We start from the raw sequence: 72,089 nt of genomic DNA, 5'->3' as shown, positions 1-72,089 counted from the left end.
GCATTCCCAGGCGTATCAAGGCATTGAGTATCATGACACAAGATTGAACTGCACAATTTTGTTTTTTTTTAGTAATTTGCACATAGGAGATTCTGCTTTATGTGTACATTATGGAAGAATAAACAAGCTGCAGCAAGATGTCCAAGATGCAGACAAAACAATGCTATGAATCAAGCTAAAACATTCTAGACATGCATGTAACATGTTGGAGAGATAGGAACCTACTGTTTACTGCTGACCAGCCAGTATCCCACCCCACAGGACCCCATAGGTGAATGATGATCACAATGCTCAGTAGTAAATAGCCCACTGTGTTCTCTGCCAGGAAGTAAAAAAAAAAACATACATGTATCAAGCACACTAGAAAATCGAGCAGCTAGGCTAGACAAGCAAGGCCATGTTTAGGCCAAAGTCCGCTAATACCTGCGTTTGTCGGTCCGGTAGTTTGAAAGCTGTGGGTGTGAACTCAGGAAAACTGTGCAACCTCTTCTGTCTGCTGCCCGCTTAAGAATCTTAGGGCTTGCACCCTGTAACCCCGGAGCAGGCCTGGTCACAGCCCGTCTCGAGTTCTGCATTTTCCGTCTGAGGCGCAGTTTCCGTGAGTCGGTGGCCACAGGTTGAGCCCGAGGAAGACGAGTAGATTTCCCAGGTGAGCGGGTGCCTGGAGCGGGCCCCTGCTCGGGTTCTGCAGTCTCTTTCGAGGGGTTGTTCTGTACGGGTGAGGTACACGCTTTTTTCGACGCCATTTCTGTTGAATACATTTGCCGCCATTTTGCAAGCTGCTCAGATCTCATCCGCAGTGTGGTGGTATCTCTTTGCCGTGGGTTCACCACTGTTGCATGGGTCCCGAGGCTTGGGCCGGGATAACCCCCACCGGCCCCAGGGGGGGAGACGGGGCCTGCTCCATGACCCCGAGGGGGTCTGGTGTGATTCAGTCGGGCGGGATAGCGGGGCAGCGGCCGTCTACCCCGCTCACCGCCTAAGTAGGCCTCATCCTGTGCGGACGACATGAGTCGTTCTGGGGGACTAAAACACGGAGTGCAAGCCTCTCCCCAGGTCCAGTGCCCACTCGTGTATTGGACCGCATTCTCTGATCGTTAGGAGGGTACCAATTTAGCTTTTACTTGATAAAATTTCGCTCGATTGCAGGAGCTGTTGTTTCTTGCAGCTGGTCTGCATGGCGGGCAGGCCCCGCCCCCCTCTTGCGCAAGAGTTGGATGTTTTTTGATTCGTTCCATCTATTTCTCCTTCTGTCTTTCCATTCTCATTGGTTTGTTTTGCGGCTTTTCTTCTCCTTTTCAGATTTTTTTTTCTACTTTTCTGGCTCCACTCACGGCGGCAGCATATCTATTGTTATCTTAAGTGTCAAATTCTTATCTATAACTTTTGTTTATTATTAAAAATCATAGAAGTACACCAAAAATTCCTCTTCCCCAGCCAAGGTTGGGTCATACGCAAGTGAAATGAGTTCTGCCGATCCAGACCGCTTTAGCAATTTGCTTGGGAAATGTAAAGATCTGTGCATAACACAAATCTATACATTTTACCCATATAATTAGCTTTGTGTACATACATAATTAGTGCTCTTACGTACACATAACATTTGCTTTAGTCATTTAGCTTTGTCAAATGTGTCTCAATGCACACACACCTTTTGGCATCAATAAAGGGAGAATAATTACTGTCATTTATTTGAGTTATTTAACTCACAGTAAAACATATTGATGCAGTTTCTTGGGTTCTGCACCCATAAATGCATGTACATATTGTATTCTGTATGGTTCTGACTCAACTTACATATTCTTGGACCCTAATTTCTGTTATCTTGGATCTCCTGTTCTCTCAGATACTGTATGAGTTGTTTAGAATATCAGAAGGGTACAAAGAGTTTTTGGTACACAGGCAAAGATGCATTTTGTGACCCCCCTCACCCTCCACCACACCACACCTCTTTGCCTTTCAGCCCCCCTCTTCCCCCTCGTTTGAATTTCTTAGCTGCTTTAGCCTTTTTTTGTTTGTTTGTTTTTTGTTTCTTTTCCCCTCTTTTAAATGTTTAAACTCCAGTTATAGAGTGGCCTCGTAGCTATGGTCTTCTTTATCCTCTACCCGTTCTGACAGGAAACTGAATGCTGCTCCCACCAAACTTCCTGTCAGATTGAGTAGATAAAGATCCTCTACTACATTATGAGCACTATGCGCACCACTCCTACCGGTCACCCAGGCATTGCACCCTTATACTTCCTTGTGGTAGCGCCATCCCTGCCAAAGTTATATCAAAGGGTTACTGACCAGCCACCAATCTATGGGAAGATATAGTGATAAGGCACTATAAATTAAACAATTAATTTTGTTTTAGGGATTTTCTATTTTGACAAGTTGGCATTTGATAATCATCTAGCTCAGTAATGCCTGTTCTGCATTTTAGCTGGTATTCCCCACCGTCATTAATATTGCGTGGGAATTACCCATAAGTTAATGAATGCTGTCATGGCTTGATCGGGAAACAGAAAAATGTTTTTTATACTTTCAGTAAATGTATTCTCCTGATCAGGCCATGGCAGATAATGTTCCCACCTTCCCTGTATGGGGGTTGTGGAGCTAGTAATACAAACTGTCTGTTTAGTGTGGGCGGTTGTTAGGGTTTGGGTATTGGAGCTCGATGTGCAGAATCTAGCACACCCTTGTGAGATACCACTAACCGCTATCTAGTGATCCTTCCTCCTATCAGGTCTCCCGGAGTGGCAGCATGGGGATTTATCTTTATTATACTGAAATGAGACAAAGATGTAGTCCCTATTTGAAAGTTACATAGTTGTCCATGAAGTTCAGCCTTCCTCACTTTTGTTTTTTGCGGTTGATCCAAAAGAAGGCAAAAAAATAAAAAAAAACCAGTTTGAAGCACTTCCAATTTAGCAACAAACTAGGAAAAAAATTCCTTATTGACCCCAGAATGGCAGTCAGATCAAGAAGCTATTACCCTACAGTTGAAAGATTACGTCATTGAATATTCTGCTTTTGCAAGTATGCATCTAGTTGCTGTTTAAACATCTGTATGGACTCTGATAAAACCACTTTTTCAGGCAGAGAATTCCACATCCTTAATGTTCTTACGGTAAAAAAAACCTTTCCTATGCCATAGACGAAATCTTCTTTCTTCCAGTCTAAACACATGACCTCGTGTCCTATGTAGAGTCCAGTTTGTGAATAGATTTCCACACAATGGTTTGTATTGGTCCTGGATATATTTGTATAATGTTATCATATCCCGTCTGAGGCGACGTTTTTCTAAACTAAAGAGGTTTAAATTTGTTAACCTTTCTTTATAGCCAAAATGTTCCATTCCTTTTATTACTTTTGTAGCCCGCCCCTGCACTCTTTCTAGTGCCATAATATTCTTCTTTAGAACAGTTGCCCAAAATTGCACAGCATATTCATGATGTGGTCTTACCAGCAATTTATAAAGAGGCAAAATGATATTCTCATCCAGAGAATTAATGCCCTTTTTCATGCATGACAAAACCTTACTGGCCTTAGCCACTGCTGATTGACATTGCACATTGTTGCATAGTTTGTTGTCTATAACAATTTTAAGTCCTTCTCGTGTGTTGTTATCCCTAATTCGCTTCCATTAAGGATATAAGTTGCTTGTGCATTCTTTACGCCGAAGTGCTTAACTTTGCATTTTTCTACAATAAATTTCATCTGCCATTTGAGTGCCCAGTCCCCCAGACTACCTAAATCCCTCTGCAGCAAAATAATATCTTGCTCACATTGTATTACTGTCACGCGTATTGCTACGGCGGTATTCCCACAAACTATAGGGGAATACTGCCAAACACTCATCGGAGGTGACCTCTCTTCTCTCAGCAGCTGGGTCTGTATCATTAAAGATGCCGCCCGCTGCAGCTGGAAATAATTTAAGGGTTTCCTGTTTTACCATTCAAGGGCAAGATCAATTAATTTAATATGGGTGTGCTACACCCATTAGCTTGATCACATGTTTCCCTACAGCCTATCAGAAAACGCCTTTAGCTATTTAAACCTAGTTTGTCCATTTCTCAGTGCCCTGTCGTGGTTTCCAGTTTGTTATCAGAGAGCGCTTTCCTTGTATTGATTTCTTGTGTATCTGACCTTGGCTTCCCTTATTGACTATCCGATCTCTGTATTCCTTGACTTTTGGCTCGGCTCCTGACTATTCTGATATCTCCATTCCTTGACCTTTGGCTTGGTTATCATTTGCATTATACCTTTGTCTTGGCTTTTCCCTATCTTGTGTCTTTTTACGTTAAATCCGGCCATTCTAAGGCCCGGTAATACGTCTTAGGTATTTACGTAAAATCTACTTAAGTTCTGCTTGTTGGGCATCTACAGTAATCCTGACAATTACTTTACAGAGTTTTGTGTCATCTGCAAACACTGAAACATGACTTTCAATGCTTTTTTCAAGATAATTTCTAAACATGTTAAAAAGAAGGGGTCCCAGAACCCTGAGGGACACCACTTGCCACCTCTGTTCAGTTTGAATATTTACCATTAATGACAACTCTCTGTACTCTATTTTTCTACCCAATAATAAGAATTTTCATCTAGACCGATTTCTTTGAGTTTGAACACTAATCTATTGTGTGGAACTGTATCAAACGCCTTGGCAAAATCCAAATAGATCACATCCACTGCAAGACCCTGATCTTTTACTTACGTTGTCGTAGAATGCAATCAATTTAGTGTGACATGATCTGTGCTTCATAAAACCATGCTAATTTTTGCTGATAATCTTGTTCTTCTCAAGGAATTCTTGAATATTATCCCTTAATAACCTTTCAAATATTTTACCAGCCACAGAAGTTAAGCTCACAGCTCTATAATTTCCAGGCAACGATTTTGAACCATTTTTGAATATAAGAACCACATCTGCCTTCCTCCAATTCTTTGGAACACTTCCTGAAAGAAAAGAATTTTGAAAGATTAAAAACAGAGGTTTACTTATTTCTACACTTAGTTCCTTAAGTACCTGTGGATGAATACCGTCAGGCCCTGGAGCTTTGTTTATATTAACTTTCTTTAGTTGCTGCAGCACCTTGCCATGAGTTAGCCAATTACAATTTTTCTGCAAGTTTTTTGCAGTCATCATTTGCATATGTATTGCCATAGGTTCTTCCTTAATATATACAGAGGTGAAATAGTTTCTGTCTTTTCCTGGTCTTCATTAAACTAACTCCCCTATCCCAGTTTTTAGTGTACCTACACTTTTTTGTTCTCTTTGGCTATCATTTTTTCATTTTGAAGTTTAGCAAGTCTAATTGCTTTTTTCACGCATTATTGGCTTCCTTATTATATCTTTTATATGATGTCACTGATTTATCAGATTTAAATGTTTTGAATGCCCTTTTCTTATTTTTAATTTCTAGATTCACCTTCCCACTAAGCCACATTGGTTTTAATTTGCTTCTTTTATATTTATTACCCAGTGGTACATACTGAGAAATGTACCGGTCTAATATTTGTTGGAAGATGTTCCATTTATCCTCAGTGTTCTTTTCACTAAATAGTTTATGCCAGTCAATATATTGTAAAGCTCCCCTTATTTTTTTTAAATTGGCCTTTTAAAAATTACACCCCATGTGCTTTTGTTTTTTTGAGTTTATTTCAAAGGACACTATATTATGATCACTATTTCCCAAGTGCTCACCTACTTGAATGTTGGTCAAAAGATCAACGTTGCTTGTTAAAACCAGGTCCAGGGGGGCGGAGCTTGATGGTGGAACGAAGCGGTCGCATGCTAGAGAGGCTCCGTGACCGAGCAACGAAATCAACCCGTTTTGGGGGACACTAACCTCTGAAACAGAGACCTATCACCCCACAACAGCATTGGGCAGAAAAACAAAAAAGCTGAAACCGGACCGACCTAAAACAGGGGCCACAATAGGCGATTTGTTCCGGCAAGCAAGAAGCGCATGTGGGCCCAATATGGCCGCCGAGCTAGAAGAGCTCTCAGACTCCTCTGGGGACTTCTACCCTGAGGAAGCCTTCAGTGGCCTACCCACGACAAAACCGCCGCAGCTGAGCAGGAATCCAGGCGACTCGGAACCAGTAACGGCATCCTTACTGAAAACGATGCTGGGAGAGCTACAGAGGGCCCTGCAGGCAGATGTAGCACAACTGCGAGCTGACCTAACGGGCTTGGTAGGCCGCATCGAAACAGCGGAACAAACCTCCGCCCAACACTCCCAAGAAATAGCGGAGCTTAAGCAGGAGATATGTACCCTGAAGCTACAACAAGCGAAAACAGAGCAGCACTTTGCAGCGATGGAAGACTCCAGACGCAACAAAAATTTAAAAGTCCGAGGTGTAGCAGAGGGAGTCCCTGCAGAAGAACTCCAACACTTTGCCAGGAGACTAGTGGGATCCTTAATACCCCCCAAACAAGCCAAAAAAATCAGCATAGAGGCGGCTTTCCGCATACCTAAGCCCCAGAGAGCACCAGAAACCTCGTGGTGAGGTTTAAAACTATCACAGACAAAATGGCGCTCCTCGCAGCCCTGAAGGGGACAGCTACATACAACTTTGAAAATATGGACTTATCTTTCTACGCCGACCTGTCGGGAGCCACCATGCAATGGCGCAAGTCCATGCAACCGCTCACCGGCCTGCTCCAGGCGCACCAAATACCATATCGCTGGCGCCCACAACGCAAGATACAGATACTGCACAAGGACTCAGTCCACCTCGTCACAGACCTCCAGGGCGCGACGGCATTGCTAAACACACTGGGACTGCCGCAGTTGGATATGCAGACCGCACCAAAGAACCCGGGGACACACAACTGGGACCCAGCCAGAATCACCCCGTTTGTCCCACAGGGTAAGGGCACAGCAACAGCAGGCACCAGCACAGCCTGCACATAGTAGGGGCCAAGCTCACCTCACCATACACGCCGGTCGTGCAGACCCGTACTGCACAGCCCAACAGCAACCTCTCCACTGCCACTACCAGGGGGATCCCTGAACTGCCTGATACACTCATTTATCATGAGACTCGCCTCAGAGACTGGAACCAAAACTGGGACACTGAACACAACGTCCAACGCCTCGAGAGGGGCCCCCCCCAGACTGCCAACCTACCGGACTTACACCAGCCGTATCCCGGATGCAGAAACGTCGGCCTGAACATTGACTGGGACTGTATGGCCCATTGGCCGGTAAATTAAGGGGCAAACTGCTAAACGCTTAAGGTTATGGACTAAAGTGTGGGACAACTGCGATGAGGCACTAACTATTTATGCTTTTATCTTTTATCTGTTTTGTTCATACTTTTACCCTCAACATGATCTCACACACAAAGACCACAGGGAGACTACGACCCACAGCACTCTTAGCGTTAACCACTAGTGCACAAAACACTACACACAGGCCAGTCCCACATCAGCGACAGACCAACGGTCGCTTACCCCACCCAATTGGCCTACCACCACCTACCGCTGCACCTAGGCACAGTGGGGCGACCGGCGCCATGAGGGTTAAGCAGGACTCCGGAGGGCATTCAACCCCCTAGGGGTATTTGTTAGTTTATTTATGGTTTGTTTTTGCCTTGTTAACCGCACCAACACTTAGTAATGGGAATATACACATAGAAGGACGAGACCACCTAGAGCTATGGACTCAGTGAATCCCACCTTACACTACGGCGCTACGCTACCTTGCGACACAACCCCGCGAGCATTTAATCATATAAGAACGAGCTCACACACAGAGGCAACACTTTACGTCAGCCCAGCGTTCCAGATAAGTGGCTCAATACCTATATATGCTAGCCTGATGCTCCCTATAAACGGCTCAGTACCTATAAGTGTTCAACGTAGGCCTTGCTAGACATACATCACACACGTTAACCATTACCCTGTCGGTTTCGGTGATACTTCAATTTTGATAGTTATGGCTCGCTTCAGGTATGATGTGGACCTTTACCGACAAAAGGTCACTCCGGGTCATTCTAAGCTTAGCGTGTCTTTATGCAATCTATAGCTATATACGGAGTAGACCCTTCCGTTCCCAAATTACTTATAAATACTGTTTTCTTTAACCATTCTAGATGATAATTACCACTAGAATAATTCAGTGTCTGAAGACCCGAAAAGGCACTGTAATAATATTGTAATAAATGAAACAATGACTCAAATAAATATAAGATAAAAGTGTATTGGATGAATGTAACAGAATGCAAAAATAGTCAGTAAATAATTAATCTTACCAAAGTATTAGTGACAGCATATGTCCTTGTGTATGATGCTCTGCGTGCAAGTGAGAAGTTGAATGTATGCCTGAGTGAATGAATGTTAAAGAATGACAACGTCCTATCCTTTCTCCTTCAGTTAAATAGCCATTTTGTTCTCCATAAAGCAGCCCCCACCTGTGTGATTTTCCCAAAAAGGTTTTCTAACTTGTTACATGATGTAATGTATTGCATATCTAAGTTTGGGATATTCCCTAAATGGCTCGAGCTCGTAGTTAGCTTACGAAGTGTTTTTGTATACATTTAACTGACAGCACATGTGTTTTTGGAATATTCTCTAGAAGGCTCTTGCCTGTAATTAGCTTACAACGAGTTTTGTATACATTTGACTGACAGCACATGTGTTTGTTCTAATTTAATTTTAACCTTGTGGGATGTCATTGAAATGTTAACTTTATCTAAGCAAAAGGGCCTGCAATATGAAAATACACCTATTGTATACAGCTAAATGTACATTCGTATTATATATATATATATATATATATATGCACCATACCATATAATACACATATATATTGCAAACTACACATTAAATAATGATCAATACTCCACATACCCCACTTAGCTACCGCAGATAGGAAAGCCTAAATTTTATCGACTATGCTATGCGTACTTATTGTCTAGTCATCTTCTTAACAAAAAATTTGTGCTGTCTACGCACACCACATGTTTTAACAGTTATGTATGTTACGGCTTATGACTGCTATTGTGGCTGAGTAAGCCTATTGTTAAACCCTGCACAACAAAAATAAAGAATTGAAAAAAAAGAAGAAAAAAAACCAGGTCCAAACAAGCGGTGCTAGTTGGTGCTTTTACAAGTTGTGAAATGAAGGTGTCATTTAACAAGTTCAAAAACCTAATTCCTTTTGCTGAACTACTAGTCCCTCTGTCACAGTTTATGTCCGGGTAATTAAAAATATCCAATAATTAGCGTGTTACCCAGATTTGCAGCGTTCTCAATTTGCTCAACAGCTGTTGTTCCTCATAAATATTAACATTAAGTGGTTTATAACATATCCCAACCAATAACTGATTTCCCCTCTTTTGCCCCAAGCAGATATTTACCCAGAAAGCTTCCACATTTTCCTCATCACATTTCAATTGCTTGAGATTTGGCTTTAACTCATGGCTGACATACAAACATACCCCACCACTTTTCCTGTTTTTTCTATCCTTCCTTAATTGTGTGTATCCATTTAAATTAACTGTCCAAGCACGTGTCTCACCCCACCATGTTTCAGTTGTTCACATTATGTCATATTGTTTAGTGTATCCTCTAGTTCCCCCATTTTGTTATTTAGGCTCCTTGCATTAGTAAGCATACATTTAATATAATGAGTTACTTGTACTTTTTGTGAATTTTTATCAATATTACATACCACCTCTTGCTGAGTTTGCCCCTCCCCCTGTCTCCGCCCCCCTTATACTGAGCTAAGACCCATCTCCTTTCTGTCCTATCTCCATTTTGTAGATTGCTATGATCCTCTCCACCTACTACTAGTTTAAAATCTCCTCCAACCTTCTAGCCATCCTATCCTCCAGCACTGCAGACCTTCTCCCGGGAGACAGCAAACTGCCCGGTTGAGCCGATCAGAGTGGCACATTGCCCTATCTACTCTCCTAATGATGAAGTCCCCTACCATCACAACCTGTCTAGACTTCCTTACATGTTCATCACCACCCGTACTAGAGGGGCTGTTCCCTCGGCTGTTAGAAGGAACAGCTTCCTCTAGTACCGCTACTCCTGAGCTGATGCTTCCAACATCTTCACTCAAACATACAAATCTGCTAGGTTGCTCAAAGTCAGGACTAGCTAGCCATTTCCTCTGCCGTTAAACCAGGCTACCTCGTCCCACTGTCACCCACCTACTTGCCTGTTCCCCAGCTCTCTTATCTTCTCCCACTCCACTACCTGTCCCCACTAAACTCTGCTAAGTGAGCAGCAGACTTCTCTCAAGATTGTCGATATCCCTCAATGTCGCAATTTGCTTGTCTAGGTCTCCAATCTGAGCTTCCAGAGAAGCCACTCACACACATCTGTCACAGAGGAATGGACCCTGGATGGGTACATGCAGGCATACATGCAACAAGATGTGCATTGAGTCAAACCAGCAATCTTGCTAACACTAATTTCCCCAGATACAGGACAGTAAAACAATTACTTCCCTAGTTTAAACCCCTTGTTTTAACTCCTGGTTTTCTAACTCCTACTTAAAAGAGTCTACTTAATAGAGTCTGCTTTCAAGCAATGTGAACAAGCTCAGTGAGTAAGGGGTGTGCTTATATTGGAATCTAAATCCCACACAGGTGGAAATTAAGGAACAGGTCGGTCCAGGTGGCACAGGGTCATAGTAGGAGTCACAAGTCAAGTTCAGTACACAAATAGAAAGCAAAGTAACATAGGAATATGCACTATACAGAGCACAAAAGCATCAGGTGCTCCCCTCAATGACATTCCTTTAAATACTGAGGCTTTCCCAGTCAACTATGTCCTGGTTGCACCCAGGAATGATGTAGCGAAATGTGGTCATTCTACAAGATGTTCCCCTTTATTCGGCTGTCCATACTCCCCCGTTCAGGTCCCAAACAGAAGAGTGTGTGGTCTTACCTTTTATATACACCCCCCCCCCCCGAACACCGACCACTCCTGGCTTTCCCTTGGTGGGAGCCATTTGTATACCCGAAAACGTGCTCTAGGGAATGGCTCCCATTTTATCTCCCGAACGCAATTAGCGGTACATGGTCGTCAGGTGTGTGGAACTCTGTGTTAGCTACGCAATCCCGCGAACGCCGTGGGAAAACTGTAACGCTACCCATTCAGCTTCTAGACAATTTACGAGAATGACGTTTGTGAGAAAGGATCTACCGACCAGGGAGAGTATTCAACGGTGTTCACACAGGAACCCCCGAAAATAGACCGGACAATGCCCCTTTTTCTGTGGAACTTTGGGCTAGTACCTCGTGGCTGGCCGGTCAGAACTTTACCTGAATGGCGATTCTGTTCTACCGGAGGAATCTGAGCACTATTCGGGGATATAATATTTGTGGGGTTCCTGTATATTATGGATGTTTTTAGGGTGTTTTCTGCATTTCTGTATGGTTTGCTGTAGCTGAGCGATAATGGAGTTATCCTTTCCTTGACTCAATTATCTCTAAGACACAGATGTCTGGGAGGGGATTGTATTCTAGTCGATGAAGAATCGATGGAGATACCTAGTCGCGGTATTGGAGCTCCGCTACAGATGTCACCAGCATCTGCTACCTGATGGACATGGAAAAGGACACACAGTGACCCAGACTCCACCAGGAAGGATGCCAAGGTCCAAGACCCTGCCAGGGGAGACAGAGGAGAAGCAATCTCCTTCCTTTAAGTTGGTGAGAACCGCCGGCAAGAGGAGGCAGCCATGACAGCGTACTTTATCTTTAACTTAACAGTTCTGGATTCTGCCCTTTCTGTCGTGAGGGGAGGAGCTATCCCATAAGTTAATGCTGCCATGGCTTGATCAGGAAAGAAAATAGTATTACAATAAGCATGGAAATAATTCCCTATCATCTTTTCCAATCTCACTTTGGTAGGTAACTGATCTTTGCATAAGGCCCTATTAATTTTGACACGCATGACCTGAGATAGAGATAATTGTGTGAATATGTAACAATAGCTATATATGCGTTAAATACATGAACATAACTGTATACTTGTGAATGTGATCATAAATGTATAAATGTGTATGTGAAAATTAAGCGTGTAAGAAAAAACATAACCATAACTGAATAGGGAGAGTATACGAACATAAGTGTATACATAGAACATATGTGTTTCTCCCCCCTCCCACCCCCCCAACCCCCCAATTGTGTAGGAGTTAATCTCGAAATTGCACCATAATTTTGAAACCCTAATTCACCATGAAAGAGGCCGTCCTTGTAGACTCAGCAGTGTAAACACTGCCTTTCATGCTTCCTAAGTCCACCTCTAGTGGCTTTCACTCAGACAACTAGTAGAGGGACTAGCTGGGATCTGTCATGTAAAGACTGATCAAAGGTCAGAAAACTATCATATGGTGTCTGGACTGCATAGTTGAACAACCTTAATGATGTCCAGCCATCATTATAATGATGAAAACTAGAAATTTACAAACAACCACCATAGCCCCTCTTCTACCTTTTTGAATCCAGCATTCCAGAATTAATATGCAGCTCCAGATTGGAGTACGCCCCAATTTTTCTTTTACTACATTTAGTACAGAGAGAGTGAAATAAAGTGGAAGATCGTAAAAGCAATAAATGAAACAAATACATAAAAAGATCCAGTGTCAATCATTTGCAGCAAATCTTCAGATCATTGCATCTCTATGAGGAGATGTTGATCTCCTCCCCGGCTGAGATAGAAAGATTGATTATCTCAACCGCGGAGTAGGGCAATAATTTAAATGTTTGTATTCCTAATGCTGTAGTGTTCATTTAACCCCTTAAGGACACATGACATGTGTGACATGTGACGATTCCCTTTTATTCCAGAAGTTTGGTCCTTAAGGGGTTAAAGATAAAAAAAAAAAAGTGTAGGCCTTTTTAGGAGTAGCCTCTAACTTTTTGCTATGTTACAAAGTGCAGAGAGGAGCCTTAAGCCCAACGAGCACTCGGTGCACTGGAACAGGAGCAGTAATCCCACAACGATAAGTGGGGGGAAAAAAAATCTCCAGGCACTCAGGGTGTTTAAACCGCAGGCAGATTTAATGGTACAAGTGCCTGGATATTTTCTTTTGTTGCCTCTAGCTTTTTGCTGGGCAAGAAACGGGCAACATAACATCATCCAAGAGTTCAAAAGGTTACTATACATTTTTATTAATAAAAAAAAAATAGATATATATGAACAGTTTTAAAAATGATCAGCAAAATTGTAAAGTGGTGTATTGACGACACTGTTATTTTTAACGGAACTGTCTTAAGACCATGGATTGTTTGTGTGTTTAGACAGTTTTCTTACCTCTGGACTGTTTGAGTGCACACAAAGCAAACTAATTCAATGTCACCACTATTCCCTCTAAACATTTATGTAAGAGATGCAGCACTGAAACCATTAAGACAGCAACATCTGTAGTTTTCATAAACCCAAAAGGTAATCTTTAGAATCATAGCAAGCAGATTATACGTTTTTTTTTGTTTTGTTTTTAAAGGTAAGCATTCTAAATAGGAGCATTAGAGAATATTTGTTTGAGTGTAAATTTGAGTGTTATTCAACTTTACAAACTCACGTTTTGAAAACCAAAGCGAACCCACCACGTTTTTATGCACAACTCACTGAGCAAGGGGACTGCAGACTTCAGCCATCGAGCAAGTTACAATTAAGAATTTGCAAAAAGTGCAACCTATGATATTTGATTGTTCCTATAGTAACACATATACACATTTTTGCACGAACAAATAATACAACATTTAACCGGATTTTGACAAAATTTTATTATGCTAAAAACACAAACAAGACAAATTCACTTAAATAGTTTCAGTGCTGCACTGCTCTTCGAAAAGTGCTTAGTGAGAACTCTACTGTTCACGCATGCAGTTTAACTTTGAAAGGCACAATGATAGTTCTTTTGGCACACACTGGAATTTTATATGTATATGGCATACCTTCGCAGTGTGTGCAGTCAAACATGCTGCATTAAAATTCGCAATGGGTTTCACATAAAGAATTTCTTTGGATTAAGGTTAGTTGCGAACGATATTTTCAAGAATAAAAATGTGACAAATTATGTTCACAGGCTTAACAACTAGGCACCCTAGTAATGGGAGCGTTGCACCCCCACATACCTTATTTTCTGTTGTGGTCATAAGAAATATTCTCAAGCACATCAAGGCTCTTCCTTGCCTTCTTCCTTATGTGTGTCTGTATTAAATTTATCGAGCACAGAAACGCAAACTGAGTTCAAGTATAGCTATGTCACTGGGAGAAGACCTCTCATGTTCACCCAGTTTATCCCTAGGGTCCCCAGATTACAAACACTAGGGAGGAGCAATGGTAAGCATGCTGTCCCGTTCCACTTATTAAATGTATCTTTAATGCCATGCTTTTTTTTTTCCATGATAAGTAACGTCATCTAGACAGCAGCATATACAGTGGTTTTGCATTGTTTTGCATAAAATACAGAAGCTCTCTCCAGCTGTTGTAAAACCAGATAGCCATCTGTCTCATCTGTAAAACTCGTGTTTCTTTGACCTTAAAATGACACTCTAAGCATCAAAACAATGTTTGCTTAATAAAGTAATTTAGTGGATAGATCAAGCCCCTCCAGTCTCGCTCCTTACTTCTCTGCAATTTAGGAGTTAAAACACTTTGCTTACGCAGCCCTATCCACATCTCCACTTGCCAAGACTCACACAGCCTTCCTACACACTTCCGACTAAAAGAGCCTACCACTTTTTAGCTTCCCTTATAGATCAGTGTGTTTCATTTAGAAATACTTGCTGTTTTAATTGCCCGCTCGAACCTGTAGCAGACTCATGTGTGATTAAAGTTCAATAAACAGAGCAGGAGTCAATAACTTCTAAAGTAAACACACTGTGCTGTAAGATCTGTTTAAAAGCTATTTTTTTTCATGGAGACTGTGTGAGTAAAGCTAGGAGAGTTGTATCTAGGACAGCATTAACAGAAATAAATGTAATTTAACACCCAATTGTAGAAATGAAACTGCATAGGCATGATCTATACACCAAAACTGTGTGTTTTAGTGAAAGTTGTTTAGGTGCTTAGAATCTCCCTTCAAGAACCGCAATTGAGATTGTGTTTTTAATACCAAAACATGCTTTGAAAATGGCTGTTTTATATAGAATCCTGAATTAAGAGGTCAGTGCCTTAAAATATGTTTTCACTTTGTGAGGTTGAGTAAGATAGAAGTCCTGTTAAAAAAATAAAAGTCTTACTCTGAAAGAACTCCAATGCAGAGCAATTTTAGTAAGATGGTTGTTGATAGCATCTAATATTTAAGGACAAAATATCTGAGGTATAAGAGTACATAGAAAAGAATGGCAGTGATGCTGCAAGGTGTTGTAATCTGACAGGTTCTAGAACACAAAGTACGGTTTTACACAAGCCAGAAGCTCTAAAGCAACATACACTTGTGAGGTACCTAGTGCTTTATTAGTTCATTTTAATGATATACAGATATTTACAAGCACAGAAGAGGATGGATGAGGGGCAGATACAGAGTGCATTATTGATGGTTGTCATCTCAGTGTATCTTTATGGAATAAGAGGTGGCATCCGTATTGTGCCAACTCAGATCTTGGCAAGGTATAATAGTGCTTGCATGTGTTCTGTCATAAAGCGCTTGGGTGGGGTGAATGTATGTGGTGTAGCAGCACAGAGTGCCACAATATACACACAGACACAAATATGGCAATGATCTGGAGACAGAATGTAAATCCTGTTTATCATTTATACTTCCATTATTCGCTTCTGTTCATCATTTACAACTTAAAAAAATAAAACTGCTTTCTCTTATACACATATCTATATACCCCTAGGCATGGAGGCAGGCCAAAGGCCACAGGCATGTAACAGTGATAATGGTCCGTGCCAGATTCAGAAGCCATCTCAGAGGCTGGCGGGCTGATGTGAAGATGTCAGTGATCGCTTTGTGTACTCTGCCCCTCCTTTCGGGGGTCTGTGCCAGGATACGAGAGGCTCACAAATTCTCCAGTTTGGCTCGCTTGTTGGTTCGAGATAGATGCTGTGAAAGAGAGTAAAACAAGGCACAATTTAGTTGGCATTACTGTTAACTTAGCCAAAAGGAAGGCAAGTGCATTTTTTACAGTACAGTTACAATGATTTGCCTCCAGATTAAACTACTGTGTTTTAGGAAAGTTATAGATTATATTTCATAAACTGTTAAATGCCTCTTGAACGCCAGCCCATGCAGATATTGCTGAACTACAACTTCCATTTCTCTCTGGTCATCTATTGCATTCAAAGAATTCTGGGAGTTTTAAACCATCAACATTAGGGGTACCAGAGTTTTCAGATCCTGGCTCTAATGTGACATCTGGCTTCTTCTGCTGAAGAATACTAGATGTGATGCATGACCCAGTGATGTTGTCAAATTGTACTAAATTGGCTTTACATCTTACTGTGCATTGGCACCAGTCCTAGCAAAATAACCACTACTGCAGGCTAAAATGGTAATGGCAGTTGGAGTGTTCCTATAATTACTCAACACCATGAACAATTAGCCTGTACAGGTCTAGTGAACCTACAATTATGCAGATTTACATTAGCAACAGGTGGGGTGGGAAAACCTAATTTTCTGGAGGAGATAAAAAATGGATGGTGCTTTATTACATAGACACTGGATTTATTGGGGAGACTCCATGCACCATTACAACTTATGGTGAGTGCACGGTTTATTATTATTATTATTATTTTTTTTATTCTTTATTTAAGTCGTGCATGAGTATAACAAACGTGTGCGTAACCACAACGGTTGTCGTACACAGAGCATAAAATAAAGGATTGTAAACATGTGGTAATAGAGGCTAGGCACATTTTTTTTTTTTGAGAGAGAAGATTAGTAACAATATTCTGGTCTAGGCTAGCTTTGTCTTATTCATTGGTCAGAAAAGTGTCCCACTAGCGTGCTCATAGGGAACTTTTGCGGCTATAGTCCGTGCAAGATTGCGCAAGGGTACAGACGTTTATGTATGCAAATTATAGAAATGCGTTTACTTTTCCCTGGTGGAGTTAGATAAACATAAAATAAAATAACGAGGTATAATAAAGTGGTGAGATTCCAAGGCACTACTGGGGATAGACATGTAATGTGATTCCTCAACCTGGATGGTATAGGTATCTCTATGGGTGTTACTGGCTTTTAGTCGCCGTTGAGACGCTACCAGTGATTTCTTGTATGGGTCATTATGTCTCTCTCTTGTGTTAATTACGCCCGTTAATGACAGACTCGTGGTCTATGGAAGTACTAGGCTGTGGACGGGCGGGGGGGGGAGGCAAAGTGGTCGGTAGACCTTCTTATTAAAAGGAGTGTGGCTAACATGTCAATAACTGTAGCAGCCTACTAACTTAACTGCGGCTGTAAAATATATAAATATACGTAACGGTAAAACAATTAAGTCCAGCATATCTCGGCTCAGGTAGTCACTGTCTTGATCAGGCTAGTCGTGGGACCGCGGGGGATGAAGGGTGTCACTCTGTCAGGGTTCCACCTGTGTGCCGGTTTGGATGTGGCTTGTGCCAGGGCATTAGTCAGAGCGTCCTGAGGGAGTCCCAGTGTGGGGAGTAGCGTTGCAGCTTCCTGGAGGTCTCGTACTTCGTATGTGGAATCTCCATGCAGTATCATCAATTTGCGGGTCTGGTGCCATTTATATTTTAATCCACGGTTCTGCAGGAGCGTCGTGAGTGGTCTGAGCAGCCTTCTCCAGGCCAAGGTGCCCCCAGTGAGGTCTGCGTACATAGATAGTTCCATGGATTCAAATTTGTAGGGGGAATGATTTCTAGCTGCCGCCAGGACAGCAGTTTTGGCTGAGCTTTGCTGGAACCGGACAATCAGGTCCCGTGGTGCTGCCGATGGGGCAGAGGCCGGCTTTGGAGCTCGAAAGAAGCAGTCTATGGTAAGTGCTTTCGCCTGCCGTTGTGACAGTAGGACCACCAGCAAACGCCTCAGGAGGTGTGGTAGTTCGGCCTGTGGGGTAGACTCTGGTATGCCCCGTATTTTGATGTTGTTGGCTCGGCGTATATACTCTAACGACGAGAAACGTTCATGTTCGGCATTCTTTTTCTGTAAGCTTATAACCTCCTGTTGTAGAGAGGTAAGTTGGTCCGAGCAGGCAGTGGAGGCAGTCTCTAATGCTCCCATGCGGCCTGTCAGGCCCTGTATGTCGTTGCGGAGTGAGGCTACATCCGCGTGGATGTTCCCTTGGAGGTCTGCGAGAAGCGCCTTCAGTACCTCTGTTACCGGTGAGGTATCTGCCTTTTGGACGGTTAGATTAGGTCTCTGCAAGGGTGTGAAGTCTGCTGCCTCTTCCCCTGAGGAGAAGTCATCAGATAAGTCGGAATAGTTTTCCGGATAGGCGGCCATCTTGGGCCTAGGGTCCTCGTGTGTCTGTTGCAGGAGATCCGCAATCGTAGGTCCCTGCCTCGGTTTTTCGGGTTTTATTTTCTTGCTCTTGCGCCCCATCGTGTTACGTTGTCGCCACTGGACCTCGAGAGGAGCCCAAAACGGGTGCAATCGTATGTAAATGGTGATTTTTGGCCCGAAGATGCGGGAGCTCTTTTGACATGCGACTGTTTAGCTAGGCTGCTTGGCTCCGCCCCCGGTTTATTATTTTTAAACAAAGCTGCTTACAAGTGACTGCAGCTTTAGGCCTGGCCATTCTGTGCGTTGCATCAGAGAAAACAATATTTACTACTCTGTTGATCCAAATATTTGGTAGTGGACTCACACTACCGCCAATGACAGGTTCTGTGAAAAAGCAATGACACTTTTCCAGTGTACGGTTCTCACAAAACTGTAGTAGACAACCACTAGAGGAGGAGTTAACCCTGCAAGGTAAATATTGCAGTTTATGAAAACTGCAATATTTACAGTTGCAGGGTTAAGGGTAGTGGGAGTTGGCACCCAGACCACTCCAATGGGCAGAAGTGGTCTGGGTGCCTGGAGTGTCCCTTTAAGTTTGGATTTCAATATTGTTGATTGGGTAAAGCATTGGCTGAATGACAAGCAACAGAGGGTTGTTGTCAATGGAGTATATTCGAAGCATTGTCTTGTTATCAGTGGGGTACCTCAGGGATCTGTACTTGGACCCATTCTCTTTAATATTTTATTAGTGTTAAGACCTGCAGTGGTTATGGTACAGCGGTCTTCTATTCCTTTCCCAATAGCTGAGCATAAGTGATTATAGCTACAGCAGGGAGTAGAGCAATAGTGTAGATGAATGCAGCTTCCAAGACGATTCTCCCCAGCAAATAGAATATTCCCCAAACATGAGCCTAGACTTCATGATGGGTGTAACATGAATCAAGTTTATTGAAAACACACTGGCTTTTATGAGAAATCCTCCTGCAAGAGGACCTCCCACAGCAAACAAAGACAATAACCAATCACCATACAGTTTTACAGTAATACACGCCTTCCCTCTGCATGGGAGATATTGAGATAAGTTAAGGCATAAATCAATTATCTCCAGGCAGAGGGCCCACAATTTTCCCAAAAGTTGGAACACCCCTTTCCCCACAAGGTATCCCCACAAATTACATATCCCCTGACAAGGTATCCCCACAAACAAACATATCCAAATTTCACCCAGATCGGTTCAGGGGTTCTTAAAAAGTATGGAAGTCATATTTTACCGACCACACACGAGACTCCTGCCCAAAACAGTTCCACTAATTCAGCGTGTGCGGTTGGTCAATTCAGAAAAAGGAAAAAAACGAACAAAGTACCAAATGGATCCTCCTGGCTCATAGGAGCGATAGCTCCCCTTGTCCGTACGAACAAAACTACCGCATGGCGCTCTCCTGGCTGTTCGGTAACTAAAGGAAGCAGGCGTTCAGTAATTTCAGCGGTGGTTCGTAAGGTCGAGTGTCCGATTTTAGTTCCAGACACTCAACGACCAAGTCCCGCTGACTCCCCTCGTACAAACAATATGGCCGCCGTTTTCTATTCCACGTGGCGTTCGGCTATACGAACAGTGGCCGCCGAGGGAGCCCTTAATAGTCGGTTCTTTTGAAGTTAATGAGCCAGGAGGGTGGACGCTGTTCGGTAGTTTTAAAACTACCGAACCAATATTCAATATACATGCAGTACTTGGAGGAAAAAGCCAGAACAAAGAAGAAAATATCAAACAGAAGTCTATTTTCTTCACAATTAGTGATATTGCAGAAGGTCTTGATGGTAAGCAGTGGTGTATCCTGGTTTTGTGCTGCCCTAGGCAGGACAAAACTCAGGCGCCCCCCTCCCGCCCGCGCCACCCCCATCCATCCCTTCCCCCCGCCCGCACCACCCCCACCCTTCCCCCGCCCCGCCTTCTAAATACACACACACTTACAGATACGCATACACTAGCTAACAGAAACACACACTCGCTAACAGACACACACACCCGCTAACAGACACACACACACCCACTAACAGACACACACACACCCACTAACAGACACACACACACCCACTAACAGACACACACACACCCACTAACAGACACACACACACCCACTAACAGACACACACACACCCACTAACAGACACACACACACCCACTAACAGACACAAACACACCCACTAACAGACACACACACACCCACTAACAGACACACACACACCCACTAACAGACACACACACACCCACTAACAGACACACACACACCCACTAACAGACACACACACCCACTAACAGACACACACACACCCACTAACAGACACACACACACCCACTAACAGACACACACACACCCACTAACAGACACACACACACCCACTAACAGACACACACACACACTAACAGACACACACACACACACTAACAGACACACACACACACAAACAGACAGACAGACACACACACAAACAGACAGACACACACACACAAACAAACAGACATACACACACAAACAAACAGACATACACAGACACACTAACAGACAGACACAGACACTAACAGACACACACACACACTAACAGACACACACACACACACACTAACAGACACACACACTAACAGACACACACACTAACAGACACACACACACACTAACAGACATACACAGACACACTAACAGACATACACAGACACACTAACAGACAGACACACACACTAACAGACATACACACACACACACTAACAGACATACACACACACACTAACAGACAGACACACACACACACTAACAGACAGACACACACACACACTAACAGACAGACACACTAACAGACAGACACACACTTACAGACAGACACACACTTACAGACAGACACACACTTACAGACAGACACACACTTACAGACAGACACACACTTACAGACAGACACACACACACTAACAGACAGACACACACACACTAACAGACAGACACACACACACTAACAGACAGACACACACACACTAACAGACAGACACACACCCACTAACTAACAGACACACACACACACTAACAGACATACACAGACACACTAACAGACATACACAGACACACTAACAGACATACACAGACACACTAACAGACATACACAGACACACTAACAGACATACACACACACACACTAACAGACATACACACACACACACTAACAGACATACACACACACACACTAACAGACAGACACACACACACACTAACAGACAGACACACACACACACTAACAGACAGACACACTAACAGACAGACACACACTTACAGACAGACACACACTTACAGACAGACACACACTTACAGACAGACACACACTTACAGACAGACACACACTTACAGACAGACACACACTTACAGACAGACACACACTTACAGACAGACACACACTTACAGACAGACACACACTTACAGACAGACACACACTTACAGACAGACACACACTTACAGACAGACACACACTTACAGACAGACACACACACACTAACAGACAGACACACACACACTAACAGACAGACACACACACACTAACAGACAGACACACACACACTAACAGACAGACACACACACACACACACTAACAGACACACACACACACACAAACAGACAGACACACACACACACACACTAACAGACATACACAGACACACTAACAGACAGACACAGACACACTAACAGACAGACACAGACACACTAACAGACAGACACACACACACTAACAGACAGACACACACACTAACAGACAGACACACACTAACAGACAGACACACACACTAACAGACAGACACACACACTAACAGACAGACACACACACTAACAGACACACACACACACACTAACAGACATACACACACACACACACTAACAGACATACACACACACACACTAACAGACATACACACACACACTAACAGACATACACACACACACTAACAGACAAACACACTAACAGACATACAGACACACTAACAGACAGACACACACACTAACAGACAGACACACACACTAACAGACACACACACACTAACAGACACACACACACACTAACAGACACACACACACACTAACAGACACACACACACACTAACAGACACACACACAGACATTCACACACACAGACACTAACAGACATTCACACATACTCACTCACTCACATATTTAACACATTTTTTATTTTTAAATTTACCCACCCCCCCCCAGCCTCCTTACCTTTGGGAATGCTGGGGGGGGGGGGGGGGGTTCCTATTTCTCCCTGGTGGTCCAGTGGCTGCTGGGCGGCCGGCGAGGGAGCACTTCCTCTGAGCTGTCTGCTCAGCTCCCTCGCGCGCCGCACAGTGAGGCTGGGAGGCGGAGCCGGAACATGACGTTATATTCCGGCTCCCAGCCTCACTCTGCGGCGCGCGAGGGAGCTGAGCAGACAGCTCAGAGGAAGTGCTCCCTCGCCGGCCACCTGCCCGTATGTCAGTTAGCTGCAAGGCTAACAAGGCATTTGCCCTGGGCGTTTGGGGGCGGCTTTTTTTGCCGCCCCCTGGAAAATGCCGCCCAAGGCAAATGCCTTGTTTGCCTCGCGGCTAATACGCCCCTGATGGTAAGGTATGTATTTTTGCTGCTGATACTAAGATATGTAACAGGGTTGATGTTCCTGGAGAGATAAGCCAAATGGCAAATTATTTAGGTAAACTAGAAAAACGGTCAGAGCTGTGGCAGCTGACATTTAATGTGGATAAGTGCAAGATAATGCATCTTGGACGTAAAAACTCAAGGGTAGAGTATAATATATTTGATAGAGTCCTAACCTCAACATCTGAGGAAAGGGATTTGGGGTAATTATTTCAGATGACTTAAAGGTAGGTAGACAGTGTAATAGAGCAGAACACTGGTGAGAGCTCACTTGGAGTATTGTACTGGAGACTAGTTCAGACAAGGGCTACTAAACTGGTTCATGGATTATAGGATACAACCTACAAGGAAAGGTTAAATGATCTTAACATGTATAGCTTGGAGGAAAGACGAGACAGGGGGGATATGATAGAAACATTTAAATGCATAAAGGGAATAAACACAGTAAAGGAGGAGACTATATTTAAAAGAAGAAAAACTGCCATAAGAGGACAATATTAAATTAGAGTGGCAAAGGATTAAAAATAATATTAGGAAGTATTACTTTACTGAGAGGGAAGTGGATGCATGGAATAACCCACCAGCTGAAGTGGTAAATCCATTCATTTTATGTGTTAGAAAAGTGGAACTGCAGCAAAGAGCCTTGCAGGACAGTGGCTCAAAGAAGAAGTTCCAACTCCACTGAGCAGAAATCAGAACCACCTAAATGCAGCATTTGCTATTGTAGGTGACGTTACCAGCTAAACCAGTATATAACTTCCCATTCCTCTTGGTATCATGTTAGTGTTTGCTACTTTTAATAACTTGGCTTTAAGTGTCGTTCCATATATCAGTGTGTCCTTACAGTTTCTAGCAGGTAGGTGTGCATGTAAGGTACTTACTGTTCCTTGCTGGTAGAAGTGTGGTGCTAGTTCCAACAGCCATGCAGACTCTATAGCAGTCACATCACGCATGTAGTATTTATTGGTCTGGATCACCTCACTGAACAGCACCCTTTGAGACAGAGTACACAACATCCATAAGACATAATAAATCACTGGTAAGACCACACCTTGAACTAGAAAAACTACAGAGGCGGGATACAAAATTTATAAAAAGGAATGGAGCATTTTAGTTATGAAGTAAGGTTAACAATGATGAAATCTCTCTAGTTTGGAAAAACAGCTCCTCAGAGGGGATATGATAACATTATACAAATATATTTTGGGCCAATACAAACCATTACAAAAAGAGAAGTCCTGCGCTTAAGCAGCAAGAACTACAACACACATCAGCCCCAATATATAGTAAAAACCAAAGAAAAGAAAAACGTTACCTGCGCTCTCTCCTTAATCCCTATGTATATTTAGACAAATGGAGGTCATTTAGTTGCTCCAATGGCCATTGGAGGGAATGCCCGCCTGCCAACGTCAAGGCAGACCCCCCTAAGCGGGTCCTAACACTGACCCTTCAGCCTGCTTCCTTGAGCTTCTGGCAAAGATATCTCTAATGAGACAGAAAGGGGTATTTTTTTATATACACCCCTATACTTATTAACCCTTAATAGGGAACACATGGGATGGGTAGCAGCATTGTAACCAGGCTGTGTGATACAAAGTAAATAAAAGTACAAAAAGAGAAGTCCTGCGCTTAAGCAGCAAGGACTACAACACACATCAGCCCCAATATAGGACTTCTCTTTTTGTATTTGTATTTACTTTGTATCACACAGCCTGGTTACAATGCTGCTACCCATCCCATGTGTTCCCTATTAAGGGTTAATAAGTATAGGGGTGTATATAAAAAAAAAAACACCCCTTTCTGTCTCATTAGAGATATCTTTGCCAGAAGCTCAAGGAAGCAGGCTGAAGGGTCAGTGTTAGGACCCGCTTAGGGGGGTCTGCCTTGATGTTGGCAGGCGGGCATTCCCTCCAATGGCCATTGGAGCAACTAAATGACCTCCAATACAAACCATTGTCTAGAAATCTATTCATAAACAGGACTATACATAGGACACAAGGTCATGCATTTAAACTGGAAGAAAGGAGATTTCATCTAAGGCAAAGGAAAGTGTTTTTTTACAGTAAGAGCAATAAGGATGTGGAATTCTCAGCCTGAAGAGGTGGTTTTGTCAGAGTCACTACAGATGTTTCAAACAGGAATTGTATAAATACTTGCAAAAACATAGCACACAGGGTTATCATTTCTAATTTGTGGGGTAATAGCTTCTAGATCCAAGGAGATATCTGACAGCCATTCTGGGGTCAAGAAGGAATTTTTCCCTAGTTTGTTGCAAAATTGGAAGCGCCTCAGAATGGGTTTTTTGCCTTCTTTTGGATCAACAGTAAAAACAAATGTGAGAAAGGCTGAACTTGATGGACGCAAGTCTCTTTTCAGCTATGTAACTATGTGACAGACCCAACACAAGGAATACCCTGATAGTAATGAGCATCATGTCATGTTGTAGAGTAGACAGATGGAAGTGTCAAGAAACAATATCTCACCAGCTTGGGGGCTTCTCTGCAAATAACACAGATGTAGGGTGAATATGCAGCTCGTGACCATCCCGAACTGTCCTAAAGCAGCAAAAACAAAAACAGAATTATGATTCTCTTAGCCAAAGTTATCTGTTCTGTACTCTAAATGTAGCTCTTACACTCCCCAGTTACCTGTACACCCCAGTGGAATGAAGCTTAGCAGCGTTGGCAAAGAATCCTGCCACAATACATCTCAAGATGGGATCTGGGTCTCCTAAAAGATATATATTAAGAATATTTAAAAAAAATATGGCACTATAAAATGAATGGGAAAACACAGAAACATAAGCACAATATTGTGAGCTATATTTTAAATGGTATGTACACACTGGATTATTGTATGTCAATGTAGGATATCCTGTTTTTTTTTGTTTGTTTTTTATAGCAGATTGTAATTATCAGCAGAAATGGCCTACAATCAAACATATCAGCAATATAATCTTGCAGCATTAAATGGTAACGGCACACTCGCAAAGTAAACCATGTGCAATCGTGGTAAAACATGTAATGGGCTTATTCCCTTTCCTCTCCCTAGTCTTACCCCGTTCTTCTACTTCTTTCCTTCCTTTGTCTATTTACAGAGTCCTTTGCTTCTCCTTATCTCCCCTCGTCTACCTGTGTGCATTCCATATATTTTTATTTCTTTCTTTTCCCTATCCCTCCTTTCTTCCATTAATTACTCCAAGCACAACTTCTCCTTCACCCTACTCATTGCTAGTATACATCATATGTTTCTCTACATTCTTTTTACAATTCTATACTAGCTATTGTTCTATGTTCCCTGAGCTATCCAAATAGTACACTTGTGCTTGTGACCATTAACCCTGGTTGGTTCTGGGACTTATCACCTATACCTTAAAGTATTTACCGTATATACTCGAGTATAAGCCGACCCGAATATAAGCCGAGGCCCCTAATTTTACCCCCAAAAACTGGGAAAACTTATTGACTCGAGTATAAGACTAGGGTGGGAAATGCAGCAGCTACTGGTAAATTTCTAAATAAAATTAGATCCTAAAAAAATTATATTAATTGAATTTTTATTTGCAGAGTGTGTGTATGAGTGCAGTGTGTGTATGAGTGCAGTGTGTATATGAATGCAGTGTGAGTGCAGTGTGTGTGTGAATGCAGTGTGTATATGAGTGCAGTGTGTGTGAATGCAGTGTGTATGAGTGTGTATATGAATGCAGTGTGAGTGCAGTGTGTGTGTGAATGCAGTGTGTATATGAGTGCAGTGTGTGTGTGTGAATGCAGTGTGTGCAGTGTATGTATGAGTGCAGTGTGTGTGTATAAATGCAGTGTGAGTGCAGTGTGTATATGAGTGCAGTGTGTGTGTGTGTGAATGCAGTGTGTATATGAGTGCAGTGTGTGTGTGATGCAGAGCCTTGGTGGGGGGTGGGCATTTGAATATATTTTTTATTATTATTTTTAAAAAAATTTTGTTATATTATTTTTTTATGACTATTTTTATTATTATTATTTTCATTTTTTTTGGTATATTATTTATTTATTTTTATTACTACATTTTTTTGTCCCCCCTCCCTGCTTGCTAGCGTGCCAGGGAGGGGGGCTCCTTCGCTGGTGGTCCAGTGGGATTGGTAGTTCAGTGGGGGGGGAGGGGGGCTGTGAGAGATGTTACTTACCTCTCCTGCAGCTCCTGTCAGCTCTCTCCTCCTCCGCGCCGTCCGGTCAGCTCTTCTGTCAGCTCACAGTGTAAATCTCGCGAGAGCCGCGGCTCTCGCGAGATTTACACTGGGAGCTGACCGAGGTGCTGAACGGACGGCGTGGAGGAGGAGAGAGCTGACAGGAGCTGCAGGAGAGGTAAGTAACATCTCTCACAGCCCCTGTCTGTATTATGGCAATGCAAATTGCCATAATACAGACTATTGACTCGAGTATAAGCCGAGTTGGGGTTTTTCAGCACAAAAAATGTGCTGAAAAACTCGGCTTATACTCGAGTATATACGGTATGTGATTTCAGCATTGACAGTTGTATTGACTGATACAGATGTGTTTTTTCTCTTTGTACTCCCACTACCCAATACACAGCAATAAACTTATATACAATGGGCAGGCCAAATGTACCCACACACAGAGAGGCAGTTCCATAACACAGAAAATGTCACCAGGGTATGAATGAAGGAGAAATAATACATGTGTCTGGAATTTTATCTGCCTCCCAGTTTGTGTGCATTAATGACCAATATAGGGCATTTTTTGGAGCATAGCTACTACCCGTGCATTTTAAATGTATTTACTGATTATTACTAAACTATTATGATGTTTCATGGGGGGGGGGGGGATCATCTGTACTGAGAATCACCTTGTGCTCTAAATTAAGAACATGTGTTACTACAATCACACACATTGCTTAATTTGTAGTACTTCATTATCTATTGTTTCTTTCCTTTTTTTGTTGTATATTGTTAAAGGATGCTCCATGTTTTTCCGGTTTTGTGAACTGTTCGTTTTAACCAATGATTCACTGTATGCAGTATAAATACTATCTTACATACTCCTGTATAACTGTGTGATGAGTGACAAACACCTGTGAGAAAGGTGCACATTAGTGCACATACCGATTATTGCAAATCCCACAACTACCCAAGCATTCCGGTCTCACTCACTCACCTTCACTTGAGTTCTTGGGTACTTTGAATTTGCTTAGAAGTTTTTTGAGCTGCTCCCTCACAGTCATTGCTCTCATCAGACCCTTATAGTTCAAGAAATGTTGCTGACACCAGTGGGAGCTTTTGTTGAACTGGAGAAAAATAGGAAAAAAACTTTAAATGCAAACTTTAACAACAAGAAATACAAACTATGTATTGGAGAAGTGGCAGGATGTTTTTGCATTGCTGCAGTTCAGTGATAAAAGTACCGGTTGCTAAAACTAGTTGTGCATTAGTATCGAGGTACAAACAAATGATGAAATAAACTCTCTTGCGGGTACATGCCTCTGCAGCCCTCAAGATTTAAATAGTAGCACAGTAGTGATGTCCTGAACTATTCGCCGGCGAATAGTTCCCGGCGAACATAGCATGTTCGCGTTCGCCACCGGCGAACACATGTGATGTTTGATCCGCCCCCTATTCGTCATCAAAAAAACAATAAGGGGGGGGACCTACTGTCCTGCCCCCCGTCCCCCACCCCTGCACGGTGGGTGGGGGCCATAAATCACAATGGGGGGGGACCTACTGTCCTCCCCCCCGCCCCCACCCGTGGGCGTTGGGTGGGGGCCATAAAAATAATGAGGGGGGGACCCCTACTGTCCTCCCCTGAGCGGTGGGTGGAGGCCCTAAAAAAAACAATAAGGGGGGGGACCTACTGTCCCCCCCCTGGCCCCCACCCCTGCGCGGTGGGTGAAGGTCATAAAAATAATGAGGGGGGGGCCTACTGTCCTCCCCCCGGCCCCCAACGCTGCGCGGTGGGTGGGGGCCATAAATCACAATATGGGGGGGGACCTACTGTCCCCCCCCGACCCCACCCCCTGAGCGGTGGGTGGGGGCCCTAAAAAAAACCAATAAGGGGGGGACCTACTGCCACCCCCCCCCCCCACTCCTGAGCGGTGGGTGGGGGACCTAAAAAAAACAATAAGGGGGGGACCTACTGTACCCCCCCCAGCCCCCACCCCTGAGCGGTGGGTGGGGGCCCTAAATACAAATGGGGGGGGGGGGAACCTAGTCACCCCCTCCCCCCCCAAAAAAATTATCCCCCTACCTACCCCCCTCACCCTAAAAATAATGAGGGGGGGACCTTTAACTAAGAACCTGTCAAAAAAATTAGAAAAAAAACAACTTACCATTCGATGTTTTCTTTCTTCTAAAATCTTCTTTTTTCAGCCCCTCATTTTTAGGGTGAGGGGGGTAGGTAGGGGGATATTTTTTTTTAAGGGGGGTGACTAGGGTCCCCCCCATTTGTATTTAGGGCATTTGTACAGTAGTTCCCCCCCCCCCCCCATTATCTCTATGGCCCCCACCCGCCGCCCAGGGGTGGGGGCCAGGGGTGGGGAAAGGAGAGTAGGTTTCCCCCCCCCCCCCCCTTTAATCACTATTGAGTCCCCTGTGGGTTTTAAAATTCACCTGCCTATTGAAGTCTACGGCGGTTCGCAAACATTTGCGGAAATTCGCGTTCCGAAAATTTTATGTTCGCGACATCACTATAGCACAGTATCATATTGCACTCCAAGGAAGAGACCAACAGTGGGTAGTACCAAAAATAAAGCTTTTTATTCATTGTCACAAAAAAAGGGATGGGGGGAATGCGATTCACGTCCCCGCTGGAGGATTTTTCCAACCACCACATCCTCATCAGTGAACACACAGTGTTTACATAAATAAAACACACCCCCTGCCAGGGCTCGAGTCCTGCAGGAACGCGTGGGAACGGTGTTCCTGCTCTTTTTTTAGAGCAGGAACGCCGTTCCCGTTTATGGTCCTGCAGGCACTCAGGGGGCGGCAAAAAATGCCGCCCCCAAATGTCCCCGTGTTCCCCCTGTCATGGGGGCCCAAGAGGTGGCCTAATGGCCACCAGAAGGATCCCCCCCCGGCCGGCTCTTGTCTCGCTGTCAGACGCGGCGAGGGAGCTGTGTCCTCTCTGCTCCCTCTCGCCGCGCCGTTTGCTGATGCTGGGAGCCGGAATATGACGTAATTTCCGGCTCCCGGCATCAGCAGACAGCCCGCGCGGCGAGAGGGAGCAGAGAGGACACAGCTCCCTCGCCGCGTTTGACAGCGAGACAAGAGCCGGCCGCACTGAAGCCCCACTGGACCCCAGGGACAGGTCCACGCCAGCTCTCCAGGTAGGGAGGCTGGGTGGACATTTTTAAATTAAAAAAATACAAATAATTTGTGTATGTGAGTGTGTGTGTGTCTGTGAGTGTGTGTGTGTGTGTCTGTGAGTGAGTGTGTGTATGTGTCTGTGTGTCTGTGAGTGTATGTGTCTGTGTGTCTGTGAGTGTATGTGTCTGTGAGTGTATGTGTATGTGTCTGTGAGTGTATGTGTGTGTGTCTGGGAGTGTGTGTGTGTGTGTCTGGGAGTGTGTGTGTGTGTGTGTCTGGGAGTGTGTGTGTGTGTGTGTCTGGGAGTGTGTGTGTGTGTGTGTCTGGGAGTGTGTGTATGTGTGTGTGTCTGGGAGTGTGTGTGTGTATGTGTGTGTGTGTGTCTGGGAGTGTGTGTGTGTGTGTGTCTGGGAGTGTGTGTGTGTGTGTGTGTCTGGGAGTGTGTGTGTGTGTGTGTGTCTGGGAGTGTGTGTGTGTGTGTGTCTGGGAGTGTGTGTGTGTGTGTGTCTGGGAGTGTGTGTGTGTGTGTGTGTCTGGGAGTGTGTGTGTGTGTGTGTGTCTGGGAGTGTGTGTGTGTGTGTGTGTGTGTGTGTCTGGGAGTGTGTGTGTGTGTGTCTGGGAGTGTGTGTATGTGTCTGGGAGTGTGTGTATGTGTCTGGGAGTGTGTGTATGTGTCTGGGAGTGTGTGTATGTGTCTGGGAGTGTGTGTATGTGTCTGGGAGTGTGTGTATGTGTCTGGGAGTGTGTGTATGTGTCTGGGAGTGTGTGTATGTGTCTGGGAGTGTGTGTATGTGTCTGTGAGTGTATGTGTGTATGTGTGTATGTGTGTGTATGTATGTGTGTTTGTGTGTTTGTCTGTGAGTGAGTGAGTGTGTGTATGTGAGTGTATATGTGTCTGGGAGTGTATGTGTGTATATGTGTGTATGTGTCTGGGAGTGTATGTGTGTATGTGTCTGGGAGTGTATGTGTGTATGTGTCTGGGAGTGTATGTGTGTGTGTGTGTGTGAGTGTATGTATGTGTGTATGTATGTGTGTTTGTGTGTTTGTCTGTGAGTGAGTGAGTGTATGTGAGTGTATGTGTGTCTGTGAGTGTGTATGTGTGTATGTGTCTGGGAGTGTATGTGTGTATATGTGTGTATGTGTCTGGGAGTGTATGTGTGTATGTGTCTGGGAGTGTATGTGTGTATGTGTCTGGGAGTGTATGTGTGTGTGTGTGTGTGAGTGTATGTGTGTATGTCTGTGTGTATGTCTGTGTGTGTGTGTGAGTGTATGTGTGTGTGTCTGTGTGTATGTCTGTGTGTATGTGTGTGTGTATGTGTGTGTGTCTGTGAGTGTGTGTATGTGTCTGGGAGTGTGTGTTTGTCTGTGGGTGTGTGTTTGTCTGTGGGTGTGTGTTTGTCTGTGGGTGTGTGTTTGTCTGTGGGTGTGTGTTTGTCTGTGGGTGTGTGTTTGTCTGTGGGTGTGTGTTTGTCTGTGGGTGTGTGTTTGTCTGTGGGTGTGTGTTTGTCTGTGGGTGTGTCTGTGGGTGTGTGTGTCTGTGGGTGTGTGTGTCTGTGGGTGTGTGTGTCTGTGGGTGTGTGTGTCTGTGGGTGCGTGTGTCTGTGGGTGCGTGTGTCTGTGGGTGTGTGTGTCTGTGGGTGTGTGTGTCTGGGAGTGTGTGTGTGTCTGGGAGTGTGTGTGTGTCTGGGAGTGTGTGTGTGTCTGGGAGTGTGTGTGTGTATGTGTCTGTGAGTGAGTGTGTGTGTGTATGTGTCTGTGAGTGTGTGTGTGTGTGTATGTGTCTGGGAGTGTGTGTCTGTGAGTGTATGTGTCTGGGAGTGTGTGTGTGTGTGTGTGTCTGAGTGTGTGTATGTATGTGTGTATGTATGTATGTGTGTGTGTATGTATGTGTGTGTGTATGTATGTGTGTGTGTATGTATGTGTGTGTGTGTGTCTGTGAGTGTGTGTGTGAGTGTCTGTGAGTGTATGTGTGCACCTGAATGTGTGTGTACGTGTTTATATATGCATGGCAGTTTTGTTTTTTCTGGTGGTGGGGTGAGGCTGGAACTCGAGTGAGTTCCCACACTTTATTCCCCAGGACTTGAGCCCTGCCCCCTGCATGTGCAGCAATTAGCTACAGGTTAACCAATGAATCTCCGTCTGCTTGTTTTTCATATAACTCTGAGATTAAGCACCCAGTTAAGAGCAACCTAATAATGCAGGACTGAAAAATGATAACAAAAAATGTAATAGTATTTACTTATTAGCATTCATTCAGGGGAAACACAAGATGCGTTATACCTTGTGCGTCCAGCTTTTTCAGTTTTTCATTGTTCCCCCTTCCCTTAGAGTTAGTATGGATATATGTACTGTACATGCTTTGTCTGCCTAATTTTATATTTAATTTTGTAACAATGAATAAGGTGGTTTATTTTTTGGATTACCCAATGTTAGTCTCATCACTGGAGTGCAAAGCTCTGATACGGAGCTAATAATTATATCACCCATCACTGAATTCATTAACTATTGAGTATTTTATCCCAAGTGGCTGTACATCTACCCACCAGCAATCTGGCATTAAACCCCTAACTGTTTCCAGAGGCCATACATTGTTGTAGCATACCTTGATGAAAGCTTCAAACACGTTTAACATGGTGAGATGGTCTCCCTCCTCCACTGCAAACTTGCGGTGTTCGCGTGTCTAATAAAAAAAGAAAAGAATGTCCACCGGAAAGATTGATATCATGTGCTGCTGGAATAGAATAGACCTCAGCTGGCTTTTTATTGCCAATTTATATTATCGCCACTACTTCTACCACGTATCCCTCTTCCACTGGCATTGGTTTAATGTACTAATTCTAAACCTCTGGGGCAGGACCAAAACCTCCATTACTGGGTACTACTTCTTGAAATTGACATCAGACTTGACAGGCATCTCCGGAATTAGAGAAATAAATGGGGGATTAGGAATGTTACAAAAACCAATGTGGAAGGTATGATAATCCCCCACATATGTATAATATTGTGAAAAATATTTACAATTGTGTAATATTTTTATATATCTTTGGAGTGATTGATTTGTAGATAGATTTAATATATTGAAAAAATATTGTTAAACGTTTATCCTTCTTATTAAAGCAAGGCCATAATTTGCTGATGTAGAAATTTGTAGTAAGTAATTTAGAGAGAGTTACTAAGCTATCTAAAATCAGAACTATATTCAGGCTGACTGCGTGGTGCCTTCAGTCAATCAAAATATGAAATTCACAGAATGACAGTATAATTCAGAAATGTTCTTTTTTTTCCCCTCTCTTTTTTTTTTTAGCAAAACTAGACATGTTGCGGGTTTTTCACATATATTATTAACCCTTCCCATATTGTCTCTTCATACATACTAATCCTAAATGGAAACATTACAATTTTCTATGTTTTTCTTTCTTTATCTCAACATTTCCAGAGCCTTAAATCAGTAGAAACAAACACTTACAGCCTGTGATTTTTGATTTGGGGGTAGAACAAAGACGTTCTGAATCTGCATCATAGCGGCAATACTTAAAATCTCAGCTGAGCAGCCAAAATTACCTGTAGAGAAAAAATGAAGATGTTCTTAATAAAATCAAGAAACATTTTGTTGAAGAATCTAACAATTGCTTTGGATGATCACATCTTACTTTATAATTGAGATCATTCTCTTAAGACTAAACTTAAAAAAATAAATATAAAAAGCCACCAAGCTTAACTAACTAACTCAACAACACATACCAACCAATGTGTGACTGCATTGAGTGTGTATTTTGCTATTGTTAAGAGAGAAAGGATGAGTAACAGAATTAACACTAGAGGGCACCAGTACACTTGTAAGTGAGATCTGATCACGAATGGAGGAGAGACGATAATTTTGAAAAGTGAGCTACCATCACATTACTGGGAAGAACTAAAGCCTCTGAGATATTTCACAATTGTATTATCGTTCCTCTACGTTTATCTCGTCTAGTTAATTACCCTGAAGGGTAAATTAAAAACAGAACTGTGAACTTCAGGACAAAAAAAAACGATTTATGACTTTGGTGAACATAAAATTAAAGATTTTACAAAATCAGCTATTTTTTTCTATTCACTACAATTCACTGCAACAAAAACATAGAATATGAGAACTCTAAGAATGTGTAAAAGCTTTGAGAAACGCAGTAGCTTGCCCTTTGCTTAGACCCCAGTCCGGTGTTAAAAAATGTTTTTGGTCACTTGTGCCATTACAGAGAGAACCTATACCATTTACATATCAGACTGATCCCACCCATAAGGGCAGTCCAGAACCAAAATGCTGGCAAGTAATCTCTGGATGAGAGATACAGAAACCCAGATAATTGTTTCAACCTTCTTTGGGCCTCGTCAGCAAGGTGTATCCGATACCCCTTTAGACACTGTGAGCATGGGGTCCATGTCTGGATTAATCTTCCAGCTTAGAGAAGAGCGTAAATAAATGCATTGCAACAAATACAGAAAATATGTATTTTTCTCATGATCGCCCGAGATTGCTGTATCGAGAGGAATTGCCGGCATTTCGGTCCTGGACTGCCCTTATGGTCACGATCAGTCTGATATGTAAATGGTATAGATTCTCTTTGTAATGGCACAAGTGACCAAAAAAATGTTTTGAGACCTAAGCCGGAACTAACCGAACGGCAAGCTACTGCAGATTCATTAAGCTTTTCAGGGTTTTCATATTCTTTGTTTGCTTTTTGTTTTGTTTACTTCAATTCACGGCTAATAAATGCCCTCATCTGATCCCAAACCTGCAATCATCTTAAAACAGACAGAATGCAGCCAGGGGAGAAAGCAGCATGAAATTCAAAATAACTTCAGTTTCTGTTATAGATGACCGTTAATTGTGAGAAAGATTAGTATAAATCTTATATGCTTCATGTTATAGCATGTTTGTAGTATGTAATTTTCCACTCATTTCACACCTAGCCAAAAATACATTTGTATTATAGCCTTCGTAGCCCTTTTAGATATAGGTTTATATTGGCATATGGTAGTTCCAGTTTAGTGGTTTTATTCAACAGGTTAAATATATCCTTTAGGATGGAACTTAAACTGTATGACAATAGAGGCTAAAGTAACAAACTAGTGAAATGTTAAAAGGGATGCTTTGTAATTCTTCCGTTATAAATGTCTATTAAAGATTTAACAGGCATTACATCATAATCATGTTCAAGGCAAGGCAAAGCGAGAACCAACACTGCAAATACGGCAGAGCAATAGAAACATTGATTTTTTATTTTCTCCTTTTCCCAGTCTCCTTTGTGTAGGCCGACTGCCAAATGCAAAGGGCAGAGCTTATAATAATGATTGACAGGGAGGCCAAGATGACTGCGCCCAGCTGCATGATAAAGAGGTGTATATTTCTGCATTTACTTTTATTTTTCATACTCCACAAATACATATTTGTTAAATATAGTGAGAAGTTAACCTAATATAAAAAATACTGTGAAATGAAACCTTTCTTTAAATCATAGGCTCAAACTATTGAAATGGAGATGCGGAGGCCAACTATGTGTGCTTTTGGACTAGAGATGACCTGCCAGTTTGCCGACAGCTCTGCATATGTATCGAAGACAATAAAACATCCTTGCGCACACAAACAGACCACAAACACTAAAGTGAGCATGTTCTATTACACATGAATGCATCTGACATGGATCACCAAATTTCCAAAATGGCTGTGAGTAGGGACACAGGAGGAATATCCCCGGATGCAGATCCATTTGTGTCTAGGGCAGTTTGGTAAATGGTGTGTATGGTAAATGACCTCTAGGTGTGAATTCTTTCAATGGTCATCTGGTATTTACCGGACTCTAGTAACATCTTGGCAAACATAGGATTGAGGGGGAACTCAGCCATCCGTACACCAAGGGGCTCGGTCAAACGGCAGTGTTTATCCAGACCTAAGGCATAAACAGCACAAAGACAATAGGTTTAGAAATTTACCAAGAAAACCAGTAATGCACAATGAATAGTAAGTCCTTCTGAAAAATACTTACAATTATTAAGTCTCAATGCAATTTAAAGTATATTCTATACTTAAATATGACACAATAAATGAAAAAAATTCTAAGCAAATAAGCATTAAAGGTAGGGATTACATACTTTACAGAAAGGGAAAACAGTGCATTAAATAATCCCTTGTAGGTAGAGTCTAATATATTAAAGGCTCACTAATGATTTAAAATATGAATTCCTATAGGACAGGGGTAGGCAACCTTTTAGTAGTAGTGTGCCAAAACAAGATCTTGTCCCATGGCATGCCAGTTCTAATTTTTTTAATTGAGGTGTGTATGTTGTTGTATTCTGCCTGTGCTGTGTTACATTGTGTGTATGTGTGGGGCTGCTTGTGGTATTGCATGTGAGAGGCTGCTTGTGGGGTTTTGAGCGTGCATGTGTATTGCCAGTGGTGTTATGTTTGTGCGGTGTGTGGGCTGTTTGTATTATTTGCACCAGGAGGAGGTTCTGTGTATTTCTAGCAGTGTGGGTCCATTGGGAACCTGGCTGGCCAGGTGCAGGTTAAGAGCTGCGATAGATGCTACTCCAGTGCAGATTCCTGTTCACAAGTGCTTGGAGGAAGTACTCTTGGATCATTTCCTCTAAGTACTGCAATGCGAAAATTGAGGATCGTTTCTCACCACCTTTTTCCACTAGCAGATATCTGGAATCCCACTGGAACTACTGAAAGGCCAGAGCCTGTTTGTTTTCCGGCACCATGCATTTTATAAAGGGATTACAATAGGTTGCATACACAAATAAAAAGAAAAAATGAAATGTGCACACAGCTCAAATGAGGGGGGGAAACCCCCCAAAAATTAACACTTTCATTTTGCTATTGAATGTCAACATCAAGGAACACTAAAAACAAGCAAGTTCCATAACTTTTATATTTACATTTCTTTCCCTCAAAATGTGCTCTTTTATGTAAACTAAACTTCACACTGGCTGTATTTTTCAGGAATTTTTAAAACAATTATAACTAACAGAACGCAACAAGAATATCAAGAACCATATAACAGCAGAAAAGTTCTGGCCTTGAGAACCTCCACCAGTACAGGCTTTCAGTGCGTTAAGACATGCGGTACAAACATAAAATATATACCAGTCAATAAACAAAACACTCAGCATTTAGAGCTAAAGGCTTTGCCTTTGTCAGAGTTCATGTATCAGATGGAGATCTGTGTTTTTGGAATGTCACATTAAGGTAACAGCAGATTCATGGCAGGTGTAAATAACAGAGTGGCTTTTTAAACACAAAGTTATTTTAAAGGGCGATTTATACCCCTAAGCAATGACTTTCAGCTATTCTTAGAATATAGGCCCACTTGTCTTTAAGCCCCCTTCAGTATAGCCAAGATGCAAGTGTTCTGCAAAAACATGCATCTACAAGTCTGCACAAACTATGCAAGATGCATCCTTGCACTGAAGACACAGTTAGTTTCAGTATGTTATCGAGGTATAAAATCAGGAGACAGAGGTTATAGATAAACATAGGAGTTCTCACCTCCCAACGCATACAGTAGCTCCAAGGCCTGAACCATTGACTGTGCAGGGGGTGGCTGGAAGAGATAGAGAAATAAACATAATTAATGCACATCTATAGGTTGTCATTAATAGTGTCGCAGATTCAAGTGATATCCATTTTACTGCAGATACTGGAAATCTAATATTATTCAGGGGTGTCTGCTTGTCCCAGGACAGACACAGCATTAATAAGAATTTCCAGAGTTTCTGATAGTGCTCTCCGTTACGCCATAGCTCATTGTATCTGATTAACTACAGATATCAAAGTTGTAGAATGGGTGGTTAAAATGTAGCAGCACCTCAGGCTGTTGAACGAATACTTCACTAATGCTAAGGCTGGCAAAGCATCATGGGAGTCCATGTTCTGCAAGCTGGATAAAGAGATTACCGGATCTTAATAAAGCAAAACAGAACTATGCGTCTTGGGACACACCCACAAACTAGGGCGGCGACATTCAAGATGAAAATTGAAACATTTTTTAATTGAAATCCTTGTAGAAGGATTTATTCCAAAACAGATCATCAATCATGCATATAAAGTGCAACCATTTTCTTGGCATAACCTTCTAACCCATCAATTCCCAGACCGAGCCTCCAACTAACCGACAGGAAGGGGAAACGTAGAACATTGTCGATGCCAAGTGCTTTCAGCTGCAAGACCACGGGTGAAAGGTTACTCCGCTGCATCTCTGGCACGGTGGACGGAGGGAGCTTCTGAAAATCCTCCTCTGCAGATGGAAGAAAGCAATAAACCAGTTGTAACATTAGCAAACGTGGTGTTCTATTGGTGACAGAAGAGAATCCCCCCACTCTTGCAGAATGCTAAGTGATTCTGGAAAGCCATCAAAGAGTTTTAAATTCTACAAAAGCTCGGGGCTGTTGACCAGTGGTGATTGTTTATTCCCACCGTCTTTGGGCGTCTACAAGGAAGTTTAGTTGTAGACTTTCCATTATACTACGACAGTAAGATAGAGAGGGCTAAGCTTACAATCATATAATTCACAGGAAATGGAAGACAGGAAGATGGTAAAACTGTTCGGGGAGACAAGAGGTGCCAACGTAACTTAGGAGTGGATTATAATTGGACAGGCTGTACAGTTTTACATGGGCTAAATGTGCCACTAAAACCAAAATGTAGTAAAATTAAAAACTTTTAACAATCACCACTGGAAATAACAGGAACATTTCATAAGTTACCAAAGAGTTTAATTGACTTTTTAAACTTTTTTTTGACAATCTTTATTTTCAGATTTTCTGATCGCAATTTGAAAACAATGAAATTTGCATAAAAACGTATTATTGTGACATGTTTATACAAGAGAAGTTTGGCATGGTTTGTAGAAGACAGTAATCATATGTACAAAGTTCACAGGGTTACATGAACAAAGTTGGGTACATCACGTACTTTGTTTGGCTACAGTCCGTAAAAAAATAATCCCTATCAAGACAGTAACCCATAGTGGGTGGGTAATAGGACTACTGACAAAAGTGGCCGTGAATTGTTACATGTGCTTCCAGTGTACGTACTGCCTCTAGACTTGTTTCCCATTAAGCCCCTTTTTTCATCTCTCTCCCTTCCTCCCCTTCCTTCCCCTTTGACTTTTTAAACTTTGCTCTATTTTGAGGTTTCTAATCAATGGAATGTTCTATGTACATTAACCCCTTAAGGACACACGACATGTGTGACATGTCATGATTCCCTTTTATTCCAGAAGTTTGGTCCTTAAGGGGTTAAAGGGTTACGCTAAGCAACATGCACCATAGATTCTGTATGTGCAGTGTTTCACTATGAAACGCTACGCTGCGCATGCACATATTGCGTTTAGCCTCTTTGCTGTCATAGGTGTAACTCTACCTTCGGCAGCATAATTAGGGGATTTTTAGAGTGTGACTAATATAAAGTCTTTGCATACTGTATGTCTGATGTCACAGCATGCTGGCGACAGGCGTACAATGACAGGGTCCCCCCATCCTGTGCAGCCCATGTCCTCCCTTCAACCCGTCCTCCCCCTTCAGTGAGATGGTGGACGAGAATCAGGCTACAAGTAGAGCTTGGCCTCTGCACTGCAACGGAGATAAGTTTAGCTTTAGTGTTGCTTTTTTTTTGGAGGGGGGTGCAGGATGGGAAGGATTACTCTAACAAAAAAACTGTGCTTTATTACCCTGTTTTGGGGTTGGATTAACCCTTTAAAATAAACGTTAAACACTTTGAATTATCAGTATGCAAAAATTGTAAAATAAAACATTAAATAGTATTTAGATGAATCTAAAGAAGTCTTTATGTGAAATTACTTAAGTCAAGTATCTTTGCTTAAAAACTTTCTTCTCTGCAAAAGCAAGATGGTATGCTCACTAACTCTTTCAACACCGCAAATGTAGTTCTTAAAAGGACAACTGGCATCTGCTGCGGAGTTCTCTCCCTGAGTGCTGCCTGTCAAGTGATCCTCAGCCAGGAGCAGCGACTACCCAAACCTACGATCTGCTTTGCCGGCATTGTATAATTAGAAAAAAAGCGTGGTGTCCGGTGATATAAATACAGTGCTGGTCACAGGAGCGTGAGTAAATTCTGCTTCTACGCACAGATCGCTTAAATGCCAATGCTCAGGGAGAGAACAATGCAGAAGTTTTCCTTTAACCATCTGGCATGGATAGGATAGGGTTAATGGATGATCTTAATACTATTTGTTCTGACATGATAAAGTTATCCTCCAATCGCCCTTTATTCTATATAACATGCACACTCTAGAACAGCAATATGTTCCTCTGACTCAATCCATTTGAAGCCCCAACTGACAGTTTGAAACATTTTTCAGTTATTAGAACAGCTTTTTGCTCATTGTTTCAAAGTATGAGAATGGGAACTTTGTTCACCCTATTCATTTCGTCATTCTCCCTCCGGGGGTTTGTAACGTTAATCTATATCATGTTGTTTTTTGAAATATAATGGAATATGTAAAGCAGGGCGGGAAATTTGATTTTATTTTCCTTCCAGCTTTCACAAGTCACAGGGATACACACCTTAAACTGTGGGTGCGGGGCATGATGGAGCATGTATCAGATTACAGTAAACACACAGTCTATGTGCAGACAGAGGGAGAAGCTGATCCCTCGGGAAATGGGACTCAAGACACACAGACCAAGAGGGAGAGACAAGGAAGGAAACAGGTGGGAGGGGGGTTTAGTAAAGGGGAGAAAAATTAAACAAAACTAAGAAATAACAGACATGCAAAATCTCAACCAAAACAGCTGATAGAGAAGATACAGAGGTTTATCACCTAAACAAAAAATTGTGAGAATTGACAAAGGTTTTGCAAACTTTAAAATGGGAATTGCCACTTCTCAGATTTTTAATATTGTGTTTATATATCCCCTACATTTAACAAATATATTTTTGAGAGATATGAAAATTAAATAAAATGTAGAAATCCACAACTCTTTATCTTGCAACTGGACACCTCCATCATAACTCCCGGTCAATCACGGTTATTAGCTCTGTCCTTTGTATCTGACAGTCAGCACAGAGAATGCATACAACAAAGAGGAGGCGAAATAAAACCTCTTTTTCAATGTTTGACCCTGGCAGTGTCTAAATTAGATTTAATAAGCCTATTTTTCTTACTGTTCTTAAATGAAAATTTACGACAACAAAAAAAGCACTGAAACACTGGCAGACTACCTATTGTTCTCCAGCTTTTGTGGAACTATGTCATCCGTGGTGCTCTGCCAGCCTAGGGAGGTCTTATCACAAGAGCTCTAGAATGTTATCGTAGAAGTAGCAGGTCCACAACAGCCGGAGAGCTACCTGGTGTCTAGTACTAACTCGAAGTGAGACACAGGAAGAGAGAAAAAGAGATTGGATGATAATTGTAGTTAAACTAAACGGATGAAAGAAAGTGTCAAGAAAATAATTCATATAGAAGAAGACCTGTACATCAACAGGATGGAGGGAAGACGTTTAAATATAGAGGTAGGTCGTGAATAAAGCGCAAGTTTAAAGACATCATTTTAAGTGGAGTTTGGGCTTTGTGATGGACTTGCAAGAGCAGTTTCTACAGTAAGTAGAAAACAAGAAAAACAACAGGAGCACTGTACTAGGAGGTGAAATAACTAGTGGATAACATGAGTTATAGAACAGAGCTAAGTGTGCAAGGCATTCCAATAGGATACATATGGTTGATCGAGGGAGATATAAGGCTGAGGTGGAACGTCTCTTGATATGGATTCTGCAGATACAGGATACCGGGTAAAGAGGCCAGTTGATTGCCCTCTGCCAAGCCTATTCCCTGCATGGGTTCAGCTTCGTCCCACCAGTTGGAAGCCTGGCCTTGTGTCAGAAGCTTTCTTATGGAGGGGCTGTCACCCTTAGATAGACATTGGTGGCGGTTCATCGGCAGGTTCAGCGGCATCTTCTGTAGAAGGGGACTGGACAGCAGGTGAGTGTAGTGCCCAGCACATTTGCTGCTGGTAGTGAGAGACTGGCTCCAAACTGGCCTCCGGCTGCTTGGTTTCTTCGAGAGCCTTTTCCGGTTAGGCGCCCCCTTGTTCTGGGTATGCAGAGCGCTCGGTCGAGCTTGCGAAGAAATGGTGATTGTCCGCGGTGTGGCCTTGACAGGCTGCTGGTGGGGAGTCGAAGGTAGGTCAGGGAGTTGCTGTGCCACTCTGTTATGTGCGGGCTTTTGCCATCGCCTGCTGACTCATTGCCAAAAGGCTTCAAACAGCTTGTCGAGACGTTGCTGGGTGGTGTATGGCAGGTCTCCATTAGCGGAGGAGCATGTGGCATCCGCCATCTTGGTGAGGCCTAAGCACACAGCGTTGTCTTCGCTTACACTTTTAACACCAACGCCAGAGGTCAATAGGTTAACTCTGTAGTGTAGTGCCGGGATATCCCTCTCCGGCAGGGGGGGAACAGTGTCTGTGCTGTTTCGTCACGTTACTGGACGGATGCTAGTGGAGAGATCAGCCGCGTCTCCTACCCTTGTATAGCTCGGTGTAGGCCGCTAGTACCCCGCTGAATTAATCCCCCCAGGCCATGAGCTTTTGGCTCGATCAGCAGCCTCGCTGATGCTGTGGGTAATCCCTGAAGCTTTATCACCCAATTTTGGTGGGTGTGTTTGTAGTTTTATTGCCAGGATTTTCCTCAGGGACCAGAGCTCTAGCAAAGCACATCTGGCAAGCTCGGCTGTCAGGCTCCGCCTCTACCTCTGCTTTTCTAAAACAAACCTGCCAGGAAGCAAGAGCTAATGAGGACTTGTTGAGGACAAGAGTAAGATGTCATTTTTAGCACAATGGAATCTTTGTAGTCTTTTTTGGCAGCATTTCAGCTGCATAAGACCCTTAACCCAGATGTTCCCCTACCCCAGTCACCACCACTCCAACTATAGTAATGATGGCTAACCCGCAATGACACAAAACATTTTGAACGATTACTTAAGAAAGATGAGTATCAATGTTGGAGTTGTGAGGTGTAACTCTTACCGGTAGGAAAGGGCACATTAGAAGGGAAAAATATTGCTTACAAAATGTTAACCTGTCAGAAGATGTGTCATCACAATTTTACCTGTGTAAAGTCGGTAGCACTGCCCAGAACGGTTCCTCCCACTGCGCCCTGCTCTTTGATTAGCTGAGGCTTGGGACACAGGTACCAGAACCAGAGATTCAACTGCTCGTTTGGGGTCATATGCTCGTAGCTTGACAAAGCCACAGTCTATGACAAAGGAGATGCCATTGATCGTGATGGATGTCTCTGCAATGTTAGTGGCAACCACCACCTGAGGATGTAGAAAAACACACAGAGCAGAGAATGCCAAAATGAACAATCCTAGAATATCTATGCTAAACAGGAAGAAAATAATCGCCATCTTTTATGCTTACCTTTCTGACACTGGGAGGAACCCTCTCAAATACTTGCATCTGTTCGGCTGTAGGAAGCCCAGCATACATGGGGAGAACACGTAAGTGCTTCTTCATGCCTGTGCGAGACAGAACACGGGCCTGTTCCACCAGCATGGACACCACACTCTCAACCTCCTCCTGCCAGACAGTAAATGATGGCATGAGATGAAGTAATGAAGAGAAAGGCTTGCACAAAAAGAAATTGATGGAATAACAAACAGCACGAGGGAAGAACTTCAAGAAAAGAGGAAGACGACGGCATGGAACAGTTTGGTACAAGTGAAAAGAAGTCAGCGAAGATTTGTTTTTAGATTCTACATTTTGTCCCATTGTCCAGGATAAGAATTCGATTTTTTACCTGGCCAGTCAAGAATGCCAGAACATCCCCTTCCATATCACTCTGGTGAATTGTCATTACCGTCTGGACTGTGGACTTCAAGTAATCGGGAACTGGACTAGGGTGATGGAGAGGAACAACAAGAAGAGATGGAATGTGGATGAGTGGGTAAAAGTATACAGAGGTGACGAAAAGGTCACAGAAAGGGAAACAAAACAACATAGTAAGACAACTGAAACAAATAATGACATTGTACATGCAATGCTAATTTTTAACTTAAACTGTTAAGACTAACCTCTGAGTATAAAAAATATCTACAGGAAAAGTTCTTCCTTCCACAGTTAGGATAGCACAGGTGTCCCTGTTGGGGTCATTAGTATCATTCTGATTAAAGAACGCCTTGAATTTCTGTGTTTGTGTAAACAGAAAAAGGAAATGTACACTTATAGTCAGAAAATATAACCGTGAAATGTATAAAATAAAATTGTAGAACAACAATAATTCACTTTATCGTCTGCAAGTATAAACCGGGAGTGAACACTGAATATTCTTCCAGATCTTATAGCCCTGGCTGTAACCATTATTTTGCCAGTTTTTACCTTTCATCCTTAGATTCCCCTGTTCAAACTAGAAAGGTCTTCCTACTTGAACGCAATGGAGAATATTACCCTAAATAATAATACACTCTAGCAGAGAAGCTTCAAACATCAAGTGCCAGTTGTGGAATATTAGCGTGTCCAAATTATAACTTAATACAAATCCCGAATTTAGTAATACGTGCCTATACCAAATATATTGTTTCTCTTCCAGCTTTAGATATCCTTATTTATTTTACATTTTCAGACATCATCCTGTGCAACAGCTACGTGCTATAAGACATCAGAATTTCATGGCCCTGCTTAAAAGCTAAAATTTTAAAAAGGTACAGATAGCATTGCAACGTTTTAGGTTCTCATGTTACGTTTCCAAAGGCTGTATGACCTGTATTTGACAAAACAAAACTTTGGATCCTGTGGTTCAGAATCGGAATGAACCAATCCCTGGTTTTGTACAATTGTTTTGCTCTTTCAGAGTCGATCAGCTCAGCATTAGTTTTGGTTGAATGTTGCATAGCAGTAAACAGTATGTTATAATCTTTTTAATCACCAATATCTCGCTACTGCTAATCTTTATGCACTCAGAGATTTCCAACAGCAAACCCAGGTGAGCACTGTGCTGATGAGCCCCACATGAGCAAAAGATCGGTACATGACTGCAGACACTGGTTCACTCAGATGCCAATTCACACAAGGCATCAGAATCTGTGTCTTGACATAGCAGTGCTTTTGCTGTTTCTGGGATGTGTTTTAAATAATTTTCATGTGATATATACTTGTTGCACAAGGGTTTGAGACTTTTAATTAGTCAGAAGCGAATGCACTTTTTTAAAATTAAAAAATATTAAGAAATTACAAACATTTTATATACATTGTATGGTTCATGTATAATCAGGATGAATATAAACATGGAGAATAGTTACACAATTGTAAAATTAACAAGATATATTCACTTAAATTAAGCAGGTCTGGCACTAATGGCAAGGTTCAAGGTAGTGTCACAAAAACTGTAATAACACGTGATACGAACATCCATTACAGTATAATAGGAGCTAAAATATATACAGTAAGTCCTAATTTATTCAATAATATGCAGCGCTTTGTACATTGTGTCTTTAGATAATCAAAAGTAACAGAATGTCCTGGTATGTGTGATATAATTCAGTAAGGGATCTAATCATAACATCAGTATTCAGATCAAAGAACTGACAGATGGATTTTAGAATCAAGCACAGTATATTGTCACATTGTATTAGTGCAGCACAATAAGCATACAATAAGCAGAGAAAAGGCGTTATTGTAGTAACAGTTAAAAAGGGTAAGTGAAAACCAGTATGGATGATAAAAAGAAAAATGTATCTAGATGAAGAGTCTCGGTTTATATACTGTAATTACCTCTGCATCCAGTGTTGCTGATGCTATAACCAGCCTCAGATCCCCTCTCTTCTTCTGAACCTGAATAACAAAAATGAATAAATAATAGAGCAAGTATAGATAGAAAAACACTGATAACAGATACAGGGTACAAACCAACAATAGCAAAAAGACTGATAAGTGCTTTTTTTAAAGGACAACTAAAGGCATTCAATGTAAAAGTATGGCAATGTTACGAGTGGCTTCCCCAAGTGGAAGCACTGGATTGGCCGAAATCATCAATCTTGATGATCTCAGCCAGCAAGGTAAATATAAACTACCCATTAAATCCTTGCAGTATGGTAAATGTTAAAGGACCACTATAGTGCCAGGAAAACAAACTCGTTTTCCTGGCACTATAGTGCCCTGAGGGTGCCCCCACCCGCCGGGCGGAAGGGGGTTAAACACTCACCTTTCTCCAGTGCCGGGCTCCCTCAGTGCTGGGGACTCTCCTCCTCCTTCGGTCGCCATCGGCTGAATGCGTGGCAAGAACTGCGCGCGCATTCAGCCAGTCCATAGGAAAGCATTCTCAATGCTTTCCTATGGACGCTGGCGTCTTCTCACTGTGAAAATCACAGTGAAGCGCAGAAGCGCCTCTAGCGGCTGTCAATGAGACAGCTACTAGAGGCTGGATTAACCCATATGTAAACATAGCAGTTTCTCTGAAACTGCTATGTTTACAGCAGTCAGGGTTAATCCTAGATGGACCTGGCACCCGGACCACTTCATTGAGCTGAAGTGGTCTGGGTGCCTATAGTGGTCCTTTAAGTATATTGAAAAATATATATCCTAACTTCATATATGCTTAAATCAGGGGTTGACATTTCCCTGGAACCTAAGAACCAGGGCAGAAGGTTAGGGGTCAGGCACACTTTCCACCCATTACAAACTACATAGACGTCGTAATATATACACTGACACAGTTTATCCAACATGCACACACCTATAATACCCACATAAACAAACATACATAACTAGCAACACACTCTCTCACATGTTTACATTATTAGCCCTTCACTCACACATGCATACATTCATAATTATACACTCGCACGCACACACAGACACACACAGACAGGAAAACAATAAATTAAGTTATCCTCTCTCTCTTCCTGGCCATCTCTGGCTGCTGTGAGACGGATAGAGTTTGAAGCACTCCATTCCCTGGAACTAGGGAGCTGAGTTATATCTCTGCATTTGGTTTTGGAAAAGATCACTTTAAGGCTCATGTAGCTGTCTCGGTTACTGGTTCATAGACAGACAGACAGCTACCTTGCAACCTACGGGATTGGGCTCTAAAACATGAAAAGCATTAGGCCACTTGCTGCTTTTATTGGTCCTGTGCTATACCCATTTGCTGTGCCATGTTTTAATTCAATCAAGCAGATAAACACATTTCTTCATCTTTTGTGCCTGCAAACTTTATTTGTACCTGTCAATTAGTTATTGTTAAATATCCCCATTGATGAACTATAAAGTGCTGCAGAAACTGTTGTCGCTATATAAAAAGTCATATTAGTGATAATTTAAACTGAATACCCCTAATGGTCTTTTATTATACAAGGCACTTTTGCACAACTTTTACATAAATTAAATAATAGGGTATTCACTAAATAGTGAGTTCAACCAGTCTTGCAAAATTTAAGCCAAAAGGACAGGGTTGGTAAAGTCCTTAAGACAGTAAATAGGAGGTTTTTCCCCATTTTAACTACATTTTGAAAATCAGTTAACAAATCACAACAACCCGATCATCATGTTTACTGTGTTAATAGGGACAACTGTTGGTTTCAAAATGTCAACTGAAAAGATTTTATCTTTAGAATCATCGAATCTCACTGGAAAACATGTACTTAAATCTGTTGATGTATATAAAATATGATCCCTATAAATAGCGTTTTTAGGACCTGCGCCAATTACCCTAAGGTTGAACAGAGGGTTATAAACATATGACAAGGTAAAAAATAATGCAAGGAAAAAAAATTGCAGTAACTACTTCACAGTTTGTATTCTAAAAATTGTGATATTCAGAGTTTTAGATTTTTGTAACTGACCTCACAGATCTGTAGCCTTTTTTTGTAAGGGGCTATCTCCCCATTGAAAAGGGTCACTGTTTAATGTGGAAGGTATATACGTGGTACAGCTAAACTTGCCTGTTCAAGTGAAACCTGTATTCATCTGCTGAAAATATTAAGTCTATCATTCAGATCAGCTATGGATTAGCGTGTCACTATGTTTTGTGGACAACAATTCCAATGATACTTAGGAAGCTTTTAGGCATTATGGGAAGTGCAGCTCATAAACAAGTCAAGCGATCAATAGATCAATGATGATTTAGCACTGTATAAATAAACTGAATTTAATCAATTCTTTTTACAGTTGGTGCAGAGAGAAACAGGTGATCTTAAAGGACTACTATAGGCACCCAGACCACATCAGCTCAATGAAGTGGTCTGGGTGCCAGGTCCATCTAGGGTTAACCCTGCCTGTTGTAAACATAGTTTCAGAGAAACTGCTATGTTTACATATGGGTTAATCCAGCCTCTAGTGGCTGTCTCACTGACAGCCGTTAGAGGCGCTTCTCACTGTGATTTTCACAGTAAGAAGACGCCAGCGTCCATAGGAAAGCATTGAGAATGCTATGGACTGACTGAATGCGCGCGCGGCTATTATCGCGCATGCGCATTCAGCCGATGAAGACCGAAGGAGGAGGAGAGTCCCCAGCGCCGAGGGAGGCCGGCACTGGAGAAAGGTAAGTGTTTAACCCCTTCCTCCAACTTCAGCCCGGCGGGAGGGTGACGGCACCCTCAGGGCACTATAATGCCAGGAAAACTAGTTTGTTAACTAGTTTAACAATTTTTTACTTCTTTAAAGACACTTTTTTTTTTTTTTAAATGCATTGCCATTTCCTACATCTAAATCAGCCCTATTGTAAAACATCAAAGTTAGGTTCTCTTACCTTCTTCAGTAGTCCGATAGCAATGTCTGTATAAAGAGTCCTCTCATGAGCTTCATCCAGCATGAGCACACTGGGAGAATTAAAACAGAGGATGATACACTTGTCATACAATGAGTAAACATTTAAACAGATTTTAAAGCATGCCATGGATACTAGGGGGGTGGGGGAGAGAACTTTACAGAAAGAATGATGAACTGATCTATTAGCAGCAAATTGTCCTACAGACAGTGTAAACACAAACAGTGAGTTTAATCCTATTACATTAGCAAGTACTTCTTGTCTCACACACTCTGTCCTTTGTGCTAAGTATGTCACTGGTTCCCATCCCCAGTATGCAAGGCACACCAATAGTCCAAGATTTAGTTATTTCCCAATTCAGTTCATATGGCGATATTGTTTAGTTGCCACTGCTCTGTGTTATAAAACCAGTCAAGTCCGTTTAGATACTCTAAATGTCTAAGTGGAATTATTCCATACTACTCTGCCAGATTTTTGCTACATTTTCAGTTGGCAAAGTTGCTCTACATTCACACAAGATAAAGTACATTTAATAAATATATAACAATATCCTCACCACCCCCCAGACAATGGGTTTACTGACGTAATATGGTTAACCAGAATATAAGATTAGCTGCAAGGGGATCATCTGCTGTTACTTAAACACGAGGGCTCACTAACGGTCTAGATTTTACTTTTTACTACTACTGGCATTTACATGAAACCAACATATTCCGCAGAGCTGTACAACTGCATATTCTCACACATAGATACCAATTGAAAACAATGCAAGCACATAGCAAAAATAAAATAAAAACACATTCTGATTTCTAATAATGTATAGATGTATTAAAGAGAGAAGCTTAATTGTAGCAAACAAAAAATACAATGGAAAAAAAAATCATTGTCACACTGTGTACTAGGAGCAACTTCATGAGTTTGAGTTAATTATTATAGATCTCCAAAAAGCTTCCCTGACACCTAAGCACCCAACAAGTGGTCTTCTAAATATCTGTTTGGGTTCTAAATTCCACACATATATGGGTAAGGCCCTTCTCAGTTTCTTCTGAGTGCTCACGCAGCTGAAGTTCACTGTTAACCCAGTAACTGTTCCCACCTCTCATACTCCATGGGTAAAAGAAAGACAAAGCAATGAACCTGTATTTGGTGAGCAGTGGATCTGACATCATTTCTCGGACAAGCATGCCATCTGTAAGGAACTGGATACAAGGAGATAATGGGTTAACAGGAGAGAAAGACCAACAAGCAGAGAGCTAAAAGCCTCACTCTATGTATTCATTAAACTGCTAGCTGGCATCACTGATTCAACTGTACAGCAAGGATCTGTCAGCATCTTGTAAAGTTTATTGGCAGTCTATGGACAGCAGCCAAACAGTTATGTGTCTGCACACAAGTAGATTTTGATGGGGGCAATTTCCTACTGCACTCTGACAACAATAAAGCATTTTGGGAAAAGTAGTTTCTCATTACTAGCTTAATGAACAAGACACAAATGATATTGATCAGTAGTGCCTTTATGAAGAAAGGATTGAATGAACTATATCAGAGACTGGTATATTGACATTAAATAATATACCTGTCCCTCCATTAAAATAATCTACTGAGGGGCGGGGTCTGACCGCCGACGGGATCAGACGTGTTTCGTCTGAGCTCCCGCTCCGGGGCCTGAGCAAAGGGGCTAATCGGCGGTGCACCGGGGGCACCAAGCTACATTGTGGGCTCAGCTGATCCCCAGCCACTGGGGAACGCGGTGATACCGCTCCAGACCTCACCCGACATCGACGACGCTCCGGCACGGACCCGGAGCTAGCTGGAGCTTGAGCCGGGATGAGACGGCCGCTCTCCCGGGTCTCTGGCCGGCGTCACGCTCTCCCCCCCCCCCCTCTGGACCGGGGGGGTTATCCCGGTCTGCAAGGGCGCCAACTCACATCAAGCTGGGCCTACAACAACCGTCCGGGAGTGAAATAATTACCAGGCAACGTTCCTAAGATGGCCGCCGCACACCAGCCATGTGCGCTCACTCAGCACCATCAGACCACCAAGGCCATGCAGGCGGACTACACAAGACAAAGGTACAGTCCAGGGGCATCAAGCAGTGAGGAATACAGAGCGGGAACAAACAGAGTAAAGCAACCCCACGGGGGCCCGCAGAACCTAGCATTGCCTGCCCCGAGGAGAAAGACCAGAGGGACTGAAACACCTAGTTGCCCTGCCAGAAACAATCTTCCCTACCAGCCCAGACCTGAGCCACCGTAATCACTGTTACAAGCCACCGAAACTGCATAGGAAGATGCCACTGCACCACTGGGGCACAAGAAGCACTTACCAAGTACCGGAGTGGGCTGACACCCCAGACAAAGAACTCAGAGACTGCACCTCATAATACCTGTGGCATCAGACTTATTTTGGGATAACCCTGCGACACATGCCTGTCAAACATGCTTTATGACATGCTTAAATAATCTCGTTAACGCGACGCCTGTTCCTGGACTCCACGACAAGCGTTGGACCCGCAAAATCAGTGGACTACGCCCGAAATTACGCATTGACGGCTGAGTGCATCATACCCACTGCATTTTATCCCAGTGTCCCATCTCACCCTCCACTAACATGAATAATAGACACTGTATAGCGTATATATTTCCAGGGGGAGTGTGGGGGGAATGTGTGCTAGCCATCTAAGTAACCTAGAACAAGTAGTGCCATAGCATACACGGAAGCCATCTTGTGATAAAGCCGCACTTAATGCCTGTGAAGCGGTGCCATTATCCGGTTGTTCCTCCCTACTTGTATAAGCGCCCTAGCTAAGCAACTGATTACTTGTATAAGCGCCCTAGATAAGCGATTGTATACACGTTTTAGTTTTCCATAGCACAGTCAGGAAATGTTTAGATACTAAAGCGATGTCACTCAATTTAAATATAACTTTTAAGCTACAGTTACTAATTGATAAAACAACTTATTACGACAATAGAAGTTACCTAGCTTGTAACTAGCCTGTATTACTAATTTAAAAAATTGTGCGCTTGATCTAAATGCTGTACAACAGTGAACGACTACGTGTTTTTAAACTGTTTGCAATTGTTGTTGTGGCATGGTTGACATGCAACTGTTATTTCATGCACAGTAAAAATAAAGAATTAATAAAAAAATAAAAAAATAATCTACTGAAAAAAAATCCTTTCTAACAATATACAACAGTAAATGAAATGCTGTCTGTATAAACATTTTATAACGGTGGTGCCTAAAAGGTAGATGTTTTAAAAAATACAGCTATCATGATGCTTTGTCATTTTAAAGACATGCAATGCCTAATGGGGAGTTGTAGTTCTACACCATCTTGGGGATCCCTCTTTGTAACATCTTAGACACATTACTGGTACATTCTACCTGCATTGGTATAAGCTGTTTAAATACCTTTTTTGAAAGTATTTTGCAATGGTACCTTATATGTGTAGAGTACATAGGGTTAACTACACAATTTTATATACATAAAAGCTACCTTGTTAAGGTAAATGTGAAATATCCTGTAGATATACCATACATACTGATCTCACCTTAATACGAGTAGCCTGCGGGTCTGTGCAATCGTCGAATCGTATGCAATAGCCAACCTCGTGTCCCAGCAAGGCTCCGCGCTCTTCTGCCACTCTCCCTGCCACCTACGACAAAGCATGGCAAGACATTGTGGAACGGAGTATGAGCCACGTCAAAGCAGACCCTCGGAACCTCTGATTTATGATGCTCACCCAGTTGTTTCAAATAATCAACCCAACTTAGACATCACACTACTTTTATACTTGTCAATCACAATTTACAGATTAGCCATATACAAACCATTTTCAGTCAGTATATGTAACATTTGATACAAACAATATCAGCATTTACCGACACAGCTGCCACTCTGCGTGGCTGGGTCACCCCCACTACCCGGCCTTCTGCAGTCCATCCTGCTTCAGTGAGGTACTGGGGGACAAAAGAGAGGAATAATTAGCAACAAAATTCAAACATCTAACATTTTCCGTCTTTACTTTAACTGCCAAAGATTGTCGCTCTGGACCTGGCCATCATAACCCACCTCCACTGTACTCTTGATAAATGCCAGGTGAACAATTGACTAGGTTTACCAACATGTAATTTGTATGTTCTGTTATTTCCTCACTCCTGTTTACCATACTGTATCGGAGTAAACTTGTATGTTATTCTAAACTCCCCCAAACAAAAAAAAAATAGTCCAAAATAAAAATAAAAATATTATAATAATTCAAACAAACAGATTTAATGGGGAGGGGAATAATGAATATATAAAATAAACAATAACTGGTCTCATAATCTGTATCTATATATCATATTAATAGAAATGTTGGTAATGTGCATGATGCGTATCAATACTCACACTAGAGGCACACAAAGTAGTGAGCACAGGATGAGTGTGTCACTCTGAGTGTCTGATGTACAATCTAAATGCAAATATCTTGCAGAAAATAAGATTAATAGTCAGTCATATACTAAGCCAAATGTATAGGCTCTAACACCAGGAGACTTCAATACACGTAATGCATGGATTCAAAAGTTTAAAAATGTTTTTTTCTTTTTATTAATATTTTCTTTTTTTGGGTTCACATTTTGTCACTTTTGGCCATTGCACTGATAATCATACCCCCCAACATGCCTGATTTTGGCAGAACAGTCACCATTTTAGACTCCTGTCCTTTTGGGGACATGAGGAAACTTCTCCCAAAAAGTGCAACGTGAGCACATCACTGGAACAGTGCTTAATGCAAGTCCTGGTCTCAGTGGGTTGGCCTGCTTTATTTGTAGTGACCCTGGCATGTTTTAAAGACAGGCTTTACCTGCCAGTATTTTTTTTTTAATTTACATTGTATTTCTCTTAATAGAATTTATGTGGAAAAAACTAAAATATAACAATAGTTTTCCATTTAAGATATACATTGCAGTCCAAGGGCTATTCATGCAATATTTACATTTTTAGGAAATTAATTCCATTAATCCAAGTTAATGGACCTTGTGTCTGCAGCAGTGGAGGCTCCTTCATAGGGTCACTTGGAGTAGCACCCCACCAGTTGTTGTTTTTTTATGTGGGCAAAAAGTTAAGTGTGCATTATTTGGGGGAAAAAACAAAAACACTAAGATTCTTTTTCTGGAGTGGAGGGTGGTAAGTAAAAAAGACAAAATTAGCGTCTGTTTAATTCTGTGATAGGTTTCAGTTCTGCAGCGCCCATCCACCTCATTGGTAGCTGTATGGAGAAGTTTACCTGAGACCATCTAGGCATGTCAAAAATGGGGCTGGTTTGAAATCCGCCCTGTTTCAGCAAAATTTTGCACATGCCTAGTCTCCTTTAAGAAGGAATTTCAGAAATTTCTATTGGGTTCCATTTCGGGCAGCAGAGCCAGCTGCCAATGAATGGAGGCATGCTCATGGTCTCCCTATTCATGGGCTATCATTGGCTAATAGCAGGAGGTGGGGTTATAGTGCCCACAGGACTGATCTGATTTCAATCTGTTTTAATCTGTAATGATAGTCAATTCTGGTAACCATGTCAGCTATCTCTTGGATCCATATTACCACTGCACATTATTTATATTGCCAGTTGCAAAGGAAATAAGAAATCTCTCAGTATCCTACTGCTTTAACCCTGTGTACATTATGTGCTGAGAGCTAATAGTGAGTCAGGAGTAATGTCTGGAGTCTATCAGTATCTTGATGCTTTACCATGTGTACACTGTCTGCTGAAAGTTAATGGAGTATCTGGCATGTTTCATAAAAGCAGCAATATTTAATAGAAAGCTAAAGTTATCCTAACAGGAGACTACTGAAGATGATCTCGTGAGAATGAGAACTAAGAGAGGGCTAGGAAAATAGACAGAGAGAGTTGGAGTAATATACAGAGAAATGTACGTTGTGGGTCTATCACTGAATTGCAGCTTTGTGAATTCTATCACCGTGATCCTGGCCCGTGTGGGATATTTATTAGTATATCCTTATTGTACTCTGTTGTATCGCTGTATTTTACTCAGTTCTACCTGTTGCATGGGTATCTCTGTAGTATAACTAGCTCTGTGTGTTTGATAGATATCTATATGTTTTGCCCAGCTTGTTTTATTGTAGGAGTATCTCTGTATTATGCTCAGCTCACTGTATTGTATGAGTATCTCTGTACTGTATAGGGAGGAGTAAAATTCTAGGGGAGGAGTCTGGCGCCCCACCATCTTAAAACGTCACCAGTCGCCACCAGTCTGCAGAGATAGCATACACTTTTTCACAGCAAACATTTTAAAAAGTAACTCAGTAATTAACTCTCCCTCTTCACTCCCCAGTACTAGTTTATTCTCCCTCTCCCGTCCCCAGTACTAGTTTATTCTCCCTCTCCCCTCTCCAGTACTGGTTCATCCTCTCTTCCCTCTCCAGTACTAGTTCATTCTCTCTCTTCCCTCCCCAGTACTAGTTCATCCTCTCTTCCCTCCCCAGTACTAGTTCATCCTCTCTTCCCTCTCCAGTACTAGTTTATTCTCCCTCTCCCCTCTCCCCTCTCCAGTACTAGTTTATTCTCCCTCTCCCCTCTCCAGTACTAGTTTATTCTCCTTCTTCCCTCTCCAGTAGTAGCCCATTCTCCTCCAGGAACCAGAAATGTGCCGCAGGCTAACCAACATATCCCACCAAGCTCTGTTGGGCAGAGAAATGCTCCTGCTGGAAATGGCTTGAATTGCATGGATCTTTTACTTCTTTACTGCTACTAAAGCTATTACTCAGCTGTGCTCACATCAAATAGCAGAAGCAGCTTGGCACCCTGGATAAGCAGGAAACGTAACCCTGACATTAGCTGTTAAATCAAGCTGTCTCAAAATAAATGTCTGCTTAAATTAAAATCCGCACTGCCTTATTGGCTAACTGTCATACAGCGGATCAGCAGAGAAAGACAAAAGGATTCCTCTTGATGCATTCAGTGAAACTGTGTATCCATGCCAACCAAGTCATCTATTGAGATTTGCCAAACAGGCTTTAGTGCATTCAACAAAGGAAAACCTGAGAACTAAATCTTGTACAGTAATTAAATTGATTTCGGATCAAAATTACACTGGACTTGCTTGCTACAGATGACCCCTTTTTTTTTCGTGTAGCAATGTTTTTAAATAAATACAATAGATACGTACTTGGAAGTACCTGTATTTGCTGCAAATCATTAGGCTTTGCAGTTTCTGTAGTGAGCTCTGCCCAAACCTAGAATTCACTAATTCTATTCAAGGGAAACTGATTATTCCATAAAACAATTCCAGGTGACGTGTATATGACACAGAGTTCAGCACTTGACAGAAGTTCCACTGATCAGATCAGATGAATGGAACTGCTGTCTCAGCACAGGTATCGCTTCACTGATATCACCATGGACAATTCGTGAATGGATCTGTATTGGCGAGCAGGATTGCAAGCAGTCCTGGCTGAGGATTCTTTGTAACAAGCTATGAATAAACTTGTCAAGGGAGGTGAACAATGTACAATGTTCTTGGAAAAGCAGAATAAGCATAGCTTCCCCTGCAATGTATCTCACTAAGGAAGTGGGCTTATACAGTAGTTGCGGTAACTTTTGCACATTGCAACATATATAAACAAATTTGTACATGGAGACAGAAGGAGCACTTCATGCTACATCTTACATGAAATTAGCCCAAGGTGTTACGGTGCTTGGGTTACCTCTTTAAACATTTTTAAATCACTCAATGCCTAGAGTGCGAATCTAGCTCAATAACAACTATAGTGTGTGCTGCCCCTGACAGCTGATATGTTGCCACCAATAGAGTTGCCATCATAGCTGCAAGCTTAACAATGAACGGAGAATTTGCAGAGTATTAACTTCTAAATTCAAATCTAGCGGTCCTTAAAATACAGAGTAAACAATAAAAAATAAACTGATTCATTAATAGGAGTGTTCCAATAAAACATCTCCAATATCAACCAAATGCCTTTTAGTAGCTTCTAGGTAATGCCAAAAAAACATGAGAACTTAAGACTAGATAGATTGATTATATCTGACTGTCCCCAGGGAGAAAAGGCCAGATGCCGTCACAGTACGCAAGCACATGGGGAAGATTCAGGTGCCACTTTGTCCTTCTTCTCTGCAAAGAACTACCTTTTCTTTTCATATTCTTTACTTTCTCTCTATTCCTACTTATTTCTGTTTTTTTCTATTCTTCTTTCTCTCTTAATTTCCAGATGGGAATATCCCCAGAACGGAACCAAAAATTCCTTGGGGGGTGGATAATCTAGAGATAATATGCTATGCCTTATTGACATTGGACGACTACCTTTTTATTACGATATCCACAACTAAGAGTCATACGTTGCATATGTTAACTTTTTTGGGAACATCCGTGCTTCGCAATTCTATACGAACATTCCTATTGTTACTCAACATTATGTTACTAGCAGGGCCCGTAATATCACAACTGTTAGATTTCTGATATCTTGTACATGCGCTCTTTTCACTGACTGTATTGCACTATTGTTCACGGTCATTGTACAATGCATTGTCTTCTGCTCAAGCTTAAATAAAGAATGAATAATAAAAAAAAAAAACATGAGAATTTAATATGTAGTATATATATATATATATATACATATATATATATATATATATATATATATATATATATATATATATATATATATATTTTTTTTTTTTTTTTTTTTGTGTGTGTGTAACAAGCATGCGTGAGATCAGGGACTAAGTTACTATTTAATTGGGAATTATTTTGAATGTAAATTGCAAATTTTAGGCCAAAATAGTCAAACTGTAAAACATTCTGCAATTCCAAGATGAGTGAATTAGCTTCTCAAATGACTACATTTCCTCTATTACAACACATTTTCAGCTTCTTTGACTCCTTTTAAACCATTACAATGAACAGTCTACACACTGTTACACTATGCAAAGAGCAGGTTATTTCATATAAGCATGGAACTTACCTGTGGGATCTGAGTACTTTTACCACATCCAGTTTCTCCAATAATAACCACAGTCTGGTAATTCTCCACTAAGTAAAGGATATGATTTCGGAGCTGGGGAAAATGAATACAGGCACTTGTTAAGTATGGGATATGTGACCTAAATGCAACTTAACATGTCATCTGTGTTAAGGTAAAATGAATGTATGTTGTAACATATTAAAAAGAAAATGTGAATTAAAGGTTATTGAAAAGTTAAATTTACAAAATATCTTAGCTTAGGAATGTAGAAGACGTGGAGATAAAGCACTTTTAAAATACAGATTAAAATAAGGGAATAGGATTAAGGCAGAGCTCAACAATTAGCAGGTAACCCATATGGGTCTGCCCTTACACCCCCTCGATATTACTAACCGCGTTTGGCGGCAACAGCACCTGGGCAGACACCCACAGCCCAACTATAATATTTACTTGCTTATCCTGTGACGTGTCTATTAGTCATGCATACTTAGCTTGCACAATGTGACACTCTCCCTTCTGCGACCTTAGCGGGTCAACCTGTGCATAGTCTACTAACTGCTTACCCAGTCTACCAGTATGCCTAATCGTACTAGCCTGTTTAACACTGGGCATGTTTAAATTCCTATATCTGGCTTATGACAAGCACAGCTTAAATAATCTTTACATATTCTTACGCTACAGTTAAATCCAGCTTGAGTCGTTATGTTCACTAATAGACCCGTTTATCTACCAAACTTATTCTGTTAATGCACGTTACCTAACTTGACTCTACTTACTAAAACAGAATCTGGGCCGTTTAACACTTAGCATGATTCATTTGCTATATTTTGCTCATGAAAGGTACCGTTTGAGTAATCTCTAATTATTCTTTAAACATAGCTTGTGTTATTATGTTTACTTATCGTAAAAAATAAATAAATATGGCAGTCTTTCTTGGGAGTGTACTCCAAACCATGCTGATACCATTACTATGTATTACCTTGCAATGACTCCTCTTTTTATTCTGTGACGCAAATGCCATAATAAAAGAAAGACTGACAAAAAAAAAAAAAAAAAAAAAAAAAAAAACAGCTGAACTGGAAAACTAAAAAATAGTTTCACATTGTGACATTTAGATTTCCTCGATTCTATACACATTTCACTCTTGCTTGAAGTTGTCTCCATGTAACATATACCTGCTATTATTTTTTTAAATAAAAAGAACGTAGTAGCAAGACCTTCTGAAAACTAGCATTGTATAACTGAGCAGTTCCACATTGGTTGCTATAAATATACTCTGCGGATATGCTCTGCCATAAAAAATGACCTTGGTATGGATGTTCAAGATGGTATGCGATTAGCTAGCAATTAGGTATTAACATAAAAAAGGGGGTTTTATACATAACAATTTGTATAGTCAAACTAAAAGGATGTTTCTGGATATAATCCCCTTCATAGATGCATCTTTAAAAATGATCAGACCTTGCAGAAGCGTGTATTACCTTAAAAACTGGCAGCTTCTGTCTCTGTTGCTCAATGGAGAGAGAAGCATGTGGATTGTAAACGACGGAGGTGACTTCTGCAGTACTCTGCCTCTCCTCTGCAATGCTGGCTCCTGGGCCCTCTGTACCTGCAACACGGACACAATGATATGGATTAGCATACTCACTGGGTTTAGTTTTAAGGTGAAGGTTTTTAAAATATGGATGAAATGGATACTGTTGATGCAGAAGTGGACAAGATGTGGGCAGTGACCTCTGTGCCTTGGAGACCCCTGGTATGGTTAAACCATTTGGAAATGGTGCCCACATCCTAATACAGGTGGAATATAGTAGTTATGGTGCCAAGACTGCCCCTTTAAACATACTACAAACATGGACTCCATAAGTGCAGTGTGCCCTGGGGCCATTACATGTCAAGGTAGTAGTAGCAGTAAGTGCAATATATAGACTGCATTTGAGGGCTTAGCTCAGGGAAGCTAACGGACGTTCCTGTTGAGGTACTTTCACCTCTTCGGCCACGGTAATGGTTAAAGTTCCTGGAGTGTGCTTTTAACTACTACAACAAGCTGTAATAGCAATGGTGCTTAATCCCTGTACATAATTTTGTAGCAGGTCAATAAATATTACCATTACCTCTCCCCCCCCCCCTCCCGTAAGACACCTTAAGATGTTCAGAGTAGAAGGGTTGAACTTTCCCAGCTGGCCCATTTCTCAAAAACTCATAAACTCATAAACTAAAAGCTTAGCCTGTAAAGTAGGTTCCATCCTCCTTCTGCTTTTTTAGGACAGGAAAAAGGACTGAGGATCATAATGATGGAGACTTATTTTTATAAAATGTTTTCATTGTTTTTTTTCCCCAGTCCTAAATGTTACATGCTGTGGAGCTATGAAAATTTTGACAATGGTGCATGCTGTATGATTAGCTAGCAAACATTCACTTAAATTGACACTCCAGACACCTAAAGCACTTTATCTTGTGTCCTTTTTTTTCAATTTTACAAAAAGTGCAGATTTCAATAGAAATTAGCACATTTATAAATTATTCTTGTTGGAAACCCACGGGCTGTCAGACAACCGGTTCTGTTACATGTGGGTTGCTTAGCTTATTGGAGATAAACTCAAGAAGCAACAATTGCTCAGAGCACCTGCCTTACAAAGACTGCTCATTTAGCTGCAATTGGACGTTTTTGATTGGACAGCCACAGAAAGTCTGGGCAAGGTTATAAGGGGAGGGCTTGCAAAGGTAGAAGACAAGAGAACTGCAGCTTTTGCAAGCTGTTTTTAGATATACCTTCAACACCAGAAAATGCATAATTAAATGTATGTATGTTTTCATTTTGGGGTATAATTATCTACTAAACAATGGTTTTTAATTATTTACCTTTATTTTGGCAGTGGAGAGTCCCTTTAAGCCATCTACACTTGTGGCAGAGTCTACCATGTAATGTACAAGACAAACAATGGTGAATAACATTTTACTAATTCATTGGGTACTGAACAGTTATACTCCTCCCCCTCTTGTATCTAAATCTGGTTTCTGATATATATTTTTCACATCATAAATATTGTTTCAATTAAAGGGACACTACATGAATCATAACATCCTATATTTCTTAAAGGGACACTATGTTATAAAACAACTTAGATTAAAGGGACTCTATAGTCACCAGAACCACTGTAGTTTAATGTAATGGTTCTGGTGTCTAAAGCATGTCCGTGCATGCTTTTCAGTGAAAAGGCAGTGTTTACATTGCTGCTTAGTAATACTTATAGTGGCAGTCACTTAGACGCCTACTAGAGGTGCATCCTATTTCAGTGCTGCATGGAGATGCTGAACGCTCCCCATAGAGATGCATTGATTCAATGCATCTCTAAGAGAAGGTGTTAATTGGCGGATTGGGTTGGAAAAACATTGGATTGGCTGAGATCATCAAGAGTGATAATCCTGGCCATGGAGGGGAGCACGGCAAAGAATACAAGAAGAAAACTACCTTTTAACTCCACTGTCCCGGGGGGGGTGGGGGGCAGGGACATAAATATTTACTCCAGCACTATATAGTGTTAGAAATATATGCTAGTATTCCTAACACTATTGCACTCCTTTAACCTAAAGGATTTGGTATGTAGACCATGACCCTGCAGTCACATTGCTCAATTCTATGCAATTTAGGAGTTAGATCACTTTATGTACTCCTAGCCACACCTCCCCTGGCTGTGCTTCACACAGCCTACATACATACTTCCTGAAAGAAAGTACATTTTCTAGCTTCCCTTATTGCACACTGTGTAAAATTTAGAGTTTCTTATCTCCTACTCGTTTAAATGACCACTAAAGGCACCCAGAACCCTTTATCTTAATAAAGTCGTCTGCGTGGGGTGGACCTTTAATTTGAACCCTGCAATCTAAAGTATTGCCATTTAGCTCATACGACAATTTTTTTTATTTTTTTTTTGAGAAAGTTGATATGCCATATACACAATTGTATAGAAACGAAAAGCGGTCATTACAGTACATAATAAACATATAATTGTTGCAATTAACATATTGCAGTCGTTATACATAGAAATCAGTACAAGCTTCTGCACTGAAGGAGTCTGTTCCACTAATGAAACGCCCCTTTCCGGTGGTTGCACTTATGGCAATTTTATGATTGCAGGCTTAAAGGGACACTCCAGGCACCCAGACCACTTCTGCCCATTGGAGTGGTCTGGGTGCCAACTCCCACTACTTCTAACCCTGCAAGTGTAATTATTGCAGTTTTTTATAAACTGCAATTATTACCTTGCAGGGTTAACTCCACCTCTAGTGGCTGTCTACTAGACAGCCACTAGAGGTCACTTCCTCCTTCATAGCACAGGAGGACCTGTGAGGACCTCCAGCATCGCTCATTTCCTTATAGGAAAGCATTGAAATAATTTTCAATGCTTTCCTATGGGGAGCGCTAATGCGCATTAGGTCTCCTCAGCCGGTGGGCGGGATCAGTCTCGCCCACCGACCGACGCAATGCAGAGGAGGAGCGGCGCAGAGGAGGAGACAGCGGCGAGGGACATCGCCACTGCCTCAGGTAAGTGACTGAAGGGGTTTTCACCCCTTCAGTAACCGGGGATTGGTGGGTGGGAGGGAGAGGGACCCTCCAGTGCCAGGAAAACGGATTGTTTTCCTGGCACTGGAGATTCCCTTTAACACAACTCTAGTGGCCGTCTTCCTGGCAGCCACTAGAGGCTTCCCATGTGAAAACCAAGTCAGACTCAGTTCACAATCAAATGCTGCTCTTACAATACAATTTTTAAATAGCACCAACAAATTCCGCAGTACTATACTATAGGTAAACAAGAAAGACACTGAATTCTGAGCTCGAGGGATCTGCCCCAACGAGCTTACTCGTATTTTACTGCACAGGAACCCTAGCTTCCCAATGAGAAAGCATGAGATTGTCCGAGAATCTATTTTAATGATCTCAGCCAGGAAGAGATATTTACATAGTTAGTAGGACACTATAGTGGTATGAATACATGTTAGCATTCCTAGCACTATAGTGTTTTTTTTAAAATTGCCTACTAGAGACTGCAGGAATCTCATGTGGGTGATCAAATTTCAATTAACAGAGCAGGAGCTAAGGACCGTGCAGTAAGATTGGATTTTCAAATTAATATGGAGGCTGTATCAATTACAAGCAGGGGAGGTGTAGTTAGGGCATGATACAAGGTGGTCTCCATATAAAAATACAGCAATTTGCACACACACAAAAAAAAACCCAATACATTTAAATAGATTTAAAACAGGTCCAAATATAAGTGAGCACCTTTAAATTTATTTGGTAAATGTGTTAACCTCAGTCCAGTATGCTGTTGCTACCAATATAAGGGATGAGAAAATAAAACAATAGCACCCAGGACATAGAAAGCAGCCTAGCAGAGCAATAAAGAGACTCGTTGACCAGCACGGTTTATTATCATGGTTCTGACATGATACATGACTAATGGGACTGTGAAGCATTAACACGGGAATTGCAACATTTAGGCCATAACAATTTTTAGAATAATTCAGCTATTCAGGTCCAACAATTAGAAACATAGAATGTGACGGCAGATAAGAACCATTCGGCCCATCTGGTCTGCCCAATTTTCTTTTAATACTTTCATTAGTCCCTGGCCTTATCTTATAGTTAGGATAGCCTTATGCCTATTCCACGCATGCTTAAAGGACCACTATAGTGCCAGGAAAACATACTCGTTTTCCTGGCACTATAGTGCCCTGAGGGTGCCCCCACCTTCAGGGACCCCCTCCCGCCGGGCTCTGGGGAGAGTAAAGGGTTAAAACTTACCTTTATTCCAGCGCCGGGCGGGGAGCTCTCCTCCTCCTCTCCGCCTCCGATCCTCCCTTTCGGCTGAATGTGCATGCGCGGCAAGAGCTGCGCGCGCATTCAGCCGGTCTCATAGGAAAGCATTTACAATGCTTTCCTATGGACGCTTGCGTGCTCTCACTGTGATTTTCACAGTGAGAATCACGCAAGCGCCTCTAGCGGCTGTCAGTGAGACAGCCACTAGAGGATTTGGAGGCTGGATTAACCCTATTATAAACATAGCAGTTTCTCTGAAACTGCTATGTTTATTAAAAAAAAAGGGTTAATCCTAGATTAAGCTGAAGTGGTCTGGGTGCCTAGAGTGGTCCTTTAAACTCCTTTACTGTGTTAACGTCTACCCGTTCAGCTGGAAGGCTATTCCATGTATTCACTACCCTCTCAGTAAAGTAATACTTCCGGATATTATTTTTAAACCTTTGTCCCTCTAATTTAAGACTATATCCTCTTGTTGTGGTACTTTTTCTTCTTTTAAATATAGTCTCCTCCTTTACTGTGTTGATTCCCTTCATGTATTTAAATGTTTCTATCATATCCCCCATGTCTCGTCTTTCCTCCAAGCAAGCTATACATGTTAAGATCCTTTAACCTTTCCTGGTAAGTTTTATCCTGTAATCCATGAACCAGTAGCCCTTCTCTGAACTCTCTCTAAAGTATCAATATTCTTCTGGAGATACGATCTCCAGCATTGCGTACAATACTCCAAGTGAGGTCTCACCATGTTCTGTACAATGGCATGAGCACTTCCTTCTTTCTACTGCTAATACCTCTCCCTATTCAACCAAGCATTCTGCTAGCATTTCCTGTTGCTCTATTACATTGTCTTGCTACCTTTAAAGGACCACTATAGGCACCCAGACCACTTCAGCCAGGGACGTCAGAAGAGGGAGGAGAGTCCCCAGCGCCGAGGGAGCCCGGCGCTGGAAAAAAGGTAAGGGATTAACCCCTTCCTCCCCCTACAGCGCCACAGGAGTGGGACCCTGAGGGTGGGGGCACCCTCAGGGCACTATAGTGGTCCTTTAAGTCATCAGAAATAATCACCCCTAAATCCCTTTTCTCAGATGCTGAGTTTAGGACTCTATCAAACATTCTATACTCTGCCCTTGGGTTTTTACGTCCAAGGTGTATTGTACTTATCCACATTAAATGTCAGTTGCCATTTTTCTAGTTTTCCTAAATCATTAGCCATTTGGCTTATCCCTGCTGGAACATCAACCCTGTTACATATCTTAGTATCATCCGCAAAAAGACATACCTTACCATCAAGACCTTCTGCAATATCACTAATAAAAATATTAATAAAAACATTGCCTTTTCAATTCTCCACACTACCCTGATTAGTGTATATCCACCCCCCCTCCCCTCTCCCCCCTCTACTGCCCAGTGAGTGAAGCAGCAGCTAGCTCCCCAATGAATGGGCTTCAGTCCCACTAGAATATTGATGGATAATTGTTGGCACTCCAGCTGCCTTGGGACTGCATTTCCCATGATGCTCAGCCGGTCAAAACCTAGCTGAGCATCCTGGGGGAGAGCAACAACAAGGGTGTCAATGCGTCACCATCATCACTGCACTACACTGTTTACTTAGGGCTGGGGGATCTCCCCCTCCTGGGAATGAGATCATGTCAGACCTGGAGGGGATGCAGGACCTTCTCCCCCATTGTATCAGACCCTCACTGAGTTACAGACCCTCACTGCGGCCCGGATACCCAGTAAACAGCCCCCCCAGGGTCCCCATTCAGTCCTACACCGAGAACACCCACCGCCCGACCTGCATTGATATGATAACCATAACCACTACAGCAGTGGTTACCCCCCCTCCCCCACCGCTGACTCCCTCGGTGCCCGGTATATAGGTCTCACCCGGCTTCCAGAAGCGGACCGGCCTCACGGGCGCCGCCATTTTTGTTGAGGGCTCCCAGAGAGCGCAGAGCGGACTGCGCGCATGCGCAAAGCAAGGTCCGTGACACGGGGTGAACGTTACCATGGTTACGGTGAGGTTTGGCAGGGATATCCCATAATGACAACATTTAAGGATTCCCTTTTCCCTAGATAATGCCTAAATAATTATTATCCTATTCCCCGCCCCTTTTTTTTCCCCCTCTTATGTACCTTTTACCTTTAAGTATCGCTTTTAAAATAAAAAACAAATAAAAAAAATATATATAAATACACTTTCAATCTAATAACATATAAAAATAGATATTATAGCAGCATGTAGGATTAAACCTTCCCTTGGTATGTCAGGACAACACATCACTAATCTTGCAAAGCTCAATTTTTAAATATATATATATATATTTATTTATTTATTTATTTAAAAATTCTTTATTTTTGTAGTGCAGAAGCTTCGAACAGTCGCTTGTGAGGTACCCCAAAGGCAATCCTTCAGCGCATTATAAAACATTAAAACATACAGGTACAGGATTGATCTTGCACATTTTTATAAGGTTGAGTTATGCGGTATCCGTTGTCATTACTTAGGCATATTCAAAACATAAAATAAACTAAAATGACGTCGCTTAACTTTCTGCTCATGGAATAAAATTAAGATGCTGAGTTCAGCGTAATGGTAACTATACCGGCAAACTAGTGTAGTTGATTCCGTTTTGTGAGTTGCTTAATTGAGTCATGAATCAAACTTCAATATAACTTTTAGTACAGGCTAGGCAAATTATGAGGTGAATATAACATTAAAGGTAAGGTAAACTTGTAATTCAGCTGGTGTACACTGGACACGTAAGGTGTAAAACATGCTTATTAACAATCTAGGAACAGAATCCACTGTCCTGACTGTAGCTAATGAGTATGTGTCTAACTGTGTGGATTCGCCAGATATGTAAAGGCTAGTTAATACCTAGATAGATGCATACATGTTTAGGCTGTGCAACAGAATAAAGTCAAGCTATTTATGGTTAGCATGAACAACATTTCTATGAAACTGTGGAGACTCGTGCACTTTGGATTGAGTTATGTAGGGGGATAACAGCATGCAGTGTAAGCTTCAATAACCCATAGACGTGTAAATGTGATGCAATCTTTAGCTTAAGGAGTGTGTCCAAGTTAATTCTTGAGCCTAGGCTAGCAGGTAACTTAAGTGTCCCAGGAGATGTGCGGCAGGGTCCTCCTTGGTAACATGGACGTGGCAGTGTGGTAGCTCAGCCGATGCCCGCCCTGGAGGCCATGCATGCGTGCACGGTGGGGCTTTCTGGGCGTTGGTGTTGTGGGCACTGTCCGTGGGAGCAGATGTTTTCCGTGTCACTTCCAGGTAGGAACACGATCCCCTCTGTGGGCCGTGGCATGTGTCTACTCACAGCTTGCTGGCATGCGGTTGACTCCGTAGAGGGTAGCAGCCTGTCTTGTAGGGCTCCATGTCTTGGGTCAGGCGAGGTGCTTGTGTGTGGGGCCAGCGTGGCGCTCCTTTTTCCGCATGTGTGGGGACGGGTGTTAGTGCCCGTGTGCCCGGTAGTTGCTTCCCGCTTTGCAGGTCGTTTCCCCTTTCCCCGCCAAGTAGCTGTTTTGGAGGTCCGCGGTAGCGTTCCGTAATGGCGGCACCTGGTGGCAGGGCGGATCCACGCGGCCACCGCTTTTATGTTGTGTTGCTCCTCGGTTGCGGAGTATTGCCCAGAAGCGTTCACAAAGCTGGTCCATGGTTGCTGTGGGCTGAGGCTGCGGCTGGATGCTTGTTCCCTTTAGCTGCGGCCTGCGTTGGGCCGCCACCTTGGTTGTGCTGTAACGGTGCCAAACCCTTGAAAGCCCTGTGGGCTGTCCTTGGGTGCGCTTAGCGTGGCAGATTTGTGCCCGCCCGGCAGGAGCTCACTCGCCCCGCGTCTACTCCGCTTGGTGGTCAAGCTCCGCCCTCCAATATATATATTTTGTAATAAATGAATTATGTTTGAGATAATGCTTTTTTTTTTATTCTCAAGTTTTATTTTGTTTACGCAAGAAATTAACATTCATGCATTCAAAGTCATCATAGTGCATAGAAACAACAGGATATCAACAAGGGTATTAGCATGGCATAGTTCAGTCCTGTACATTTTTCAATACGGTGTTCAGGCGGAGAGTGTGCATTATCAGAAGACTGAAATGGTAAGCTTATCATAATTCGAACAAAAGGTATAAGCATGTATGTGATATTAGGGAGCATTGCACTTTTAAGGTTTCTCACAGTAAGCTACAACGCAGTATGCGTACAGTGTCTGAGGCATGTCTGCCGGTTAACTGCGTATGGTGAAAATATACTCTGCGTTGGAGCGGGTGTTAGTGTGGTTACGGTTTGTGGTAGAGGCGTGCTGCGGTGGGTAATGCCCGCCTAAGGTGGGGTGTGTGTCGCTCTGGGGTTCCGAATTTGGAACTCAGGGCCTGATCTTAAAAGAAGGGGGGAGAGGGCGGCCTGTGGGCAGCAGGGAGATGTAGGTCGAGGTATCCCTCCAGTCGCATTAGCCTGGCGCGTGAGGGAGTGGGTTCGGAGGTCCTCGGTTAGTAGGTCGGTCCGTGGTGCGTGGCGGGGGGTCTGTCGCTGGAGACCTGTAGTGTGTGTTTGCCATGATTCCCTGACGGGGCCCCTGGGTGCTGTTTGGATTGCGACTTGTGGTGGCCTCGGCCAGGTGAGGGAGGGGGTCGTGTGTGTCGAGTATTCCAAGTGGCTCTCTTTCTTGGTGTTGTCGCTCTGGTAGGGGGTTACGTGCGGTCGGGAGTATCAGGAAGGGGGTAAGAGATAATGCTTTTAATCTAGATTGTAAAGATGGAAAACAGTTCTTCTTGGTGTTAGTTTTTTTTTATTTCAAAGATGTTTATTGGGAATATAATATGATAATACAGTACATGCAGAGTCATGGGTTCTAACAGAGGGGCACGCAGGTCCCGTTCGTTCTAGTGTTGCGATTATTATACATCATGAATTTTAACTGAACAGTTATTTGTGTTACATAAAGGAAAGAAGCAAGAGAGATAATAAAACTTTTTAACAAATTTGTGTTTTTCCTAAAACGGTTGCCAGTCCCGTGGGCTAGATTCTAGGACCTTTGTTGACATTAGGTATTTAGGTTAGTTATCGTTTTAGTCCCAGTTTCTGAGGATGGGGCCCACGGGTCCCGTATATATAAGTGTTGTTAACATTATTTGCAGGGCCAGTGCTAGGATTTTTAGTTACACAGGCGAAGATGCATTTTGGCGCCCCTCACTCTCCTTTAAAAATAAAATAAAAAATGCATCTTCACCTGTGTGTATTTCCTCCCAAGCCACAGACATCATTTTTCAGTCACACAGGTACACTGTCATACAAACACAGAAATAATTATACAGAGACATACAGACACAGACACATACAGTCAGAGACATACAGGCAAAGACATACATGCATACAGAGACATGAAGGCATATAAAGACATGCATACATACAGAGGCATACCGTCATACAGACACATACAGGCATACAGAGACATACAGGCATACAGAAACATACATACAAAGACATACAGGCACATACATACATACATACAGAGACATACAGGCATACAGAAACATACAGGCATACAGAGACATGCATGCATACAGAGACATACCACCATACAGACACATACATATATACAGGCATACAGAGACATACAGGCATGCAGAAACATACATACAAAGACATACAGGCATACATACACATACATACGTACATACAGAGACATACAGGCATACATAAACATACATAAGTACATACAGGCATACATAAACATACATACAAGACATACAGACACATACAAACATACATACAGAGACAAACCGTCATACAGACACATACATACAGAAACATGCACACAAAGACATACAGAGACACACAGACGCATACATACATACATCCTTTCATACAGAGACATAAAGGCACAGTTACACACATGCATACAGATACATACATGCATGGATACAGAGGCATACATACATACAGAGACATACATACAGAGACATACATACATACATACAGAGACATACAGACAGAGACATACATACATACAGAGAGAGACATACAGAGAGAGACATACATACTTACCTACATACAGACAGAGACATACATACATACAGGGAGTGCAGAATTATTAGGCAAGTTGTATTTTTGAGGATTAATTTTATTATTGAACAACAACCATGTTCTCAATGAACCCAAAAAACTCATTAATATCAAAGCTGAATATTTTTGGAAGTAGTTTTTAGTTTGTTTTTAGTTTTAGCTATTTTAGGGGGATATCTGTGTGTGCAGGTGACTATTACTGTGCATAATTATTAGGCAACTTAACAAAAAACAAATATATACCCATTTCAATTATTTATTTTTACCAGTGAAACCAATATAACATCTCAACATTCACAAATATACATTTCTGACATTCAAAAACAAAACAAAAACAAATCAGTGACCAATATAGCCACCTTTCTTTGCAATGACACTCATCCATGGATTCTGTCAGTGTTTTGATCTGTTCACCATCAACATTGCGTGCAGAAGCAACCACAGCCTCCCAGACACTGTTCAGAGAGGTGTACTGTTTTCCCTCCTTGTAAATCTCACATTTGATGATGGACCACAGGTTCTCAATGGGGTTCAGATCAGGTGAACAAGGAGGCCATGTCATTAGATTTTCTTCTTTTATACTCTTTCTTGCCAGCCACGCTGTGGAGTACTTGGACGCGTGTGATGGAGCATTGTCCTGCATGAAAATCATGTTTTTCTTGAAGGATGCAGACTTCTTCCTGTACCACTGCTTGAAGAAGGTGTCTTCCAGAAACTGGCAGTAGGACTGGGAGTTGAGCTTGACTCCATCCTCAACCCGAAAAGGCCCCACAAGCTCATCTTTGATGATACCAGCCCAAACCAGTACTCCACCTGAGTCGGACTGGAGCTCTCTGCCCTTTACCAATCCAGCCACGGGCCCATCCATCTGGTCCATCAAGACTCACTCTCATTTCATCAGTCCATAAAACCTTAGAAAAATCAGTCTTGAGATATTTCTTGGCCCAGTCTTGACGTTTTCAGCTTGTGTGTCTTGTTCAGTGGTGGTCGTCTTTCAGCCTTTCTTACCTTGGCCATGTCTCTGAGTATTGCACACCTTGTGCTTTTGGGCACTCCAGTGATTTTGCAGCTCTGAAATATGGCCAAACTGGTGGCAAGTGGCATCTTGGCAGCTGCACACTTGACTTTTCTCAGTTCATGGGCAGTTATTTTGCGCCTTGGTTTTTCCACACGCTTCTTGCGACCCTGTTGACTATTTTGAATGAAACGCTTGATTGTTCGATGATCACGCTTCAGAAGCTTTGGAATTTTAAGAGTGATGCATCCCTCTGCATGATATCTCACTAATTTTGACTTTTCTGAGCCTGTCAAGTCCTTCTTTTGACCCATTTTGCCAAAGGAAAGGAAGTTGCCTAATAATTATGCACACCTTATATAGGGTGTTGATGTCATTAGACCACACCCCTTCTCATTACAGAGATGCACATCACCTAATATGCTTAATTGGTAGTAGGCTTTCGAGCCTATACAGCTTGGAGTAAGACATACATACATACAGACAGAGACATACATACATACAGACAGAGACATACAGACAGAGACATACATACATACAGACAGAGACATACAGACAGAGACATACATACTTACATACATACAGACAGAGGCATACATACTTACATACATACATACAGACAGAGACATACATACTTACATTTGTACAGTTCAATCTTGTCCCCTGGGTGCATGCTGTCTGGCTCTGTGGAGTCCTGCAGCCCAGCCCCATCAATGGGTGCCAGCCGCGCTGTGCGGTACACAGAGAGCAGGGATATGATGTCATATCCCTGCCCCCTCCACACAGCCTGCGGCAGTCGGCAGACACCAGGGTAGGAGGTGGGCGGGCAGAGGCTGGGCTCCGCGGGCGGGAATCTCTGGGCTCGGCCAGGCTACAAATAGTAACCGGCTGGAAGGGGAGGGCAGTGCGCTTTCCTCCTTCCGATCAGCCTGACATTGCACCCCCAGGGCTGGTGCACCCTAAGGCGGCCGCCTGGGCCGCCTTATGGTAGCGCCGGCCCTGATTATTTGACAGGTAGTTAGTTATACAGTTTTCCATGTTGCGAAAGGAATTGTAGCATCATTGTGTTTTGTCATGTAGGTTGCAGTTGGGTGTTCTTCTG

The 72,089-nt window shown here is 42.2% G+C and overlaps 1 protein-coding gene across 1 annotated transcript; it reads right to left on the bottom strand.

Moving 5' to 3' along the window:
• Nucleotides 1-15,705: 15,705 nt before the first annotated feature.
• Nucleotides 15,706-65,866, bottom strand: DHX35 (DEAH-box helicase 35). Its single transcript, XM_063455706.1, has 22 exons — nucleotides 65,778-65,866; nucleotides 59,554-59,681; nucleotides 58,073-58,165; nucleotides 52,978-53,055; nucleotides 52,647-52,751; nucleotides 50,227-50,288; nucleotides 49,072-49,141; nucleotides 46,098-46,157; nucleotides 44,402-44,514; nucleotides 44,128-44,224; nucleotides 43,749-43,907; nucleotides 43,435-43,645; nucleotides 38,481-38,605; nucleotides 37,858-37,912; nucleotides 36,161-36,256; nucleotides 33,796-33,890; nucleotides 32,932-33,009; nucleotides 28,186-28,315; nucleotides 25,687-25,768; nucleotides 25,522-25,593; nucleotides 23,920-24,031; nucleotides 15,706-16,013 (listed from the first exon to the last, which is right to left on the bottom strand). Exons 1-22 carry the CDS (start codon nucleotides 65,815-65,817, stop codon nucleotides 15,969-15,971), a joined length of 2,106 nt encoding a protein of 701 aa, XP_063311776.1. The 5' UTR covers nucleotides 65,818-65,866; the 3' UTR covers nucleotides 15,706-15,968.
• Between the last annotated feature and the right edge of the window lie 6,223 nt (nucleotides 65,867-72,089).

The sequence above is a fragment of the Pelobates fuscus genome, chromosome 5, assembly GCF_036172605.1.
Source record: "Pelobates fuscus isolate aPelFus1 chromosome 5, aPelFus1.pri, whole genome shotgun sequence".
Classification (NCBI taxonomy): domain Eukaryota; kingdom Metazoa; phylum Chordata; class Amphibia; order Anura; family Pelobatidae; genus Pelobates; species Pelobates fuscus.
This window is presented reverse-complemented; position numbering and strand designations above follow the sequence as displayed.

Bases quoted from the DNA above. Each gene is read 5' to 3' on its own strand.
- DHX35 (XM_063455706.1), bottom strand. From the start codon at position 65,817: ATGGCGGCGCCCGTGAGGCCGGTCCGCTTCTGGAAGCCGG. The intron at 46,158-49,071 runs GTAAGAGAACCT...TTTGTTATTCAG, and splicing joins CTATCGGACTACTGAAGAAG to GTTCAGAAGAAGAGAGGGGA. The intron at 24,032-25,521 runs GTGAGATATTGT...TCTGTCTCAAAG, and splicing joins GCAGAGAAGCCCCCAAGCTG to GGTGCTGTTCAGTGAGGTGA.